The sequence below is a fragment of the Styela clava genome, chromosome 1, assembly GCF_964204865.1.
Source record: "Styela clava chromosome 1, kaStyClav1.hap1.2, whole genome shotgun sequence".
Lineage (NCBI taxonomy): Eukaryota > Metazoa > Chordata > Ascidiacea > Stolidobranchia > Styelidae > Styela > Styela clava.
This window is the reverse complement of record NC_135250.1, coordinates 2,915,437-2,976,384: the sequence shown is the minus strand read 5'-3', so window position 1 is coordinate 2,976,384 and position 60,948 is coordinate 2,915,437. Positions and strand designations below refer to the sequence as shown.

General features: G+C 35.5%; 2 protein-coding genes across 2 annotated transcripts; both read left to right on the top strand.

The window, feature by feature from the left end:
* The first annotated feature begins 6,060 nt into the window (after nt 1-6,060).
* On the top strand, nt 6,061-27,912 carry LOC144427343 (uncharacterized). The gene is made up of 26 exons (XM_078116422.1): nt 6,061-6,327; nt 7,017-7,154; nt 7,775-7,930; nt 9,040-9,102; nt 9,459-9,693; nt 9,923-10,107; nt 11,265-11,336; nt 11,692-11,886; nt 12,919-12,999; nt 13,189-13,398; nt 14,689-14,760; nt 15,080-15,187; nt 15,543-15,623; nt 17,125-17,196; nt 17,566-17,669; nt 18,322-18,448; nt 19,297-19,362; nt 20,003-20,106; nt 20,643-20,742; nt 22,338-22,391; nt 22,982-23,082; nt 23,648-23,762; nt 25,383-25,454; nt 26,445-26,639; nt 27,026-27,094; nt 27,246-27,912. The coding sequence occupies exons 1-26, from the start codon at nt 6,142-6,144 to the stop codon at nt 27,594-27,596; spliced, it is 3,312 nt and encodes a 1,103-aa protein (XP_077972548.1). The 5' UTR covers nt 6,061-6,141; the 3' UTR covers nt 27,597-27,912.
* An 8,660-nt stretch (nt 27,913-36,572) lies between these two features.
* Nucleotides 36,573-42,550, top strand: LOC120341592 (uncharacterized). The gene is made up of 6 exons (XM_078116419.1): nt 36,573-36,690; nt 36,791-37,279; nt 39,070-39,216; nt 39,735-39,839; nt 40,182-40,277; nt 40,801-42,550. The coding sequence occupies exons 1-6, from the start codon at nt 36,631-36,633 to the stop codon at nt 40,924-40,926; spliced, it is 1,023 nt and encodes a 340-aa protein (XP_077972545.1). The 5' UTR covers nt 36,573-36,630; the 3' UTR covers nt 40,927-42,550.
* The last annotated feature ends 18,398 nt before the right edge of the window (nt 42,551-60,948 follow it).

Genomic DNA, 60,948 nt, shown 5'->3' with positions numbered 1-60,948 from the left:
TGTTCCGGAAATTTAAATCAGATAATTCAATTATCACTTTGACTTCTTGAGACTTTTAATTTAATTGCAGTAACAAAAAAAACTGTAGAAATGGCTGTGATAGACAAAGCTAACATTCTTTACCGGTACTGTTAAAAAACAGATTGTCGTATGTGAATCATAATGATGGTTTGAAACAAATACATATATAGTACATATATAGTAGTAGAACTTCCATTGATCGCCCGTAATTTTGCACAAAGATGAGTCCTTTCTCTTGCTTCGAGCAAATTCTCTAATGACAAATATTATTCGTTTGAATTTTTGGAGCTCCCGAAGTATGCGCGTCAAGATGGCGTACAACCTGAACATAGTATGTGTATCAGGTTGGGGTTATCAGGTTGTGCGCCATCTTGGTGCACATACCACGGGAGCGCAGAATCTTTTATATTGAGAACCTCCGGCTATGAACGTTTGTTTTGTTGTTTAGAAGTTAAGGGTTTTCTGTACAGAGACCCCGCCAACACTCAAAATAAGAAAATTAGTAATTATCCAGTCGGTGTTAGGATGAGGAATGCAGATTGCGCAAGAAATTCAAATTTTCCAATCATTCCTAACCCGACCGGATAATTACTAATTTGTTATTTCAAAACGCGGCGGTTGTGTTTTTCTAGAATGTCACATTTTGCATTTGTGTCAATGGCTTTGTAGAAAAAATCCGAAGTTAGTATATATATATGCATTTTGTCGCGTACCCTCTTAGTACCATAACCAATAAATACAGCTTCGAGTTTCCTAATTTGTTTTCCAATCCAAGTTATTACCCAATATACTTGCGTGATGCGTACGTATGTTATCACCGTTACTCCAGAAGTACGTGAATCAAAATGGCGGACACCGGAACGTAGTGTGTGTACCAGGTTAGGGTTAGGCCATAATTCCAGGTACAAATATTACATGAGTCACTTGGCTAGTCCCCGAACTCGTAATACAACTAAATTAAAGAAAATTGATATAAAATAATGGCCCAACCCTAATCTGGTTGCCTAGAACTGCAATACTGTATTTTACGTATGATGTAAAATGTCATTCATGACATTAGGGATCGTAATATGGCATCAAAACAAAAAAAATTGCATTTATGACGTCGTAATGCATTTCATATCATTCCTAAATGACGTCACATCGAATTTTTCAATTGTGTTGAAATTACAAAAAACAATATCACGGCGCTCCGTCACAAATGCCCGTTATACAAAATTCTGCGTACGCCTCTGTGTATATATATATTGTTAAAATTCTCTTAAGTTGCGACAGGCGTCATTGACAATTACCGACAAACATTTTTTCCTCCTTTACTAGAAACGTGGAAAACGATGGCTTTGTTATCTTGTTTACAGTTTTCAAACGTGTACGAGCGTTTAAAAAATCTTCAAAAGGATAGCGGAACAAAATGTACTAACTCTGTAATTTGTAGCGAAGTATTATCGGACGTAGTTACAGGAATATTATATGAAAGGACTAACTAAGCACTCTCATACTATGAATGTTGGTATGCTATTGATGTATGTCTTTTACCGTGTTTCCCCGAATATAAGCTCTCCTCTTAAAATGACCCCTAGCCTGAATTTTAAAATTGATTTTAATATAAGCCCTCCCCTTAAAATAAGACCTAGTCAATAGCCTAAAATAGTACTCCATTCAAATTTCTGAATCTAGTGACTAACAACTAACGAGACATAATCTATGTTTAGCAGGTTTTTTTTAACATGAAATCGCGGTGTTTATAAGTAAATGGATATAGGTCTTCACATTTTGTATATTTGAAAATCTCGTAATTCCCTACTTAGTATTATTCTCACCCAAGACGTTTTATTTACTCGTTTATGTGTGTTTGTGAGCGTTTTATGAAACAATATGTCTGAAACAAGAAGGTCAACAGTTTCTTAGATCATTTTTATAATATTTTGTTACAGCCATGTCGTAATTTTAGTTTATAAGAAACTTGAACTTTCTTATTTTCAATCGCTTTGACGTCAATGGGTTGAACATTTTGTTTTTTTGTCTAAGCATCAGTTGCGTAGCTAACCGCTGGAGGTTGTTGTTGTAAATAATTTGAGCAGTCTGGAAAACTATGTTTTGAAAATTTTAGAAGCGCGAGGCATTTATGATATATGGGTACTCTCGTAGTATGTGTACTAGGTTAGGGTTAGGCCATAATTTTATTTCGATTATCCTCATTTTAGATCTATTGCGAGTTCGGGGACTGTCTGTGCTAGCCAAGAGAATACACTCCCTGTCCATAGGTTTCAGTCCCAAATTTATGTAAAGTAGGCGAACAAAATTAGTTACCTCCATATTATTACACATACTTCTGGAGCGCCCATAAATGTACATATACAGCAGTAGAAATTTCAGCCATCGGCCGTAATTTTGCACAGTCTCTTCTACTTCTGAATGAGTGTGCACGACCTTGCTTTGAGCAAATTCTCTCATGAAAAGATATTATTCGTTCGAATTTTTGGTGCTGTCGTAGTATGTGTACCAAGTTAAGACTAGGCCATAATTTTATTCTGATTTTTTTAATTTTAGTTCTATTACGAATTTGGGGACTTTTTGTGTTACCCACGTGAATATACCCCTGCCCATAGGTTTCAGCCTCTTTACACAACTTGATGTAAAGTGGGCGAACAAAATTAGTTACTTCCCATATTGGTGCACACACTTCTGGCCCATCAATGTACATAAACAGCAATAGAAATTTCAGTGATCGCCGTGTAGATGAGTCTCTTCTACTTCGGAATAAGTAGTGCGCACGATTTTGTTTTGAGCAAATTCTCTTATGAAAAAATATTATTCGGTGCTCCCGTAGAATGTGCACCAAGATGGCGCACAACCTGAACATAGTAGGTGTACCAGGTTAGGGCTACCAGGTTGTGCGACATCTTGGTGCACATACTACGGGAGCGCAGAATCTTTTTATATTGAGAATCTCCGGCTATGAACGTTTGTTTTGTTGTTTAGAAGTTAAGGATTTTATGTACAAAGAACCCGCCAACGCTGAAAATAAGAAAATTGGTAGTTCAGATGGGGTTGAGGGTTAGGAATGCAGATTGCGCTAGAAATTCAAATTTCCAAATCGTTCCTAACCCGAACCGGATAATTACTAATTATTTAGTAATTATTTTATTACGGTATTTAATTACGTTACTTTAAAACGTAAAAAATTCTGCGTAGGACCTTGCTTCGAGCAAATTTTCCTATAAAAATATATTATTTGTTCGATTTATTTTTTCTTTTGAGAACCTCCAGCTATGAACGATTGTTTTGTTGTGTAGAAGTTAGTTGAGTAGCGATCCCGCTGGATGTTATTGGGACAAATAAATTTGTAAAAATATATTGAGGACGCTTGATCTATCCACGCGCGCCTTATATTGTCATTAGAGTTAAGATCTGAAGCCCGATATCGACCCGACCCGACTCGAAATTCGGGCCCGAAATGTCAATCATTACGTTCGGGTCGGGTCGGGCTTCTCTATCGCTGACTTTTTTGAATGAGGTGTTTCGGGCGCGTTTTAGTCACCAGAGACCGTACCTGCAAAAAACTGTAGTTGCCCCATCAACACGACACATACTTTACTAAACTCTTGCAATGACAATTCAATGAACTCCTAAATAAAATATGAAATTTTGGGTTTGCTTCGGGCCTGCAAATCCAGTTAATTAGTCGCGCTCGGGTCGAGTTTAATACCCACGGGCCTGGGTCGGACCGGGCTGAAATTTTTGGGCCCGATCTTATCTCTGATTGACATTGGTACTCTTACTAGTACCACAACGATTTAAAGCTTCGAGTTTGTTAATTTGCGTCCTAATACAAGTTATCACCAAATATACTTGGATGATGCGTGCGTATCTTGCCTAGAACTGCATACGCTTTTCAAAAGCCACGAATAAAGTTGGAGGAAATAATGGCTGACGAATAAAAAAGTTGTGGAAAATGACCGTGCGAAATGGACTCAGTAGGAGAGATATGAGCGGGTGCTGTGTTCCTATTAGTGGAGGCAGAATATCACGAAATGCCTAAATCTTAACAATTAATGATCAACAAGAAATCCTAATATAATAAATTAATATTTAATGAACTGAAAGTAATACTTTTGAATTCATTCAAATCCAAGCAGTTGTTATAATTTTATACAACTTCAATTGTGACTTTTTCAAAATGGGGAAGTTCCCGACAAAAGATTTTATGTTTTTATATATCGCATGTCAATTGCACTTTTATATTAACGAACTCTTGCTATTTGTTGGCACGGTCTTTATGTTACGAATCTAATCAGTTTTAATATAGTTGGATCCCCTTTCGAATTAGTTACGGGGTAGGCAATGAATAAGGAAGTAATGCGAAGACACTCGTGGGCTGTTGCTTTGTCGCCAAACTACGCATACCATCGGACTGTGTTCACGAAACACTCATGCAAAGATTTTGTTTCTATGGTTATGGAATGTACTGGAATTGTCCCTCGGCACGTCAGGGGTATCGGCAATTACAATTACGAAAGTTATGCGAGAGAGAGAGTTATGCGCTTGTTTGTTGTTGCGTTTGCAATCATGTCGCGATTAAAAATTAAAAATAAAAAAAACTATTATATTATTCTTTTCTACTTGATAGCATTCAGTTCCGCCAGGATAGCATACCTTACAGGTTGTGAGACAGAAATTGTCTCCTGACATCTAAACATCGCCTTCACTTTCAGATAAAGGACTCTTACAGCATTACTGTATCTTCAAACCAATTTAGGAAGCTTAGATAACAAGGAAACTAATTTGCGCGAAATTTTGTAGTTTTTTTTTTTAATCTCATTAGATATAGCCTACAGTTTTTGTCGATCTACAGTTATGTTATGTATGGTTAAATGTAAAAACTTATATTTGGACAAACAACTCAGCAGCAATCGCTTGTTAAGCCATTAATTGCATAAAAAGGATGATGGTTGATTGCGATTTGCTTTTTATTTCAAAGTCGCTATACGAATAATTGAGCAGAATTTTTCTAATTAATACTGATTTCCAATTTTATCATACAATCCCCATTCCTGCACCACTCGCCGTTTTGAGAAATACCTGGCTACCAGATTTTATTTGCGGGATTTACTTAAACCGCCCATTTCTGTATATATATCCCTTTGCCAACAAGGACTTGAAAATGGTCGGATGTTTCATGAACAAGTCTTCGATCAAGGCTTTAGGAAACAGCCACTGACACATAAGAAGCTACAATTTTTTTAACTTTTCCGGTTTGCCATTAACTGTCCAATCCATCACATTCTGGATGAGTTGGTGGGCTTGGATGATTGAACCCAAATATGCATATGTATGTACAAATTCTTTCTTTAAATATCTCACTTATGATATATTATGGTCAAATACATATATTGTATAACACGCACTCAATGTTTTAGGAAAATGAAAGGCGAATTTGTTCTTTTGTTTTCCTCAGAAGTACTCTTGAATTTCAGGTCAGTTTTTTCAAATGTCACCCAATTAGTAATAAATGCGCAGCGTATTCAAAAATTATATAACCATAACCGGATGCATGAACAGCAAAAAACATAACATACCAAGAAAAAGTAAGAAGAAATTTACGGATATTTAGTAGCTATTGCCATTTCAATGGTCGTCCATAATTTTGCCCTGTAGATCAATCTTAATTTGTGCCAAGTTATTGTTCGAAACTAGCTTTGAGCACTATTTGTTGTGAAAATAAAATTAAAAGGTAAACTCGAACAACAAGTCTAACAAAATGCAGAAACTATAGTTTTAGAATAGGCCGACTGGATGTTGGTATTCCCATACTAAATTATTGAAGAACTACACTAAAAGTCATGCACTAATTTTTATTTTCTACCATATGGGGGTGAAATAAAAACACAACATGATAAAAGCCTGTCAAATTGAGCATAATGTGCATCATTCTGCAAACAAGGCATTTATTAAATGTCACATAACAAAAAAAAAATTTTAATTTTTCATTCCCCATAGCTATCCCTGAAAATTTTATTTTCATTCGTTAATCAATTTTTTTTTAATGCTCAACTAGGTAGCTCAACTAGTGCATGCATTACATAGTGCAGTATAATTAGTGCTTGATAAACCTTAGTCATGGAAGCAGTACCGATTGCTGAAATCACTCACAATGGAAAATTCAAATTGAAAATTGCCAATTTGACTGCAATACTTGAAAAACTAAAATGTCAAGATTTGGCAGTTGTTTCCATGGCCGGAGCTTATAGAACAGGAAAATCATTTATGCTGAACTTTTTCATAAGGTATCTTCGTCAGAGAGGGGTAAGTTAATTCAGATTTAAATTAAATGGTTTCTATCATCAAGTCCATGCTTTCAAAAACAAATATCTAACTAATCCCATACCCGACATAAAATGGTAACCGGACGAGAGGCCTTGGTTTGCCATACGGTTAAGCCATCTTATAGGCTTTCTTCTTCCCCGAGATGAATATGTAAAACCCTATCATTAGCTCACTATTAATTTACTCATTGCCCTTAAAAACCATCCACATTTGTTGCCTGAGCAATAGTTGAACTTGATTCAAGTAGAAGCTTTAAACAAACCATTAAAAATAGGGTAATATGAATTTTTTGTAATTACACCGGGGAACAAAAGCCTATAGGACGATCTGGTTATAATCAAAAATGCTCCGACTACTATTCTACTTTGGATTTGAAAATTAATGTTTTTTTCAAGTGAGAGAAGACCGAATCAGTATTTATAGGAATCTTTTTGTCACTTCTAAAAACCCAAAATACAGATTTCAGACATTTGGTAATTTGTGATACATTCGCGATTCTAAAAGTGATGTCACAAGTATAGCAATTGCTTGTTTTTTATTAGTCCAATATTAGTTAGATTTCAGCTTGGAGAATTCAACCAAAAATCCATTGATTCAATTTATTTACGAATTGGCACAAATTTGGCATTGAAGGGCTCTTAGCTAATAATGTTTATTCTTACTTATAGTGGGAAAATAAAGACTGGTTTGGACCTGATGATATGAAAATACAAGATGCTTTTGAATGGAGTAGGGGAGCAGATCGTCATACTTTGGGAATTTTTGTTTGGCCGGAGATATTTTATGTTAAAAAAGACGGAAAACAGGTACATTGTAAATTGTAATTCGGTCTTTGTATTCACAAAACATCAAGTTCAGCCAAGTTCAGCTAGAAAATATTTGATCAATACAGACATACTCTACACCAGTGGTTTTAGAAATTGTGAAGTCCCGCGCCCTATCTCAAGAATAACTAGCTAACAATAAGCCATAAATAATAGATAGTAAGGCGAAAGTTTGTTTTATTCAAAAAACATGTTGAAAATATGAGTACACAAAAAAAAATAAATAAAAACAATGTAATAAAATAGGGCAGATAAAATTTGAAAAATATTTTTATTTTCAATTAGCTTTACGTCCCCTCAGAAAATTGTCTAGGCCACCTTGTGGGGCGCGCCCAACCGTTTGGGAACCACTTCTCTACACTGATTGTTACATGAATTTAGTAACTCAACAAAAAGACTTGTTTTTGCCAAGGTTAGGGAACCATGAACTGACTAAAAAAATATTCTATTTGAATAAACTCCAAATTTCCATGACTATGTAATATAATATTTCACCAATAATTTCATATAATAGTAGCGTTATATTATATGGTCATTTAGATGTCTAAGTACTTCTTTCCTAAAGTTCTTGTCGCTCAAAAGCTCATTTTTCACTATTACAGGTAGGCGTTTTGATAGTTGATACCCAAGGACTGTTTGACAATGGTAGCTCACCTGACACAAATGTGAACATCATGTCAATCAGCACCCTTCTATCCTCTCATCAAATTCTCAACTTTAAAAATGTTGTGTGTGGAACAGACTTGGAACATTTGCAGGTAAACCGTATATAGTATATATATTTGAATTAATAATCCCAAACTAGTCTAGGCGTTTCTGAAAAGATTTTTCCCTCGAACATCCATGCTTTCTATTTCACATTGCGGAACACCCTCAAATTAGAAGGTAAAATTGATGGGTGGTTTCCAAAAAACTTGACAATTAAAAACTTAGGCTGAGGGTTAATGATATTGAACATTTAAGGCAGGAGTTCCCAAACTTTATTGCCCGTGGGCCAAAATTAGAACGGGAAGCATGTTCGCGGGCCAGAAGAGTGTAGCGCCCGAAAATGTACGACGGTTTAGCTGGGGATCAGTGGATTCACTTTCATTTGACATTTTTTGAAACCTGTTTGTTTGACTCATGATTGCGCTTGATGTTGTATTCCTTCGGGACTGGAATAGTTCGTTGGCAAAGAATACAAATCGCTGAAATTTGTTTTGATATCTCTAAGCTTTCTTATGTGATTGATAACTAAATTACTGCCCTATGCAATCCTAATACCGGTACGTATATTTGAGATACCGGCGTAATTGAATTGTTACGATAAACACATGCTTAAACTGTGATAATGACATAACAATTGGCGGTATCTAGATCGCAAAAAGGTGGAAACAGAATCTGTTAAACACTATTTCACTTAAGCTCGGCGGCCATTTTAAATCGATACGCGGGTCAGATTTGGCCACACATACTTCTGGGGCGTACTTCTGAACTTTGAGAAGTGCATAAATATTGCAACTCCCCTTTTTCTTCAAAAATGCCACCTTCTTCATTTACTTTGTGTTTCATTTTTTCCCTGAAGGGTTTTTTTTAAGTATTCTTTTGCTAGCTTGAGGTGTATCTATAATCGGGTCAAATTGAAAACAAAAATAAAATATTTTCCAAAACTACTTTCAGTAAATTGTCGTTTTCTGTGTGAATAATCAATTTCACTTTAAAAGGTTTAAACAATGTATTACGATTATTGTTAAGCGTTCGAGGTCCGCATTGGAGGTTCTCTGGGGTCGCATGCGGCCCGCGGGCCATAAGTTTGGCATCCCTGGTCTCGACTATAGACAACATAACATGTGTTTATATTTAAAATATTGATACAATTCTTTTTCAGCTCTCCTTATGGTATGCGATGGCTGCTTCTCAAAGTTTTCCATCGAAAGGGAAGTCATTTCAGGTTTGTTTACTTTTGGTTTAATATTAATTGTGATATTCCATTTTTGCTTACAAAACCTTGTCTTGTCTGAAGATGTTTGAATATCTAATTTTCAAGGAATACAAAATCTTTTTCCACAAATAGTAGGTATATTTCTGAGCTTTCTTTAGATCATGCACTAGGCTACATTGTTGGATACACAAAATATAAAAAGATTCCGATACATATCTAGCGCCATCACCCACACACATGTCCAAAATAGGGAGTAAATGAAAAGAAAGAACCCGCAGTTCAATATGTTTCCCAGTATCTTATTTTTGTAATTATTTAGATATCACTTGTATGTTTTCAATACATAAGTGATGCTTATTCAACAGAGACTTACTATTTTGGTCCGAGATTGGTCAAATTCTCATCAACATGAGTATGGACGAGGTGGAGATGATTACATCAACAACGTTTTACAAAAAAATGTTCCAAATCAAGCAGAAAGTGTTGGAGAAGTGAAAAAATCTATACATAGTGGATTCGATCATGTAGATGGATTTTTGATGTCTCGACCAAATGAAAACGTTGATGGAGGCAAAAGTTTTAAAGATCTTCAAAATTCAGGTGGATGTTGAAACTTGGTACACCTATAAAAAGTAGTAGCTCCTCATATACATGGATACTCATGAGTGGATGCTTGTTCAGAGCCTTGTTTGGATTAACATGTGTAGCATATCAAATTTTGGCATATGTCATTTGTTTTTAGCTTAATATGAAAACTGCCTACATTCCTCTCTGTGTTAGAAGTTATCACTATATGCTTCTACTTTCCAACCTGTTGATGTTGTTTCAGACATTAACGGACCCTTTCGAGAGCATATAATCATGCTGGTTGATTCAGTCTTACAACCAAAAAATCTTGTTGTGAAGAAACTGTTTGGGCAGCCTATCTCAGCAAACGGCCTGATAAACCTCATAAGTGAATTCAGCACTTACATTCAGTCTGGAAAGCAACCTAAAATTGACACATTACTAGAGGTAGGCAAATTTAAAATATTTATGGGGAAAATTTATTTTATTTATGGCATTGATAATATTAAAGTTATGGTGAATCTGCGAGATGTGAAGTTCAAGTCATGCATTATTGCTAAGACTGTACCCAGTGGTTTTCAACTTTTTTGGTGGAGCAGAACCCCAATGCCACATTCCAGATGCCCATTCTTTGCAACAGTTTAATTGTCTTGAGCAAAAACATCTTTTGTTTTTAAAAATAAAATTAAAATACTCACATCTATATAAACCTAATATCGCCAAAATACAGTTATTTTTGAAGTTTCACAAGTATAATAAGAGTAAAATATAATAATCATGCAGTTTCTTGAATTTGAATGAAAACTTAGGAAGTCCTGGACTGTACTGGCAGAACCCTGTCATGCCACAGAACTATTGTTGAAAACCACTAGTGCTTAATTGAAGCTAAGATGTTTTTTGATGAGAAATCGGGATCACCAGAGTTAACTTTTCACTCCACATTCAACAGCTCAAGACTTTAAGTTTGAATCGCCATTCTTGTCTCTGACCTCCTGACAAAAATAGGCTCCAACTTCTTTGTCCCGGTTAACTGTTTTCAACTCTGGTTCATATCTGGTAATAAATGGAAGCAGTCCATATTTTATGTTGAAGCATTGCTGAACGCGTTTGAATTACCGGTATACTTATGTAACTATGACTTGCTCCACTGTCCAAAGTTTTTGAATCTGAAACCAAAATAGATATTCAATCCTATGAAATGGGATTGCTGAATGTGTGTCGAATGGTACTTATGTAAATCGTACCTGACATGGCCTGCCTGGTAACTGGACAAAAGGCTGTGGTCCACCATATGACTAAACGATCTCAAACCAGCTTTCCTGTTTTGGGGATGAAGACAATACCTCATTTTGTCCTTAGTATAGTTACATGGTTTATTGGTCTTATTGATTAGAATTTATTTTCATGGACCTCCAATGTTGGCCCTTTTAGTTACTAATCACAAATTGAAGCTCCCTGCTCCATTGGTTATATCAATATATCAAGGCATTTAGTGTTATTGTGTCGAAGGAGTCATGCTACAGTGATGTTCATGCTTGAAGCCATTGTTACACAAAGTTAATTGACTATGTCTTGAAATAACAAATGTTACAAATTTTATTTAGAGTGCCATAAAGGTGAACAATGCAACCGCTGTGCAGGATTCTGTGTTGAAATATAAATGCCGTTTGAAACAGGTGACGGCTTTGAAATTATGCTAAATTCGACAAAATAAACTCTGTTCCATAATTGTGAAACTCATCTTTAATCGAGTCTCTTCGATCTGAACGAATTTTTATAGGATTGAAACTGGACTCATAATGCATGCTTCATATATAAGATATATCATCTAAAAAATTCATGGTTTGTTAAAAGTAAAGTTTCAAGACTTTGAGATACTCCGATAAGATTACTTCTCTGTCTGCTATTATACAGATATAATTTAACAATAAATTTAATAATATTTTATTTTTTATGGCCTTTTCCTAATTTTTTCAACCTCTGGTAGGGATCTGTATTTGATATGTAACAGTATTCAATCTACCTTTTAAGCTTGTCGATTCTCCACTTTCTTCTGACAACCAACTTTATGATCATCATGAAATAGCACTCAAAGAAGCAAAAGATGTATTTTTTAGCATCGCAACATTAGGATCTGGAAAACAAACACAGAATGTTTGGAATCATGTGATCGAACAATGCAAAATGCTTTATAAGAATAAAGCGGAGGAAATTAGATTAAGAAAGGTAATGTCAATCCATCCTTCTACAAATATGTTGGTATTAATAGATAGTTTGCAATTTGTTTTTGTATTTTAGTAATTAGAAAAGCATGTTGGATTCTGTTCTGTGGGAGTATTTTGATACCCACATCAAAATAACACAAATTTCTTTTGAAAATGTGCAATTTTCATGCTCCAAAAGAGGATTTAGGTCAGTGGTTTTCAACCTTTTTAATGGAGCATATCCTCAATGAAACATTTCAGGCCCCAAGGAATATATGTGCAATAGCTTATTGTTCTTTTATTGTCTGAATAATATAAAGTATAAATATATATATAAAGCAAACTGGCAAAACAAAACAAACTCTAAAGTGCTGTGGGTTAAATAATATTCGAATATATTTAAACAATATAAACATAGTAATATAGCATTTCGGATTTGGATATATACTTGCAGAGCCCTAGGGTTGCATGAGGCCCCGCTCCAAAACCACTGCTCTAGATAAGCAGTCACGGATGCTTAAGAAGTTTTTGTAACAGGAATATAGCATAAACACAATTATAGCTCTTTCTGTTTCTACTTATAATTGAGCTAGAATTGGGTCAATGTGTGTTGTTGTTGAATCAAAAAATTGTTTAATTTGAACCAGGGATTCCCAAATGGTGAGGCCTGCCACATTGGGCGTAGACCATTTTTTGAGCGTTAGACTAATTTAAAATAAAAATATTAGTTAAATTTGATCTTACCCATCTTATTTTGTATATTTATCTTCCATCCACATATTTTCAACGTGTTTTTTCAATAAAGCATACTTTTGCCTTACTAACTGTTATTTGTAACTTATGGTTAGCTAGTTATTTTTGAGGTGGGATGCGTGAGTTGTTTTCTCTTTCCTGGAATATCCAAGTTCATGGATTTGAAACGATAGACTGATAGAAAATTACTATTTTGTACTGAGAGTGGAAGTAACAAGTTGCAATAATTATTACGATCAACTTCAAGATTATCTTTTCATTAATCTGAGATAAACATTTCATTCTACTTCATTATTTTCAGTCAGCAAATATTCAGGAGCTTCGCATGAAAGCGGATGAGATGGAAAAGAAGTATGTGGATAAAATGAACAGATTGGCTACGGTATGTTTTGCATTTATTGATATTGCACATTTCTTATTTGCGGTATAAATACATGGATATTACTGAGAACCTAACAAAGTTTGAACGTCACACATTTTCTCAAATGCTTAACCAAAAAAAATCATTTTTTGAATTGTCAGTCAGATTTTTTGTACAATTAAAGAATAATTCAAAGTAAATTTTTTGCAGAATATCTCGAGTGAAACACTCATGGAAAAACACATGGAATATTTCTATGGAGCGCTGGAGAAATATGAACGCAAAACTGCCAGTTTGAGAGACATTTTAGGAAAGGATGGAGATCATGTAAAAAAGCAGTTGGAAAACAGGATAGAATTTTTTTATCAACAAATGCATCAACAGCGAGAGACATTGGAAAAAAAAAACTGTATTGCAAAAGTGAGTTTTCATTTATGTCTGACACATAATAGTTGACTATTAGTTGCTTTGTTCATGTTGACTTTATATTTTTGTGGTGGAAGGGGTTTAGAGAAGGCCGGTTCTGAACTTTTTTGGGTGCTCCCGAAACATGTAAACCAAGATGTTGGACACCGGAATGTAGTATGTGTACCAGGTTAGAGTTAGGCCATAATTTAAGGTACAAATATTGCGGGAGTCACTTGGATAGTCCTCAAACTCGTAATAGAACTAAAATAAGGAAAATTGGAATTAAATTATTGCCTAACCCTAACCTGGTACACCCCATTTAAACAAAATAATTTTATTAAATGGGATTGCCCAGTAGTTCGCAACCTGTGATACACGTACCACTAGTGGTGCACAAGAGCTTCTCAAGCAGACATGACCAGCTTTAAATTATTTCGACAATCAACTTCTCAGTTGGCTAAAATATGGTGACTACACTTTTCATTTATCTTCCCTATTGGATGTATTTGCTGAATGAGTTTATAACGCAGCCAGTCCTTGTCTTTAGGGCATGTTTTGTCCGCTTTGCATGTTATGTCCACAATGCATCTGCTCTAATAAAGCGGTAGTGAAAAAGCGTCCGGTGGGCGTGTGTCTGATACCATGAAAGCGTCTTAGTACATCATATACATAGAATTATAGATGTTACTATTGATACCTGATGTATGTGATGGCTGATAAGCATAATCTTATGCTTCAGTTAATTTAGACTAGATTAGGCAGTTCATGAGTGCATTCGTTGCGCTAATTAAAGCTTTTTAGTTCTGACGGTAGATGACTGAAATTCTCTCAAGATTTGCACACAATCAATATGTTGTTACTGTATATAATTAATATGTTGAAATATCACGCAAAGGTCTAAAGTGAGTGGTACATGGCTGAAGTAAAAAACACTGAAATGGTAAACAATAAGTAAAAAGTTGAGATCCGCTGGACTTCCCTAATCTGCTTCTGATCACTCTTGCTGGGTGCATAGACATTCAGATATCCTTGTTGATCCTATGTTACAATTAGAAATCCAGAACAAGCAGAAAGATGAAATGTGATTAAGACAATATTTATTTTCAGATCCATGTTACATGTCCATAATTTTTTAAGACAAGTTTGTTTAAAGCATGGTTGCTCTCAAATCGGTCTTGTCATGCTTACAAGATTTTCGACATGCGGACATCCACAAAATAATAATCAGTGTGATTGTGGGATCCCAACACAGAGTATGATTAACTAAATGTCATGTCTGATAACATTTGTTTTTTATTCAAGGAAAAAGAACAAATAAAAATACAAAAAGTCACTCAAGATTGCTTAAAAGATTTCCAGAGAAGGATGGCATTGGTAAGGAGTATAATAAATTTAGAACACATATTTATATCAAATGGACTGCTATGCTGCTTTGCCTCTCCACTATCTAAGATGTAACAACCCAATGGCCGCCACTACTGTTTCATATGAATATGAAAATGTTCCTTCAATAATAGAATGCAATATTCAATACAAACTTATAGTTTTCCATATCAATGGACAAATGACTGTGGGATAAAAAGTTACAATAAGCTATACCTTTCTAGAAAAAAGTATAATATTTTGAGTTTATATTTACATCTGCCATCAAAAAAAATTGCTATCTGAATATACCAACTTATTATGTTTTTAGAGCTCTGATGAATTTATATCTGAGATAGAAGAAGTCTGTCAAAATGAAAAGCAAAATATTTTGCAAAGGTATGACAACAAATGTGGAAGCTTTGCTGACAAATATGAGGTATTTTGAAATTATTTGTATTTGATTGGCAACTTAGTTTTAAATTTACAGTATTTTTCTTATATTGTTATATATTTGTTAATTGTGATTTTATATCTAAATATTTTAGTAAATTTCATAAAATTTCTGTTGTACAGAATTCTCTCTTGAATTCTCTTAGTCCTTTCCTAAGTAGTATTGACTCAACTGCATTGTGCAACCCTTTTTTACTGGCATTAAAATTTCATTTCAATATAATTTTGACAACCCATTTTCTAACTGCTACCATTGCTGCACTTAAAAATGAGAGGGTTGAAATCGAACACAAATATGGTTGTAGTAAAAATTGTAATGATTACTTTCTATTTTTTCACAGGTCAAAAAAGGTCGAGACATTCTTCAAGATGAGTTAGCAGATCATTGTAAAAGAGTTGTGAAAAACAACGAACGCAACTTGGTAAACAGAACTGGGGTTACATTGGCCCCAATTACCATCATCCAATGATATGACATCCGGATCCTGAATGTCAGAAAATTTCAATTTGGGAACATAATTTTAATAAATAAACTAAATTTTGTAATACGTTTTGGGGCAAAATATGCCCTGTAGGTGATCAATATAAGAAGGCTGACTTGTGTGGTATTTAAATTTATTGTTAAAATATAAAAATTCGAAATATTTTGATTTGGGTAACATAAATGGGTATTCCTGAAGTATGTACACCAAGATGGCGAACATCGGAACGTAGTATGTGTACCAGGCTAGGGTTAGGCCATAATTTTATTCCAATTTTCCCTATTTTAGTTATATTACAAGTTCAGGGACTAGCCAAGTGACTCCCTCAGTATTTGTACCTGAAATCATGGCCTAACACTAACCTGGTACACATACTACGTTTCAGTGTCCGCCATCTTGGTTCACATACTTCGGGAGTACCCATAAATGAACATATTCAATTTGGGGTGAAATACAACCATTCTGTTGTTATTTACCACAAGTTCAAAACGACTTTTTCAATCGTTATACTGGAGAAGGATTCTGATGATACTATAGTTTTATCCCTATTTTTTGTTACGAATTTGTTTTCTGAATAGGGACCCTAGTTTTCTTATAAAATACTAAAAATTGAAAACTTTGAATTAGGAATATTTATTTATATATTGAATAAACAGAAATCCATTTGGGCAACCTCATGATATCTGGCAACAAAATTTTTTCAATGACTTATCTTCTTTTGGATTATGGTGATGGGTATTGGTGGCCGGGGTAGCAATGGTGTAATTGACATAAAATTCTTGATTGTCTTAGTTGCTTAGCTTGGAAGGAGGTCTGTGTTATAAGATTAGGCGTCAAATTAGCCAAATCTAGATTATGGCTTGTGAATCTACACCAGGGGTTCCCAAGCTTTTTCGAGACAACCCCAAAGACATCTTTCAAGTGTCCAGTGCGACCCCAGGTCAATACAAATATATATTTAATAAAACTTCAGGAGCTTCTTTCCCAGAACTTTTGAGTTTGGTAATGTCGTGGTATTAAGTAAAATGAGCTAAAACCAAACGGTGATGTCAAAATAAGCATATTTCTTTACCAAAGCATAAGGCGATGCCTATGGGCCTGTTTCACAGTAAGCCATGGTACAAATTGCTAAATTTAACATGGTTTGTCAAAGCTTAGATGTTTTGTACATCCATCCTCTACCATACCTCAGTGACCCCACATACTTATCACTCCGACCCACTTTGGGGTCGCGACCCCTGGTTTGGGGCTTAAATGATGAGCATGGAATTTGAACCTGGCTTTAAGATCCACACTCTAACTCAAGCCAATCATTCCCAGCTAAGAAAGCTTATATGCAAAAGAGACTTCCAATTTGAATATAAAGGTGGAAAAATTGTATATTTATGTGTATCTATTACTTTTTACAATAAATATCTTTACTCCGTGTTTACATAAACAGGAAATAATGAAGTCAAAATGTGCTGGAAATTCTCAAACTGCTGCACATGAATATGATAAGAAGATGGAAAACGTAAGTAGTTTATATCTGCTATTGAGTAATATGAAAATTTCATCTCTACTGAATAAGATTGGATTGTTATATGCTCTTCCACAGTCCTTTGTCTGCTACCAGTTGTTGTCTTCTTTAGGCATAGTTATCTATTATTTCGTCCAAGCGTGTGATTTAAAAACTTCACAACACTAAGTAAAATGGAGAAGCCTGTCGAATTGATGTTACCAAAGGTTAAAACATTGAATGTTCATCCCGCAAAACTCTAACATGGTTAGGTATAATGTTTCAAAGCCACATGAACAAATGGTTATCCATAACTCTGAATTGCACTGAGGCCATGTTTTGTTACTCCAACCCAAAACTTATGATAAATAATTTATTGTTCAGTTAATGGATCAAAGTCAGTTACACACGGATGAGATTTTAGACAAAAATCACGCTGAATTCAAGAAATTTGCAAAGTTCAGATTTGATGAATTGCTCCAAAGCATGTTAGTGAACTTTATAGGATTGGATTTATAAATTCACCCCAGGGAGAGGAAAGTCAATAAGACGGCTTAAACATATGGCGAACCACTGCCTCTCGTCCGGTTACCATTCTATATCGGGTATAGGATTAGTTAGTTATTTGTTTTCAGAAGACTTGACTTGATGGTGGAGGAAGTTGTAACCGACCAGTGGTTCTGGAACCACCCTATGACAGTGAGGAGTCCAGCTGTCCTTTCGCACATAACCATCCCTGCATGTGATTCGAACCTGCAAACCCACGCAGGGTAATCAGAGGTGCGGTGGAGAGCGTATTCCTATCGCTTAGCATGATGAGCCACATTGCCCGAATATCCTTTTGATTTGTTCATTGCTGTGATTCGCTTTTGTTTTGCGCTCTGGGGCTTTTGACATGGCTATATATAGACTTTGAAGACTATGAAGTTAGTAACTTATCTCCTTTCAGGAGTTCAATATTGAACCAAGTTTGAGTTGAAGTTTTGAACACTTAGGGCTTGTACTTTCACAAATTAGTCCATTAAGACTTCAAACTATGAGGGAAAAATAATCCTTTTTTGGCTTTTGTCAAAATTTTGTTATCACAGATAGGAAGATTTAGTCAAAGTCAATTCTTTCTAATTTATTTGTGAATTATAGGCCTTGTCCTATCCCAAAATCAGTTGAAGAGGAATACATCTCGAAGTTGGAGGAGGTAATAGAAAATCAATATCAAGTTTATAAAAATACAAATGACAAGGAAAGAAAGATACAAAATATGGAGAAGGTATTTGTGTAATATGAATTAAATTTTTCAGATTTTCATACTCATCCCAAGAAAATTGTATGCTGCATCCCCTTATTTAGTTACCATTCCAGGTCAGGTTTAGGTATTGAATTTAGATGGATAAGATTAGTTCCATGACAAACCACAGCTTCTTGTTTGATCTATTGTGAAACACACTTATAATAATTATTTTTGGGTCCGGGCTCATAACTATTATTTTCTAATTGGCTTTACCCTAAAATTGATTCTCAAGAATCTGATGATTCCACTGTTTTCAAGCACTACACACAACTGAATTTTTTGGCCATACAGATGTCATGAAATGGGAGAAATTTGACCTTTTTACACGAAACGATTGCATTGTAAACTCCCAATTCCAATCATAATACAGAAAGTGAACTATGGATGACTACATATTTGAGTCCATTCGCTAAATCCACTATAAAAATCATCCTCACAGGAACTGAATACATGAACCTGTGAACAAGACCAAGTTCATTCCTAAACCTTGGCAAAGAGAATTGGTGTTTGATTTTGCTTATTTTTCTTTCAGTTGGGCTGTATTCGTTAAATTTGGATATAGGGAACTTCTCATCTGAATATTTTTGCAGATTATATTTGGGAGTTAATCAGTTAAATTGTTTCCGGTTCATGAACCTAGGATAAGGGAAATTAATTTAGCACATAATTATTCCTCGAGGACCTGAACCTGCAAATTACTTGAAGGTAATTAGCAGTGCAATGGTAACCAAGTACCTAACACTTGATGCATGATGCCCTCTGACATGCAGATCAGTAAAGACAAATTGAGGTCAAAAGTTTGCCAAACATAAGTATTGTATTCACAGGATTCAAGAGAATGTGCACGTCATGCAAAGACTGCACTTGGTGTTTACACTCAACAAATGAATCAGGTAATTCAGGTTTAAAATTACTTCAAATATGTTTATATTTTCTTCGGGGTAGTGGCCTAATTATTAATTATGTCCACCTCACATACCACCTTGACATGTGTAATAAAATTGGCACTCTCGAAGTATGTGAACCAAGATGTCCAACCAACACTGGGACGTAGCATATGTACCAGGTTAGGGTTAGGCCACAAGTTTATTCCAATTTTCCGTATTTTAGTTTCTTACGAGTTTTTGTAACTGAAATTATGGCTGAACCCTAACCTGGTACAGATACTACATTCTGGTCTCCGCCATCTCGGTTCACATACTTCGGCAGTACCATAAATTTGATGAAACATAGCAGACTTACTGTATGTGCTCCTTACTATAACTGCTTTCTATAGCGCTGGAAATGTGAAAGTAAAAGATCTATTCGTTTTGAAAAAGTTCAAATTTTTGCTCAAATGTACTCAATTCTCTTATCACGTGCTGTTTGAAGGGGATTTTCTTGCAATGATAAACATATAGTTAGGTGACGGGGTTCGGGCCTTGCTTTTAACAAATTTATATAAAACATCCATGCCAACAATTGAACTATAAACTATTAATTTTGCATGGCATTTGAGAGACAATGTACCAACTTGAAATGTTATATATTCAGCTACTGGGAAATGCAAAGTATTATTCACAACTAAATCTTAAGAAGAAGCATTTGTGCTATGAAAATGAAGCTCTTGATAAGTTTGAAGATTTAACTGCAAATTTGTAAGTGCATTTTTCATTCTTACTGACACCTGACAGATTTTACTTAGTATAGCATATGCAACGGATCTTTCACCGCCTTTAAATTCTGAGCTAGTAGTCATTTTCGAATCGAATCTAGCAATGCTATCACACAATTTATTGGGCGCTCCTGAAGTATATGAGCCAAGATGGCGGACACCGGAATGTAGTGTGTGTACCAGGTAAGGGTTAGGCCATAATTTTATTTAAATTTTTTTTATTTTAGTTCTATTAGAAGTTTGGACTGGCCAAGTGACTCCAGTAGTATTTGTATTTGAAATTATGGCCTAATCCTAACCTGGTACACATACCATGTTCCTGTGGGCGCATCTTGGTTCATATACTTCAGGAGTACCATTTACTCTATAAATCATAAGTTAAGCAGCAATTATATAGCAAGCAAATTCCAAATGCTTATCATGATACACTTAATATTGTGCATGATAATAATTACTGTACATAGTAAAACTTATTGTGTGCAGTTTATTTTTTAAAACTATTCAATTATTTCTGCACAGAACTTGCTCAAAAAGCAACTTCAGAGAAAGTTTGACAGAAGAAATAAAGGAAAAGTTCTCTCAATATAGGCGAATGAATAGTAAACATCACAATAAGGAGGTAGAGAATTTTTTGTAGCTTTTCTTGAAAAACATGAAGTTAATTTTTTGACATGCATGTTTACTCACCATACATGATATCAGATTTTTCTTGAATTGACCCTCACTCAAATATATATTAACTCAAACATGTTCATAGGTCAATAGAAACAGGAATTCAACTTGTGCCCGCAATTAGCAGGATAATCTTGATATATGGCCTGAATATAATCAGTATTTTTGCTAAAATAAGTGTATTCGTGTTTTGGAACTATGTAAATCAGCTAGCTCTTCTAATTAAGTGATATTTCCTGAATTTTTGAAGAAAAAACAGTTTTATTTTTCAACTCTCAGTACTGCCTAAATCATGTACACAACGAAATAAACAATTTTCACAATGCAAAATTCTATTTATTTAACATTTTAGCGGGACACTTGAAATTTTGAGTTCTTGCATAATTTTTTAATATCAGCCTTGACAGAAATTAAAAGAGGGTTTAGTCGAGTTGGCTGGAAGGGCAAAAGAAGAGAATTGCTCAGCATTTTAGTAATGAATGCACCAGGCAAAATGGCCAAAAAAAATATGATTTCTTACTCAAGTTATTACCCTTGCTATTTTAATCTGCCAGATTAAAATTTTATGCTCGATGGGGAAAGAAAGTAATGACAAAGGCAACACGCACTAAATGATTTGACGGGCCGAGTTGTGGCCCGTGGTTGCCCGTTGCCGAATCCTAGTCTAGACTGGTGGTATCCAACATATTTTCAAGCAACCAAAATTAATTTTTTTAAAATCTAGCGACCCAAGGATATGCTCAAATACTACAAAAGCATGTAATTTTTTTATGGCCGAAAATTTTTTACTTTTACGTTACATTCATGTCTCAAGGAAATGCCTTCAAATTGAGAAGCTTGTTTGCCATCTGAAAGATTTTAGAATTGTGACGTGGCTTCACTTGAGCAAATGAGATTCTGCCAAGTTTTCCTGCTATACAATTAATTTTAAGCAGCACATCAATGCCACCTATAAAATAAGCAATAAAATTAAGGAAAAAATAAAATCACTAACTTTAGAGTTTTAGTTTAAAAAACATGCGATCTGAGAAAATTTTCATGCGATCGAATGATGGGAAATCCATGTTGGGAAACATTGCCTAAAAATGCTCTATTGTCACAGCTATTTATAACAATCTATGCAAATACACATGCATTTTGAATAAATAAGTATTTTCATGAAAAATCGGATACCAGATTAGAAGGCTATGATTATCAAAGTTCTTAGCATAAAGTTCAAATTCAGCTTTAGCTCCAACTCCTAACTTGGCACATTGTGATATCACATGGTGATTTTGAAAGCTTTTTGTGTTCAAGACTTATATAGAAGAATAAAATTGATAATTTTTATTTGAAAGGTTTGACTTATTATATAATCATTGAAAGTCCGACTTAACTCTCGGAACTCAGAATTTCAATTTTAACTTCTGACTCTGAGGTGTTTGTGAAAATTTATCAGTAAAAACCTGCTGAAATTTGGCTTCAAAGCCCTGATTGGGTATTAATATTGTTTTGAAGATGAAGGTATATGCTTGTTTAATTGAAATGATTTACACTTTACAGAAACAAAGGCTCATCAAGTCTGTGACAGATGAATATGAAACATCCATGAAGGACGTAAGTGGGACTTAAGAGCTTGGTAAATGCAAGCAAAATTCCAATATCAAAAAAACAACAATCAAATAATTTGAATACAAGCCCAAACATTCATGACATCAATATCTTCTTGCTGATCTGCATGAGTTTGCAGGTTTGAATCCCATGCAGGCTTGGTTATATGCAAGAGGATTGCTGGACTCCTCACCGTTGTTGGGTGGTTCACGTAACGGGTGGTCGGTTACGGCTTCCTCCACCATCACGTCTATGCTTCTGAAAACAAGCAACTTACTAATCCAATACCCGATATGGAATGTTAACAGGAGGTGAGGCCTTGGTTCGCCATATGGGTAAGTCGTGTTATCGGCTTTTCTCTACCCTAGGATAAATATGTAAATCTTATCCTAGTAAGTAGATGTTAAAAGTTTCTAGTATTTTGATAAGGTATTGCTCAGAATTATATTATAATATTCTGTGAGCACTGATTGTACTTCGTTTTATATTTTGAAAAAATTCCATCCAACAACACGCTACAACAAGTTGGTCCTATATCTATATGAACACATTTATTTATTGCTGACATATCGTATTACTTTCTTTGTTGTCTATAGTGGGCTGAGAGCTCCTGTCCTGAGGATAATGAGATGAAAAAGAAACATAACGTGATGTTAACAGATGCTGTGGAAAATTTCTCCAAATTGATGAACTCAAAGTATGTTATATGTGTGGATAGTACATGCAATGGACTAAGAGTTAGCATCAGTGAAATCTTTGTAATATACCGTAATAGCAGATTTGTTGGCGCTTCTGAAGTATGTGAACCAAGATGGCGGACACCGGAATGTCGCATGTGTACCAGGTTAGGTCATAATTACAGGTGCAAATACTACGGGAGTAACTTGGCTAGTCCCCGAACTTGTAATAGAACTAAAGTAAGGAAAATTGGAATAAAATTATTGTCCAATCCTCACTGGTACTCATACCATGTTCCGGTGTACGTCATCCTGGTTCACATACTTAGGGACTACCTATTTGTTTAAAGAACAATACAATTATAGAAGAAATTACTGATATTTTTATTATCTACTGATTATTGAAGTCTTTTGAAATAAAGGCGACTCATGACTACAAATTTTCCAGTCAGAATCCGACACATTTGATATTCTTTATATTGTCCATCTGTACTTATTTTTGTATACGGTGTGCATACAAACATATTTATATAGTCAAAATAAAGATTCAAATTGGGAAAAACATATGCACTGCTATTTTTTTAGAGAAACTGCAGAAGATATGGAAAAATTGGAGGAAGAAATTAATGAGGTTTATCGGAAAATTGAAGCAGAGAATAAAAAGGCCAGAGATGAAAAAGAGATCTTGAAAAAACAAAAGGTTTTCTTAAGTATTAGATAGATAGTTTAGATAGTTTATTTTGAAAACTCCATGACAAACATAAATTAAAAATGGAGAATTCTGGAGAGCAAGCAAAACTTATAAAAAAGTTTAAAAAATGAGAAGTATCTCATGTGCCTGCCCACCAGCACGCACACAAAAACACAAGCCCAATTAAATGAGGCTTGGGCCAAACTTCACAAACAAAATACACGATAGTATTAAACTTCGTTATGGGCTACTTTGTATAGTTACTCTACAGGTAATCAGTTGGGGGTGTTGATCAAGATGACTTGAAATTTTTTCTCTTTGGCATAGTCTACCCGATCTCTGCTATTACTGCATTTCTCTAAAAATAAGACTGGGTCATATTTTAATTTTTTCTCTTTGGCATAGTCTCCCCGATCTGCTATTACTGCATTTCTCTAAAAATATGACTGGGTCATATTTTAATTTTCTCCCCAAAAATAACACTAGGGTTTATTTTTGGGGGATGTCTTATATTTTCATTTATCAAAAACAAAATTACAAATTGGAAGTTTGGACAGATTGACTACTGATATCCTATATCCTTGTCAACACCCCGGTTAGTAAAGCCTGACAATTTGCATGTCAACATAGTTTGTCCGGCTGACTTTTTAATAAATAACTTCTAGGGCTGCGAAGACAGATTTTAGCATATTCCGTGCATTTTAGTTGAAGCAATATAAAGTCATATTTTTCAACTTCTTAAAGATAAACTGGGTAATTAGAATTAAGAAGTCGAACCTCGACTTTCAATTCTCAGAAAAATTGAATTTGAAACAAGGCTTCAGAATTTGCTCTCACTTCCTGATCTTGAATGGTGATGAAAGCTATGGCTGGTGTCTCAAAAGTAAGTATACACTTTTAATTTTTATTTACTTTCTAGGTACTCAGCATAGAGCATTCATTTTTTTCAGGAAACAGAGTATGTATAACTAGTAAAATTTAGGTAGTGTTTGCATTTTTCAACAACCCACAGAATGACAAGAAGATTAACCCAAAAATTAGGTGAAAAATTGCTGATTGGCAAGAAGCATAAAAATCAGTAAGGCAAACTTAGAGCTAGAACAAAGTATTTAAAACCAATTCAGGATCCTCAGAGCGTCCGCCCCTTGGTCTTCCTGATCTTTGTGCATCAATTACAGATCCAGTTGCCATGAATTTTTGATGAATTTCGTAATTTTTCGTCGTTAAGTGCTGACTTCCTCACTGCTTTATATGCTTCTTGCAAAACAGCAATTTTCACCCCATTTTTTGGGTTAATCTTCTTGTCATTCTGTGGGTTGTTGAAAAATGCAAACAATACCTAAATTTAACTACTTATCCATACTACGTTTTCTGAAGAAATGAACGCGCCATGATGAGCACCTGAAAGGCAAATTAAAATTAAAAGTGTATACTTACTTTTGAGACACCCTGTATGTTCCACCCCTGACACAACCGTTTTGTGTGCCCTGTATTGTTATAAATGCATATAATAATCAAGCCTTAAGATATTAAAAATTTACGGCCCAAGCTAATGTAGCTAGTTAAGAATTTTTTGAACGAAATAATTGTTATGCAATGATTTTTGATATGCTTGATTTTTGTCTATAGGAGTTGAAGATAAAATGTCTAGGCGTCATAAAAGAAGATCGAAGAAATGAATTCACTAAAAAGTTAAAAGAGGTATGATTTGCTCTAATGGAATACATCAGCGATTTCCCTACCCCCCCCCCCCCCCCCTTTCCCTAAAATTTCAATCCCCTCCCCCTGATGTTCAGGTGTGATACCATACTTTAATTCTTAAAGTAAATAAAAATGTTCTGAATATTCTGAAAGTGGCTCTTATGCCAGTGAAGATGATCAGTTAAATACATAACAAAATTTTATAAGTTACAAATAGTTTTATTACTGGTAACATAATAATATCATCCAAATTTAGAAACACCTCCGCCCCCCACTCTTAAAATAAAAAGCTGGGGAACAAACTGGTGTACATACATACAGTTTGTCAATCTTTCAAATAAGGCCACGTAGGAAAGAATTTTAAAATTATTTTACTAATTATTCTATGTAAAATTATTATTTGCCATGTACATACATTTGACATACATTTTGTCAATCTTTCAAATAAGGCCATATATGAAAGCATTTTATTATTATTTTTATTTATTTTTTTCCCCCATTTAAACATCTCTCGAGTCCATTCATAGTTTTAAAATTTGAACATTTCTCTTTTGACTTTCTCTCTCGAATCGAATCACATTTCCAAATTTTCCTCTGTACATATTTAATTCTAGTTAAATGATTTGACGTCATCTGCTGCTGAACTCAGCATTTATGGTGTCGCTGACACGTTGGCTTGCTAGTCTCTCGCGACTCCTCGTTAATTGCAGTAGAAACATTGTGTGTCTCTTTTTTTCTTTGGCTTGATTTAGTATTTTGTTTGTGTTTCATGCACTAATTATTCTATGTAAAATTATTATTTGCCAAATAAAATGTAATTAGAAGCATTGGGTAACAGTGCCTTGTTCAGATCAGGTATGGCAATAGCGTATTCAATTTGTTTTATGAGTTCGAAGATGAGTGTTGAAGGGTCGTCAATAGTGCTTAATACAATCTTTTTATTCCATTATGAGTTTTTACTTTCTGTTTTCGATATTTTTTAAACTTTAGTATGAAAATGAGTATGAGGAAAACTTCCAAGATGTCTTCGGCAGCATCATGCGGCAACTTATGCAAAAATTCGACAAAGAAACGCAAGATTTACGGGATGATTTAGATAAAGAATTACTGGAGGCAAGAATTGGTTTGGAGAAAACAATGAAAGAAATACTTAAACATGGTATTCAAAGAAACGAAGAGAACAAGGTATCAATTTTATACAGGGGAGAGGAAATTCGATGAGACGACTTAATCATATGGCATGCCACGGTCTTCTGTTCACTTACCAGTACATGTTGTGTATTGGATTAGTTTGCCAGTCATATTTTTTCAAATTCATGAACTTGATGGGGGAGAAAGTTATATATGATCAGCAGTTACATACACTACCTACCCTATGAGGGTGAGAAGTCCAACAATCCTCTTGCGCGTTATTTTCCACTCCAGAAAAATAGAAGTTCGCTTTAAAATACCTTGAAATGCCGTTTTATTGAACCTAGATTTTTATGTTTTAGAAAATAAGTTAAACTTTTTAAGAAACCTTCGAAACAAAATAGCGATCAAATTAATTTAAAAATGCTGATTCTTTTTAGCAACGATTAAGCAGAGTGGATGATGCAGTTAAAGAGTATGCCTTAAAGTATGGGGATGCTTTAAACGAGGTAAGCACCATTTTTATGAATTGTCATTGAATTAGTGCTCTAAACAAGCTACTCTATGTCTACTTTTATTACATCTTGAGTGAGGCGATGACTTGGGTTTTGAACTCTAGTGCGGTCAAAACATTGCTGATATATTAAATGTATTTTTAAGCTGATGCTGAAAGCTTATGTGGAAAAAGGGGGGTTTGAAGTGATTGAAAAACGCTACATTGAAGAAGTTGACGCCCTACAAGAAAATAAGGCAATTAAAGAATTAATCAAGGAAGAAATAAGAAAGAAAACCGAACAGGCCAAAATAGATAATGAGCCGCATAAACCTTTCAGGCCTGTCATAGCAAATGAAGATACAGTTGGAAATTATTTAGCGATAGGAGCAATCGTTCTTACTTTTCCAGTATGGGTTCCACTGAGTTTGATTGGATTAGTGGTGGCTGGAGTTGTAGCTGGGGTAGTCAAGCTTAAAGATTTCATCAAGAAAAATTTAACCTCAAAAAAGAAGTAGCTCGACTGTATTATACTTGCAATCCAGCATTGATTTTTTGTTAGTGTGCCTCTTAGCTGTTGTTTTTCAATTGTTGCATCAAATCGTGATGATTTATCACAAGAATACAAAAACATGAATGATTATTATACTGTATTTAATCAAAATAAAAAATTGTGTGCTCCACTCAGGCGCTCCCGAAGTATTTGAACCAACTCCGGAACTTAGTATGTGTACCAGTTTATGGTTAGGCGTTAATTTCTTCCAACCTATTTTAGTTCTATTATGAGTTCGGGTCTAGCCAAGTGGCACGTGTATGTATTAAATCTGCAAATTACTCCTGATGTTTATGTGGTTTCTAGTTAGAATGAGACTGTGTTTAAAAAGCAAAGTTAGTTGCACTCTATCAGAATGTATTTGCATAATTCAAAATAGCTTACACACTCCCATCATAAATTTGTATTGTCTCTATGAATTGGACAAATGTGACTACATATGTGTATATTATTTATGAAATCGATTCTCAAATATATCATAACATGTGATAGAGATATCATAAAAACCCAATGAACAAATCTGTTGCGACATATAAGATTATTCATGAACTTATAGTAAAAAGATGTCACTGAATACTAATCCCAGTTGAAATCATTCATTTTAAGTCACATAAAAGTTTTGAATTGATGCCGTCTTTTTTTTTTCGCCGAAGGTTTTGGTGAATGCCTCATATTTTTTTTATTGGAGCGATATTTTATTACTGCGGTTCTGGCATTTGACTCTTTTCTCACTAACGAGTTATCGATGAAACAGATTTGTGTTTAAACTCTCCTGAACCTAACTGAAATTTTTACGATCACAATGTCGCACAAGACGATTAGGGTCATAAATGTGAGTTTCAGTGGCTCTGTGTGTTGTTTGAGGATGATAATATGGGATATTTGGACATCTTCACGATATTAAGATTTGGATTTTACATATTTATCCAGGGGGAGAGGAAAGCCAATAATACGGTTTATACATATGGCGAACCACGGCCTCTCGTCCGGTTACCATTCCATGTCGGGTATGGGATTAGTTAGTTATTTGTTTTTTGCAAGCATGGACATGATGGTGGAGGAACCGTAACCGACCAGCGGTTACCTGAACCATCTTACGGCGGCGAGGAGTCCAGCAATCCTCTCGCACATAAACATTACTGCGTGGCATTCGAACCTGCGAACTCACGCAGAGTAATAAGAGGTGCGGTGGCGAGCGTATTCATAACGCTTAGTACGATGAGCCACACCGCGGCGCCAATTAGGCAAGTTGGGTATACAAACTTTTCCTGGCCACTAGATAGCATAGGACGGTTGCGTAGTTTGAGTTAGGTGTGCGTGCTGTGCAGTACAGACTTCGGTCCACGGACGTTTTGCACATCAGAATTTTTCTGACCGCAAGGTGACATAGGGTGGTTGTGTAGTTTTAGTTAGCATTTCGTTTCACAGCCGCCTTCTAAATTGTTTAATATTACATGTGGATTTTTAGGACATTTGGGTATTTTCAAGACACCGGTGCCGCAGGTTACGGGTACCGGGTGCACACTCTCTCAAACTAGTATTATGACGTCACGTTTCTATCCCCATGACGACTTAATATAGCTTCGATTTTTTTAAATTGTTTTAAAATTCAGGCTGTTACCAAATGTAGAACGTACGAATCTTGCCTAGAACTACATTTATATATGTATTTTTCAGGGGGAAAAACAATAAGTGGTCATAACAATATTTTTTTCTAGAAATTTAATATGACGTCAAAACGAAGTTTTTAAATGTTGAAGAATGACATCATAATATACATGACGTCAAAAATTTTCAATATTTCTTAATGCTCGTCGGACGAAATTCTGCGTACGCAGAAGTATATATATATATATTGTCGAAGTTCTCCAAGTCGCAATAGGCGTCATTGACAATTACCAATAAACACATTTTTTTTCTTGAGAAACGTGCAACATTGCGGCCTGGTTTCGTGTTTACAGTATTTGAACACGTAAACGCTCAAAAAGAATCTGTTAGGAGACATCGAAATAAAATCCGCAAACATTTATTTTGTAGCAAAGTATAAAATGACAAAAATGCGCACAGAGGAATAGCAAAATAAGACCCCAGAAATATTTAAGTTGATCTTACTTGGGGTTGCGGCCCACACTTTGGTATTGTATTAAGTTAGCTTTTTATTGGACACGTAGTGGACATAACGATCGTTTCAATATTATGTTGTTGTTGTTGTTGTTCTTTGACACGTTTTTAAAAAGTCGCTTTTCTCTTCGAATACTGGACCAATTGCTTTGAAATTTTCAGTGGTTAAAGATTATTTTTTTTGCTAGAAGGCTATTACTTTTATTTATTTCAAAAGTTTGCGTGAATTCTATGAAATTTGATATTTCGTCTAAAACTTTGCTGTATTATTTTTTATCCATGGGAACACGGATTTTAGTCAGTGTCATGACTGGCTGTACGTTTTGATTCTGCAAAATTCTTGCTACTGGAAATTCAGAACTTTTTTGAGGGTACCGGTAGCGTCAAAGGTACCGGTAAGGACTGTTTCGCTCTGGTCTAACGTGTCCATATATTTGTGCGTAGCTCTCTTGTTTCTGTAATTCTTTTTATTCTATTTTTTTTTTCATTTCAAAGACTTCGCACAACCTAATATTCCGAGGTAAAGTCATCTATTAGTTTTCCAAGTTTGATTAGAGCCATTTCGTTCAAACGGCTCGCAAAGCGATGCAATTTCTAATTTTAGAAACATTTGAACATGTTCCTCATTTTTTCGGCGTCTACGGTTACGCCTTCAAGATTGTTTTTTGCACTTGGTCATTCACTCGGGCATTTACAGTTGCGTGACTTACTCTTTATATATTATTGCAGATAAACCGAGGACCAGAAGCGTAGATTTTCGTAGAAACAAAGTAGAAAAACGTTACTAAAACGCTCTTAGTAAAATTCTATTTAACAAGAGAGCTACGCCCAAATAGATAAACACGTAGCGCCACCAAGTGGCAATAATTTTGTTGACGTCAAAGCGTAAAAAAAAAGTGATGATAGTAATATTTATCTTCAAACACAGAAAATTTCAAAGCAATTGGTCCAGTATTCGAAGAGAAAAGCGATTTCTTCAAAACGTGTTGACGAAGACAAATAACAACAATAACAACAAAATTTTGAAACGATCGTTATGTCCACTACGTGTCCAATAAGCAGCAAGGACATTGCTCTCCGAATCTTAAAATTAGCTTGTGTTAAGTCTTAAAGTCTTAAGTCTTTAAACTTTTAAAAAAAAGAATAATATTTAAATTTAGTCTACTTTGGTTCGTGGTAGTTTACCTGAAAAGCCATTTTGATGTTATATCGATAAATATTTTGTGAGAAAAATTATTTCCACCCATAGCTTTCTGGTACTCACGAAGTATGTGAACCAGAATGGCTGACACCGGAACGTAGTATGTGTAACAGGTTGAGAATAGGCTATAATTTCAGGTACAAATACCACGTGAGTAACTTCGCTAGTACCAATTGGAATAGTATTATGGTCTAACCTTAACCTGGTACACATACTACGTTCCGATGTCCGCCATCTTGGTTCGCATACTAAAGGCGTACCGACTTCTTATTTTCTTGTTTATGTGTGTTGGTGAGCATTGAATGAAACAGTATGTGTGAAATAAGAAGGTCGACAGTTTCTGAGATCATGTTTATAATATTTTGTTACAGCCATGTTGTCAGTGGAACTTATAAAAAACTTGAAGTTCCTCATTCTCAAACGATATGACGTCATTGGGTTGTTATTTGGCCTTCACGGGTATTTGGTTCGCATTTTTTCTCTTGAACATTTGTTGTTTTGTCTATGCATTAGTCGCGTAGCTAACCGCTGGAGTTTTTTGTTGTAAAATAATTTGAGCAGCCTGAAAAACAATGTTCTGAAAATTTTAGAAGCGCGCCGCCTATTCATGATACATAAATGGGCGCTCCCGTAGTATGTGTACCAAGATGGTGCGCAACCTGACCATAGTATATGTACCAGGTCAGGGTTATCAGGTTGTGCGCCATTTTGATACGCATACTACGGAAGCACCGATAATTGGGTACTCCCGTAGTGTGTGTACCAGGTTAAGTTTAGGCCATAATTTTGTTCCGATTTTCTATTTTGGTTCCATTACTAGTTCGGGGACTGTCTGTGTTAGCCAAAAGAATATACCGTCTGTCTACAGGTTTCAGTCCCTTTACACGACTTGATGTAAAGTAGGCGAACAAAATTAGTTACCTCCATATTGGTACACATACAGCAGTAGAAATTTCGGTGATCGCCCGTAACTTTGCACAGAGATAAGTCTCTTCTACTTCTGAATGAGTGCGCACGACCAGCAAATTCTCTTATGAAAAAAGATAATTCGTTCGAATTTTTGGTGCTCCCGTAGCAAGCGCACTAAGATGGTGCTCAACCTGAACATAGTATGTGTACCAGGTTAGGGTTATCAGGTTGTGCGTCGTGAGGTGTGCGGGAGAATCGCTGGACTCCTAGCCGCAATAAAGTGGTCCACGTAACCGCTGGTCGGTTACAGCTTCCTCCACTATAGTACCATAACGATTTAATAAAGCTTCGAATTTCTTAATTAATTTGTTTACCAATCCAAGTTATTACCAAATATACTTGCGTGGTGCGTACGTATATTATTACCTAGCTAGAACTGCAATTCCGTATTTACATAGATGTAAAAGTCATTTTATGACGTCATTATTCATTTAAAGCAGGAACACCCAAACCGCGGGCCAAGCCCGGCCCGCGTAACAATTTAAAATGGCCCGCCGAGCTTGAGTGAAATAATGATCAACAGATTTTGTTTCTACCTTTTGGCGATCTAGACACCAATTGTTATGTTATTATCACAGTTTAAGCACATGTTTATCGTAACAATTCAATCATACCAGTATCTCAATTATACGTACCGGTATTAGGATTACATAGGGCAGTAATTTGTTATCAGCCATATAAGAAAGCTCCGAGATATTAGAAAACAAACGAAAACTAGAATGACAGTTCATATTTCTGCATTGAAAAAATCAAACTTCAGCGATGTTTTTTTTGCCAACGAAATATTCCTGTTCTGGAGGAATACGACATTTTAAGCGCCATTTTGAGTCGAACAAACATTTTTCAAAAAATGTCAAATGGATGTATATCCACTTTCGGGCGCTATATTCCTCCGGCCCGCGAACATCTTTCCTATTCTAATTTTGGCCCGCGGCCAATAAAGTTTGGGAACCCCTGATTTAAAGAAATCGAATATAAAATCACAAAAAAAATTTCAAGTGTGAAAAAATACAAAATATGATATCATAATATATATAACGGTAATTTTTTTTTTCAATTCCTGTTCAACGAAATTCAGTGCTTCCGTAATATGTGAACCAAGATGGCGCACACCGGAACATAGTATGTGTACCAGGTTAGGCCATAATTCTATTTCAATTTTCCTTATTTTAGTTCTATTACGAGTTCGGGACTAGCTAAGTGACTCTCGTAGTATTTGTAGATGAAATTATTGCCTAATCTTAACCTGGTTCACGTACTACGTTCCGGTGTCCGCCATTTTGGATTACATACTACGGGAGTCACCCAAAATTCTGTGTACGCAACTGTAAGTTGAATGAGTCGCACGATCTTGCTTTGAGCAAATTCTCCTGCATGAATATATTATTTTTTAGCATTTTTTACTTGCGAACCACCAGCTATTAACGATTGCTTTGTTGTGTAGAAGTTAGTTGAGTAGCAATCCCGCTGGATGTTATTGGAACAGAAAAATGCAAATAAAATTAAGGAACATGCTCGATCTATCCACGCGTGCCTTATATTGGCATTGATACTCCTACTAGCACCATAACGATTTAATATGGCTTCGAGATTCATAATTTGCGTCCTAATCCAAGTTGTTGTCAAATATACTAAATATCTTACCTAGAAATGCAATTCTGTATTTTAGGTAGTTGAAATGTAAGATGTCATTTATGTCGCCATGGTGTATTTTACAGAAATCCTAATATGACATCACACCTCAATTTTCATTTATGACGTCATAATGCATTTTATAATCAATCTTACATGACGCCACAACGAGTTTTTCAATTGCATAAAAATTACGAAAAATGAGATCACAGTATGACGTCATACATTTTAAATGACCGCCCAACGAAATCTTGCGTACGCCGCTTGAAGTTCTTTAAGTTGCCAAATGCGGCATTGACAATTACCGACAAATTTTTTCTTGCTCATTAGAAACGTGGAAAATGACAGCTTCGTTATCTTGTTTACAGTATTCAAACATGTAAGCGTTTAGAAAAAAAACTTTAAGAAGATCCAAACCAAACCAAATGTACTAACTCTGAATTTTGTTGCGAAGTAATATCAGAAGTTTTTACAGGGGTGCTCCCGAAATATTTGTACCAAGATGGCGCACAACCTGAATAAAGTATGTATACAAGGTTAGGTTGTTCAGGTTGTGCGTCATCTTGGTACGAATACTTCTGGAGCGCCATTACAGGAATATTTTAAGAGAGGACTAAGCACTCTCATACTAAGAATGTTGGTTTGCTGTTGACGTTTGTCTTTTACGGTGTTTCCCCAATAATAAGACTTTGCCTGAAAATAAGCCCTAGCCTGGATTTTTAAAATTGATTTTAATATGAGCCCTTCCTTTAAAATGATACCTATATTAGAACTCCATTGAAATTTCTGAATCTAGTGATTAACGAGACATAATCTATGTTTAGCAGTTTTTTATTTTAAATAAAATCGCGTTATTTATAAATGAATAGACCTGTTTTCATATTTTGTTTATTTAAAAATCTCGTAATTCTCTACTGTGTAATGTTGTTTTTGATAAATGATAATAAAAGACATCCCCATAAAATAGCCCCTCGTGTTATTTTTCAAAAGAAAATTGGTACAAGTTCCTATCTTATTTTCGGGGAAACACGGTATTTTATTTTACAGGTATAACTTGTTAAATTAAGTAATTTTTTTTTTTGAGAGACGTCCGTGCGAACAATAATCCATTGCGTTATACAGTGACGTATGCGCGATTTGTGGAGCATGTTTACAGTGCTTCTAGGGTGAATTCACCAGATCAATTAACATAGCTACTTTTATGATGATTACGTAATTTTAGGACGTAAATCCCCTTTTCTTCATCGTTCATACGTATAGAAACTGAGCGTGTAAAAATTTGAAATGTCGATTTACTTGAACAAATTGGCATATACCGTATTAGTTACAACGGTTTTTGTTCGTCTTTCTGTTAGTTCATTGCTTGAAATAAAAGTTCTGGTTCGTTTCAATAGAACCTCATCGGCCAAATATCACCCATACACAGTAGGTCAGGCGTGCGCAACTTTTGTGTTGCCGGATCATAAAACTAATTTCCGGACTAGCTGGGCTGTGCAAAAGATAAGTTTTCACATGTACACAACGAATTAGAAAATTCTCACAATGAAAATGCTACCGCTCAGCATTACAGTAATAAAAGCGCCGGGCAAAAATTGAACGCAATGACAAAATCAATAAAAATTATGGATTTTTACCCATGTGTAAGCCTTTTTAAACATAAAATATAGGATTAGTATTTAATGCTTGTTAGCAGAAATCTGAGTGTTGACAAGGCCACACTGAATGGCTTGGCGAGCCTGGTTGTGGCCCACGGGCCGCCAGTTGCACATCCCTGTACTGTGTCGTACTGAGTAGAGCAGGGGTGGGCAACATACGGCCCGAGATTTTGACCGGCCCGCTGACTGTATCCAACCACACTCTGTAATGTGATCCGACGCGCATCATTCCTAAAAATTGCCTATCGCTCCACTTTCACCGCAATTAGTGAACAAGCAATTGCGTTAGCACACTTGTTAAACAAACAATATAAGTTCAAAGCAAAGAGCGTTGTAAACCTTCCCACTACTGTTATCAGTTATATTTAGATTCTATATATAAATAAATTTTATATTGAGTTTTGACCGTGGAATATCCCAAGAAACGCGAAGTTACTTTAAACGCGATTTATAATTGTCTTTCTTGCATTAGCGAATAAATATGTGATTAAGGTATTGAATACCATTCCTGTAATAATCCGGCCCACCGAGGACTTTATTTTGTCACATCTGGTCCGCCGACTACAGAAGTTGCCCACCCCTGGAGTAAAGCATTGGTTCTCAAACTTCCAGTATCCACTCGATGACCTAATGCTCTTGAACAGAAAAAATTGGTTTTGTTTTTAATAATAAGATCACTGGTTGTTTTATTCGCAATGATTAATAATAATAAAAAACGAAAATAGAAGAATAAAGCATTGTTGTCAAATAATTGAATGAGTTAAAATCAAAAGAACATTAAACAAACAATTCTTTAAAAGAGCATTAACTTAATTCAAAACTTCAGAGGAGCCGAGATAAGACTTAATTGTTTATTATTGTATGGTTCTAATTTGAATGGTTAATTGGAGGTAACTCGTATACGTCTTATCGTTCTTCTGTCGCTTCTGTCGCAAACACAAATAATAAACCGCTTTTGCATTGTCAGAAACTGTCTGAAGTATAAATACCATTGATTTGAAAATGTTTTTCGGAGCAGATTAGAGCTGTGGAAAGCTGTCATGAACCACCAATAAAACCCAGATAAAAATGACAGCGATAAATTCCTTGTAACTACTATGTCCAAATTCTTAGTTTTGTTAAATGGTACTCCCTTAGTGTGTACCAATATGGCGCACAACCTGGACATAGTATGTTTACCAGGTTATCAGATTGTTCTCCATCTTGGTGTACATACTACGGGAGCGCCCACCCATTTCACACAAAGTAAAATATATTGGATAACGCGCACTCAATGTTTTGGGAAATTAAAATGGCATATCTGGCCCCCGTCCCCCATGATTCTAGATTAGGCATATAATCAAAAGAGTTAACCAACCACCTTTTGTTTATTAAAGTTGGTCTTTTTGAATTAGCAATAACTGAAAAATAGCTTATAGACTATGTCGGATACAGCCAACATAGGATTTCTTTCAAGGATGAATTCCGATGAAGATGGACATGTAAGTTGTGTATATTCTATTCTTTTCTCATTAATTTCAGGTAAAATTAAATGAATTCAAATCTTAATATGATTTATTAATCACGCTATTTTACATTCAGGCGATTTTTCACCCTGAAGATGATTTAATGTCAAGAGCGCGTCTTCTAGAGTTTATGGAAAATGTTGAAATTCGACAAAAAAAAAATGAAAAGAAAACTAAGGATATGCGTAAAAGAATGAATCATTATGAAAATGAGAGTAAGGAGAAGGATAAAAGGATTGATCATGTCGAAAAAGAAAATAGGAAGATGATTAAAATGATTCGTGATCTCAAAAAGGAAAAAAGGGAGAATTATAAAAAGATTGCTGAACTTGAGAATGCAAAACGCCAGCAGGATGAAAAGATTGCTGAACTTGAAAAGAGAAATAGGAAGATGGATAAAAGGATAGCCCATCTCGAAAATGAAATTAAGGAGAAGGATAAAAGGATTGATCACCTTGAAAGAGAGAAAAGGGAGAATTACGAAAAGATTGCTCAACTTGAGAATGCAAAACGGGAGCAGGATGAAAAGATTGCTGAACTTGAAAATGCAAATCGGGAGATAGAGGTTCGTTCATCTGAAATGCTGAATAGCTATTTGTTATGATATTTAAATACAATAAATCCATGCGATTCATAAATATGGAAGAAAGCGTAGAAAAAAAATTACGGCTCATGAGCCATATTCATTGAGTTTGTTTTTGTTTAAATAAAGTCTTTTTGAGACTTATTTGCATGAAAGTATAATCAAAATTCGATTGCTGTAGAGCAGGGGGCCACAAACCCGTTGCCCGCGGGCACCAAGTCGCCCGTGAAGAGTCTGAAGACCACATGAGTCGCCGCGGGTCTGTTCCAAAATAAGCTTAATAACGGCGCATATATATAAGCTACATCAATTAATTTTTGTCATGTTATTCTTATATAAATCACACTCATGTCTTATTTGGGAACTGGGAATAGCACTATGTTAATTATTATGGTAACGATCATCCCAACTTTTATTTGACCTCAGTAATGTGACGGGTCATTTAATACTCTTCCAATTATGACATCACACAGATGTCATCTTCCACGAACCCGCATTTTTCCGAGTCCGTTGATTTGTGGAGCAGCAATGCCAATAGTACATTTATTGATTTCAACGAAAATGGCAGAAAAACGAAAGAAAACCTACCATTTTCACTATGAATGGGAGGTGGATTTCTATTTACCACCGTAAAACAGCTTGCGTATGTTTCAATTGCGGGGCGATTTTAGCGACAACAAAGCTAAGAGACGTTTCACATCTTGTCACTATACATTGGTCAGCGCAGTACGGGCAGAAAAAGCTCGCCTTTTAAATCAAACAGCAATCCTATGTTACGGGATTAGTGTTTGGTTCAAGCCATCGTCGTGAATCAACATTTTTTGACATAAACTTCACAAGGAACTAAGCACGGAATACGCCTTACTGATGAAAATCTGCAAGACCCGCTCAGGGTTACAGTGTCAAGTTACACGCCGGAGTACAATACACTGGTGGAGAGCATTAGACCAGATATGTTCGGTTTTGGTTTTCTCCTTGTTGAAAACAAGATATTCATAAGTGTTTGTAAATGTAACATTCGGCAGTACAACTGTTAAGTTCATTTCATCTTAGGGTTATGCAGGGTGTTTGTAAAAAAGCAGGTACATTGTGGACCTGTGGTTTCCGAGGATATAATTGTAGTGATCAATTTGAAAAACTTCAATTTGAAAATGGAAGTGTCATTTATTTGCTACGTTGTGATAATCGTGTGATTATTTGAAACTTTATCAGTGTCTCTATTTGACTAAATACCAGTAATTATCAATAATTGAAGCTTAGTCGAGCAAATTGACTTTTTCAAAAGTGTGCATTGAACTGGTAGCCCTCGGATTGATCGGTACCCAGAAAGTAGCCCTCGGCTTTGAAAAGGTTGGTGATCCCTGCAGTGTAGAGTGTAGATAACAGTTAAAAAAAAACATTTTCTGTGCGTGTCCAAATGTTAGTGAATAATTGTACCGGAACAAAATTTTCTAGTTTGGGACCAAATTTTCTATTTTGGATTCGTTTTTAATTATAGCTTTTCGACTGCAATTTTCATATTTATATAATATAAATAAATTGCGCATGTATAAATATAGTTCCATTTAGGAGGCAATATGCATTCAGCCTAAACTCTAATAAAACATAATCATCGATGGTTTACGTTTTTCAAAATACGAAACATGACGTATTATGACGTCTCAAATTTTTATTATTAAATGCCTCTTTCCTAATATATAAGTTACGTATATTCCAGCCTACTGAAATATAACAAAACAAACAAGTTTTTATGTACTATTATGTATTTTCAGGAGAAAAACCAACAACTAACTACTGAATTAGAAAAGGAGAATGAAGACAACAGAAAACTCAGGCGGGAGATAGATGAGACATTTAGAGAGTGCCGTACTGCAAGAGAAAAAGTTCAAACGTTGGAGAGAGACGTTGAAAAAGGAAAGGTACGGAAACCACTTTAGTTTAAGATTTTGACGCAATACTTTCTATAAGAATGACCGATTTTTTTGTGGACAGATATATATGCTCGATTGACAGCGTAAAATAACTGGCGGTCGTCTGAGTCAAATTTTAATTTCATATATTCAAGAAACTAATTTGGCTCTGAATGTTTTCCTAACAGCGTCCGCTCCTTGGTCTTCATGATCTTTGTGCATCAACTACAGATCCAGTTGCCATAAATTTACGATGAATTGCTTAAATTGTTCGTCATGTAGGAGCCGAATATTTCCAAATTCTGTGTTGAAAAGGCGATGAGTTTGCCTGATTGATTTATATGCTTCTAACAGCAATTTTGCACCTAATTTCTTTGGTTAGTCCCCTTGTCATTGTGTGAGTTGATAACAAATAATACAAAAATGTCACTCCTTTGTCCTGATATATAGGTTTTTGATATTTATTTTTGCCGACTGAAATATAACAAAATAAACACGTTTTTTTATGTACTATTATGTATTTTCAGAGGGAAAACCAGCAACTAACTATCGAACTGAACGAGGCTTTGGAAAAGTGCAGTACTGCAGAAGAAACAATTCGAATGTTGGAAATGGTGGCTGAAAATAGAGAGGTTCGGAAGCCACTATTTTGTTTGTACGTTCTACGCAAATACAGTGGTTTCCCCACATTCTTCCTGAAATTTTGAACATCAATTTTGAGATGTGAAACCACACTTTTAATTCCTAACTTAATGATTTAGATATCCAGAAAGTGGCGTATTTATCATGGAATACCCGGCGCGCTCGGTCGAGTCCCAGTTTAATTCCGTATATTCGGGAAACTAACTTCAAAAACAGATTTGCGCAAGATCGACCTAAATATTACCTTTCTCCCCCTTTTTTATAATTGTATTTCAAGTCAGGAGATTGTTAAAGTTAAGTTATTCGATTTCATATATTATTACATTTTACAGCCCGAGCTCCTAAGTTATAGACAAAGAGGTGAAGAGATCGTCGCAGGAAGTAGGACTATCAGAAGAAATCTGAATCGGTGTGGCGTGAAAAGGAGAGTGAGTATTGTATTTATTCCTCTTTTAAGAGATGAGGTAGCAAGTTTATTTTTTTGAACAAAACTAATTTGAAATAAATTGAGATTATTTATCTACATTCTAGAAGAACGTCTATATATATTAAGTTATAATATATTCTAAATTATGGTTTTAATTCAGAACTTTGATAATATTCTTAAATTTTTATATAAAAGCGTTGCACTCGGATCATCTGAATAAAAATGTATAGCAACAAGATAGACTTATACATTATAATACGAAAGTTTTGGACACGGTTTATAACAATTGTCATTGCCATTTGTTAAACAGAACACTTATGGGTTGATTCTTTTTGGATCATGGTGAGCGAAACAACAGCAAATCTTTGTTTTTTACGGATTGTTTATTGCCCTGCTGCCCTGAAAATGGCACTTTGGTGATTCTCTTTAAACTGAATTATTCAAGGGAGATAAATAATGTGCAATCTACCCCATCGGTACCCGCTCCCCAATATAAATTCAACTCTAATATTTTTACCTTGCAGAACTGGTGGAAAGTTGCTTGTCTTTCTTTTCTCGGAGGTGTGCTCGGATTTTTAACGGGCGATGTATTTGGCATGGTTGCTGGAGCTGTTGGCGGAGGGAGTGCTGCCTATCTTTGCGATGGCTAGACGTTGTCGAATTTGACAATTCCAAATTATGATGCCAGTTCTTTTCAACCATGTACATAAAGCTTCTCAAAACTAAAGTTACAGTCTAAAGCACATATGGAAAGAGGTCTTGAATCGACGAATTTACCGGCTTACTCAACTTCGCTTTAGTGGCAGTTTCTTTTTTCGGGTTGACATTTTTCATGTGTCAAGCTCCATAATGCCCAACTGCTGAGCTCAAAGCTATGCTATAAGACCGCACGATTGTATCGGCGTAACACTATTCACTATAAAGTCTTTAAAAAATGATCAAAAAAGGTTCTACGTTGTATCAGGTTGTGCGACATCTTTGTGCACATACTTCTGGAGCTCCAAAAAAGATATGAAAAAGTATACATATAATAGTTCTTGGATTTTAAGATAAAAATTTTTGAAAAAATTTAAATAAGTATACGTGGTTTGGCTTAACAGTTTAACACGTGAAGTGAAAAAAAATTCAATCATTCGACCGTATTTTCCTATTTTAACCTTAAAGTAAAATATTTAGGACAATAATTATTAACCAGATTTTTTTTTAAATTTTGAATTCGGTTATGTTCTGGAACATGCCTAAATTTAAGAACCAGGAGCTCCTTGGTTTCAGCCTATAGAGTAGCTTATGGGAAAACATGGCACTGGGTAAAACATTTGAATTTGCAGAAACGACTTTTTTTGTGAAAGAATTAGGGATAACTGGATATCGAAAAAAATATCATTACCATTAATCGCCTTATACGTCATGTATTTCGTATTATCAGTGGGGTATCTAAAATGAGGCACATGGCAAAATTCGCCCTTTTGAGCAATTTTTGATAATCCTGTAGTATGTGAACGAAAATGTCGGACACCGGAACCAGGTTAGGCCATAATTTCAGGTACAAATACTACGGGTGTCACTTGGCTGGTCCCCGAATAATAGTAATAGAACTAAAATAAGGAAAATTGAAAAAAATAATGGCTTGACCCAACCTGGTACGCACACTTAATTTCCGGTGTACGCCATCTTAGTTGACATACTTCTGGAGCGCCCAATTTTTAAGACTGTTGTTGAAGTGATTACTTGTTATTATTTGAATAAAAATATGAGGTTAAAATATTTCCAGTTTGAAATTATTTTACAATTGATAAATTTCGGCCCTTTTGCGCGGCTCCCCAAGCAACGCCCGTGACACGAGCCATGGCTGCCACTCCCTAGATACCCCCCTACATGTTATTAATGAGATCTGAATTGTTGTGTATCTTGATCGTGTGTAACTTGATAACTAAATAAATGATATTTAAGGATTAATTTGATATACTAATGACAAAATCTCACCATTTTATTTATAAAGCATAATTCTCGACGCGGAGATAGAATAAACATTTTAAGAGTTTAAAACTTGCATAAAATGAAATTTGTTTTAATCCAATTTAGAAAGTTGTATACATCCCAATCCTTCATTATTACATTTGGCAAATTTCATGTTAATTTTCCCGTATGTTTTGTAAGCGGAAAAAAATCAATATCGCTCTTTTTGTTTTATCACTAATATACTTGTGTAAGTTTGCTAACTAATACTCTTGTAAATATGAATATATATCGCAATAAAGAACTTGAGCATCATAATATTTGTTTGTTGACTCTCAGAGAGTGAAGCAGACTAGACTTGAATAGAATTTACACATATATCTCGAAGGGGGAGGGAAAGCCGATAAGATGGCTTATTCTATGGAGAACCACGGCCAACTCTCCCAGTTACCAGTCCGTGTCGGGTATGAGATTAGTTAACCAGTTTTCAGATGCATGGGCTTTTTAGGGGAGGAAGTCGTAACCGACCAGCAATTACGTTAACTCTCCTGTACCACTCGTACAGTAGAGGTAATTTTAAATATTTTGATAAAGTTCCGATCAGGTTAAAATGTAAGGGGGCGCGTTGGAAAATGGCATGTGGTTGAGAAAGAATGTTAACTATTGAAATCGTATACAAATTTCATTGTTCTGAGCTGGGATACAGGCAGCACTTGAAGTTTGCGGTCGTCACTGATCTCCGTGAGGTAACTGATACTCTGCGTATATCGAAAAATACGTCACTATTCGACCATTTCTTTTTAGTTTGGATCTTAGTTACAGTCAGTTGCGTATTTACTTAAAATTGCACCTATGGCAAAATTTAAAAATGCGCTCCCCTTGATTTATAATGACTCTAATGAAATGAGTTACGTTGTTATTTGAGTAAAAATACGATTTTCAGGTATATATCACCAATTTGAAAATATTTTATTGACACATTTAACGATTGCAACTTTTTGCCCGATTTGCGCCCCTATCCAAATGGCGCCCGCGGCACGAGCCATGGCTGTCACATCGCAGATAAGCCACTGGTTACAGTAGAAACTCCATCAACGAATACTCTGGAAAATACTCTACAAAAAAACCAACTCATGAAAATGTTCTCATGAAAATATTGCTTCGACTAACTTAAGATTTTTTACATACGAAAAGCCGAAATTCTCAAAAAACGCGATATTTATTTGGTCAGGTTAATTTAATGCAGAGATGTCCAAATCATATTGAATATTCGATTTAATATCGTTTTTTTCGTGTTTATAATAATCCCGAATATGGCGCCCATATCCTAGCGTCGTCGTCAACGTTTTGATTAGAAAACATTTTACAATTATTTTACTTTATATCGCAATGGAAGGCAATCTTGTGCGGTTTGGCGATAAATAGCAGCCGACATGAAATGATTTCAATAAGCGCTGACTTGAAGTGCTTATAACACGTCGAGAGTGTTTTCGATTGAAAATATTTTACAATTGTTATCGTACATTTCAATTTTTTCAGGTAGTTTGTGCGTCTTCGTCAATAAATCTTAAAGCAAATTGTGGCCTAATTAATTGTTTTATTCTCAGTTTCGATAGTGACCGAACATAGCTAGAAATTTTTTCATTTCTCGCAATTTAGAGCATATAAAATAGCTCTTAGATATTATTTAGTATCTATCGCGGATTTTATCGTTATCCCGGCGTCGTTAATGACAATATCATTCAGTTTAAGTTGGCTGTATTAATTTATAAACAAAAATAGAATTATAACTATAAATTATGTAAAACACGTTTTGCAGTCTGAATTGTCCATCATTGGCGGATGTAAATTTGGGAATCGAGTTCACTCATTTGATTATGACGATGGTAAACAAAGGTACACAAACATACCGTAAGTAGTTTTTTTATTCGTTATTTCTCTGCTCTTTCTTCTTTATGTGTGTACCTTTCCCGTTTATCATGCGGTAATCTAATTCTAACGTGTTTTTGTTACGGGTTTTAACGATTATTATAACTTTTTCAACTATTACGCCCGAGTTTTGTATGGTTTAGAACGAATTAGGGCATTTACAGATAAAATGCGTCTCTACTTATGGAATTTTTTACCTACAAAGTCGCTACAGGAACGAATTAATTTCGTAGGTAGAGATTCCACTGCATTGTATATATATTAATGTCAGCCTACAAGATCACGCGATGCATTAACGGGATTACAGTGAAAAAGTAATAGTCGAATTACCACCTAGATCGGACGTTGCTTATAACAGATTTTAGTTATTATATCCGTCATATGCGGAATCGCCGCAATACATAGGACACCGACAAATACCTCTTAATCTCTCATTGTGACGTTTGAATTACCATTGTCCTTATGCTTCTAATGAAGGTTGTCACAAAATTCAGAATTAAATTAAAGACGGAGTTTATCGCCTTTAAAAGTAATATTTTGGCTATAATTGTAACGAGCAGTGGCCACTTTTAGTATATCGGTGAATGGGCGCGAAGGCCTTGTGGTTGGGGCATTAGACTTTAGCATGGCGTAATAGCGGGTTAAATATCGGGTTTATATCCCATGCTCACCCCTCACTCGGCGTGTAATAAATTGGATAGGCAATGCCGAACCAAAAATATTCCGCTTTTTTTATACTATATGAGCACCTTATACAGCAGTTGATATTTGTCCAGAGCTTTTTTGAGGCAAAAGGCGTATAAATTCGTCGTAAAAAAATATTGTATGTGGGTAAACTGGCAAGGGCTATTTAGTTATTGAGACCGGTACATTTGGCGCGCAAATTTTTAGCTCTGACCTTTTCGGTGTTAGTCGGCAGTCGCCAGCGGGTATGATGACCCAGATTCCTATCTTAACAATCGTGACGCAGTTAAAACAGGTATGACATATAATGTTATATTTGTTTCCTCAAATACCGGTAGTAGCCTAAATACTAAAACAGATACCTCTTGGGAATCAATGGCCTATGTATGGCTCGACGGTGTTGCGCATTGTGCTAAGCGTCAGGAATACGCTTGCCATCGCACCTCTGATTATTCTTCGTGAGTTCGAATCCCATGCGGGGACAGTTATGTGCGAGGAGATTTCTCGTCGCCGTAGGGTGGTTCACTTAACCGCTGGTCGGTTACATTTCCTCCACCATCGATCCTATGCTTCCAAAAAATAACTAACTAACCCTATTGACTGGTAACCGGACGGGAGACCATGGTTCACCATATAATTAAGCTGTCTTACCGGCTTCCTCTCCCTCGGGATGAATAAGGGAATCCTATCCTATAAGTTCTTGTTAATATCTGGTATTGGCGCGGTACACTTTTTGTAAACCAAAAAAAAATTGTTTCATTAATTCTACTTATTTATCTCGGGGGAGAGGAAAGTCGATAAGATAGCTTTAATAGCGAACCACGGCCTCTCGTCCGGTTACCAGTCCATGTCGGGTTATGGGAATAGTTTTTCAGTAATTTTTTTTCAGTTGCATAGACTTTATTGCCATCAAGAAGAGCATGGAATTAGTTACTTTAGCATGCTAGATTTTTTTTCCTGATCATACAGTTATATATCGGCCGTTGATCTGGTTTTAGTGTGAATTGTCCTCAACGCGAAAGACTTTAATTAAAGTCGAATTGGTCGCCAGGTGGAGACAGCAAACTTCAGCGATAAGGGTACAAACTTGGTGCAGTGGTGCAAATTTAAGGTACCGGTTTCTGTCCTATCATTGCCCGTAAGTATCAGTGCAATTTTGGTACCGGCATTTTAAATTCAGTAAATTACGGTACCGGTACCCTACAGAATTAATTCCAATGTAAAGGGATTACCGTACGGCGTATACAGGTACCGGTAGTCTAAGTACTGGAGTAGGTATGTAAATACCATACCGGTACCGTACCATACTCAGGGTTGCCACTCTAGATGTTTTATATCTAGATCTAGATGTTTTTTTCAAGATCTAGATGTAAAATTTGGAGCCTAGGTGTTAGCTATAAAATTTAGATAAATTTTTTTCAAGGTTCTAAATATTATTCAGTGGGAAATAAATAAAGAGATGTGTGTAATAGGTGAATGAATAATATTTCATTATTTAGAAGTATTGATGTAAGATTGATAAAACAGTATACATTTACGATAAAACTCATTCATAATGTATTCGTCCACCGGTACCATACAGCCATATGTACTTAAAATATTTGAATAACGAATTAAACATGTGACGTTTTAATTAACGTTAAGTAGAAAGGACGACGTTGGTCCGATAATATTGTTGCCAAGGGGTTTTAAAATTATTAGGTTATTTAAGTCTATAAGTCAGTGGTCCGCGATCAAATTAAGATTTTAGGAAATTACTTGCAGTTCAATATCAATTTTTTGTAATACGCTCGAACATTTGCTGCCTATGACAATGTGACAATAGCCTACAAAAACTCTTTTGATTTATCTCCCGTAGACCTATTGTGACAAATACAAGTTATGACAGCACAATGATAAATACGAGAACGCAGCTACAGTGATCACTTTCTCCGTTTTGGTGCGCCATTTTGCCGTCCTACCCATAAGTATCGATGGAAGCATTACGTGTTATTGTTCTACTCGCCTCCCCTTACCTTTGTGGAAGTGGATTTTAGGCTCTCGTTCATATCAAATTCAAGGCTCGTCACCAACCAAACGTCGAAGACGATTACGTGTTATTGTTCCATTCGCCTCCACTTGCCTTTGTGAAAGTGTATTTTCTGCTCTTGTTCATATAAAATCCAAGGCTCGTCACCAACTAAACGTCGAAGGCGATATGCGTCTATTGATATCAAAAACACGACCACGTATTTCAAGACTTGCTTCTGATATGCAATAGCAGAAATCCCATTGAGTGTATTCGATTTGACAAAATAAATGGAAATGTCCACTAGTTTGGTGTTATTTTTGACTTGGTTAAATCTGTATGGAACATTAGATTGCTGTTTAAGCTATGAACTAAATTTCAAATAAAAAACTTTTTAGGGGTCCGCGACCGCCTTGAAAGCGCCAAAAGGGTCCGCAAAGACAAAAAGGTTGAGAAACACTGCCATAAATGCTATTGAATGTGTCTCTCTTTAAACATCAACTTTTCAAAATGCCAAAGTGTATACACTAACAGCAAAAATTTAGAAAAGATTGGCTTAAGGAATGGTTTGCCCATTCAGATGATAAGAACTAGGTCTTTTGTAAGTTCTGCAGGTGGGAATTGATAGGTGATCTAGGTGATGATGTTAGCTTCTTCGGCATCTAATATTACTGTATTGTGGTTACTTTTCATTAAATTCAATGACTTCATATCTAGATGTTTTATTTTTCAATCTGGATGTTTCTAGATTTTTTTTTGAAGTCAATCTAGATGTTTTTAGTCAGGCAAAAGTGGCAGCCCTGACCATACTTATCTTGCTGAGAAATTCAAGTGAGAGAGATACCGTACTGCAGTACCGGTACTGCTGTACTGGTACAGAGATAGGAGAGGATATCAGGGGGTGTTGTCAGATTTTAAAACTATGGGAAATGTGCACTATCTGCCAACTTGCCCAAGTTACAAAATTTGGATATGGAACTTTTCTATTGCCAATATTTGTACAATGCAGTAATATGTAAAAAAAATACGATACCAGTACCTGTATCAGGTACTAGCAGGATAGTAAAGGTTTCTGTGAACCGTGATTTGGCTGAAATGTTGCTTCGATAAGATTATTTATTTTGGACCTTGCTACACTACCATACTGTGCATTAAATTACAACACCCCAGTCAAAGTTTGCAAATACCAGGTCGCCTAGTCTTGTTTAGTGTTTTTATTACATTTTATGTAATTTTCAGATTTTTTTTACCTGTTCTGTTAAAGACTTTTTTGGGTACCCAGGTACCACTGCTCGATAACCATTTTTTGGTTTCCTGTGTGTCCCTTCACCCCTGGAATGCTTTTTTTTTCATATAAAATTTATTATAATTTGTATCGTAAATGTCAGAATGTGCGCTTTCAGCATGGTGAAAAAATAAAATAGTGATTACTGATTAAAATAGATCTTTAGGTTAGTTAGATGTTAGCCGTTAGATGGCGATGATTCACGAAGTTTGCCAACTTCAAATGAGCTTCAAAACAACAGACATGAAAGTACTACATATCACTTTCTCGTATAGAATATAAATGTCGCATACGGTTTCATTTCTCTGGGTATAAATATTTTTCAATCATTTTTAAGAGAAAATTATGAATTAGTACTGATTATTGATTGAAAAAAGTATAAAACAATAAAAGTCTTGACTACAATGTATAAATATTTATTGGAATAATACTGATCACAAAAATCATTAAAATGGATACAACTAAATCTCAAGAAAGTGGAGCTTCTACTAGTAGCGGAACTGAAATACCAATCAGCAAACAATCTGGTAAAGCTTTGAATTCAAGCCCAATTAACAGTGACTTATCAGCATTCTCTGATTCTGACGTTACAAACTTGTCGAGTTCTGAAAATTCAACATGGAGGTCCGACTTATCTGGTGGTCAAGGGAAGCAAGGACGGACTTCAAAACAACAAGCGATCGCCACGCTTGATTTCTTTTTAAATGATGTCAGTGAGATGACAGAAAAAGCAAAACGCGAAGAGGAGAAAAGGTTACAATCAGCGAAAACAGAGCCGCCTCCAACAGCTGCGGAATTTTCATTTCCAAATACTGAGAATATAAATACAGGAGGTCATAAAAAATGGAGAAGTTTGCCGTCTGTTGTCAGTGAAGATGACTTTTCACAATTCGATCCAAGACTTCCAAAATCTTTCGAAGATATTAGATCAATAGAATACGATGTTTTCTCCGATGAGGAGTCTATTCCTAGCGCACATGAGCAAAAAAAGAAAATGTACGCAAAAAAGAAATTTAATCGAGCTGATGCATCCATGTCCAGTCAAGGTAGTGACTTCGTTGATGTGCCAAGTTATGGAATAACTCAGCTGACACATCTTTGTAAGTTTTTGGAACAGTACGAACAACTACAACAGCAGAACTCTGAACTATCGAAACGAGTGTCTAGACTAGAAGTTGATCACCCCAAAAAAGAAGTCATCCATACCGAAGTGCGGCCAAGCAGCGGCAGCGACAATGCTTCCACACCACAAAGAAATAGTATGATTTTTGCAGTGCCAAAAGAAAAGCCGAAAAAATCGAAAACCACGAAAATAAAGACCCCTATCCAACATCACAAGGATAAGATCAAAGGCAAAACTAAATATTTAGCATCGTTACCATTTGTGCTTGCCGCCAAATCAGTGGATAACATCAAGCATGGTTCAACGCAATATTTAGACAGAATAGGAAAACCGAAAACATCACAAACTCAAACATTGAAGATTCAAAAACAATATTCGGTCGACGATCTTGAAATTGGAAAATCTCGTAGCTCAACAACATCAGACGACTGGAGGAATTCAAGCGTAAAAAGTCCGTCAGCTGAAAAATCAATTGACATATTTTTCAATAGCGACCCGAATGAGAACAAGTTATTAACGTCAACTCCAAATCAGGAAATTAAAATTGAGGAAACAATAATCCCTGTTGTTGTTGTATCTGAGGAAACGTCAGCACCTGTCACAGAAAGTCAGTCTCAATCTCCACAAAAACCTGAATTGTCAGATGTAAACAAGAAAGTGTTCCCATTGAAAGTTACCTCACCACCGAGGTCGAAGAGTGAAGAAAGAAACTATAAAAACGTAAAGAAAATGACAGAATGGGGAGCACTGCAAAAAGCATTCCCAATACAACAAGCTGAATCTAATGTTGATATTTTGAATCAATTGGAAACGATAATTTCAAAAAGCAAACACCACCATGGAAAGAAAAGCAGCCATCATGGATTCAAACGGATAGGTCGTAGTTCGAGCAAAAAAGACAAGTACTCTACTTCAAATATGTATTTGCCATCTACAGAAGTGCCCGGGTTTGCCTCTACTTTTCTTGCAGCTCACGCAATGGCGAATCAGTTGACCTTGGCATTAAATATGAATGACCTTGAAGGACTAGAGCCATTGAGTTCCGATGAAATGCCACAAACTAGCCTAAGCAGTCAACCAATCTCTATTTCATAATTTGGCATGTTTCACCAATTCATTTGTGTCAATGTTGAAGCATGACTAATGGCCTAGTGGTCAAAAGCATCAGACTTGACTGTTGACTTAGCAGTTAAAACTTGATGGTTCCATTCCTCATTGCACACAGCGCATGATAAACTGGGTAGGCCATGTTATACCTTCCAAAATATAGTAGCTACTTCGATTAGTAATGGATGCTTCTTGCTTATATAAGGCCATGCTTTTATGGCAGCGATTCTCAAACTGTGTGTCGCGGCACACTAGTGGCACACCCATTGTATTTGTTTGCGGCCAAATTTTTATTAGTGCGACGCAAGCAAAAAAAGTTTAGGAACCACTGCTTTATGGAGTGAACACTATTTAGTATTTTAAAAATATTCTGAACTTTTTGAATCGAAATATATATTTTGCTTGTGATTTGCTTATTTACATAAGTTTAGTATCATGAATCAATTTTATTGCTGAAATATTGTATAATTACTTTGCTGGCCAATTTTATTGTTAAGATATTATTTTTATATGAGAGAAAAACAACACAATGTAACAAATATTATCACTTTTTATAAAGCCCATATTACTGCCTACTTATAAATTGTATTTTCATATTTTTTAGCACTTATAAATGTGAATAACCTGTTCCCACTATGTGATTACACAATTATCCACTTAAAAAGTGTTGAAATTGTTTCCAACTCTGTAATTTTAATATGGTTATGCGGTTCCATTATCTTTGAACCCGCGTACATTTGAACCCGTACATCTGAACCCGTAATTTGAACCCAGGACAATTGCACCTGTATACTATTGCACCTATGGACATTTGCACCTACGGACATTTGAACCCATACATTTCCACCCATGGATTTTAGCACCCGCATATAGATTGAACCCGCGGACATTTGAACCCGTGTACGTTTGCACCCGCGTACATTTGAACCCATGTACATTTGCACCCGCGGACATTTGAACCCGTGTACGTTTGCACCCGCGTACATTTGAACCCATGTACATTTGCACCCGCGGACATTTGAACCCACGAACATTTGCACCCGCGGACATTTGAACCCATACATTTCCACCCATGGATTTTAGCACCCGCATATAGATTGAACCCGCGGACATTTGAACCCGTGTACATTTGCACCCGCGGACATTTGAACCCACGAACATTTGCACCCGCGGACATTTGAACCCATGTATATTTCCACCCACAGACATTTGAACCCACGTATATTTGAACCCGCGTACATTTGAACCCACGGACATTTGAACCCGCGTATATTTGAACCAACGTATATTATATTTGAACTCGCTTAATTTGAACCCGCGTACATTTGAACCCACGTACATTTTCACAAAAAATGTTTGCCCCAACGGCAATTTCCAGTCGCAAATAATTTTCATGTTACAGGCGCAAGCTCAATATTCTAAATTTCAACACTGTTTCACTTGTAGTTAGTTTTGGTGTATATGCATTTATCCGCTTCTACGAAGCAAGCATTTTTGAGTGTCATTGTAGTCCGAGGGATAAACGTCTCTTAACGATATAAACAACATTGTTCTGCCAAAGTCTTTTTTCTTTTGCTGTTTTTTTACATTGACATTTGTAAAACCTTATTTCATTCGTTAGCCGCGATCTCCAAAACAGACGATGACCTAGAAAGCGGTATTTCGTTGAAATACCTGAAACCAGGGCTAATACGGAACAAATATCTCACAGACCAATGAAGTCTTAAATGAGGGTCTTACTAAAACTAGCTTTACAGTAATATTTTTAGTGGTCAACTCCTATAAATTTGTTCTGAAATTATTGCACCGAAAACGCCTACTATGATATCCCGCCCAGCATGAGATTTGGGAGCTCTGTGGCCACTTCATGTTTTCTTGCTAGCATGTTTACAAAATTGTTATATGTATGCATACACGACCACGCTTTACTGTTGAAAATGAGTGTTGTCTCAAATCAGGTTTTGACATTTTTCCTAAAATCAATCTATAAATTGAATACTATTGTCTGTATATAAATCAAATAAACTCACAGATTCTTCGTTTCTAAGAAAATATGAAATTAAGATAATGAAACTATGCCATTTTTGTAACAACATGTTCATAGCCAAATGCCAGTTTTATTGAAGTATTGTTTCATTAGAATGTCAGAACAAAACTATACATAGAAATCGTAAGTCATGTAAATATGTTGAATATTCGAAAGTGAAGAAGTTTTAAAATCATTATCGTGGCCAAAAATGTTTTTTGCTGTTTACACTATTTAGAGTGAATCGAACATATTCAGCATATAGGGTCTGTTAAATATGATATTGCAATTTACAAACGACGTCATAGGTTACGGATTACATTTATTTTAATATCTCAATAAAGTTATCACTCACAAATTTGTGTCGAATGGGCGATCAATTTTGAGATAGAGTAGCTATGGACGTTTTACAAAATAGGAATTTATCAATTATGATACAATAGTTACAAAGTAACAACAAATCAAAGTAATGACGATAAACGAAATTTTACGATATGACGATCAAAATCAGAATCAAGTAGACTGCATTTGAGCTATTGAGTGGAGATACCTCAGCTTGTCGGTTTCAGTTCCATATGAAAAAACTTAACTGTCAACCTAACGGCAAGTTGTACATACTTTGATCTTTGGTGAGCCGTAACTCCTACATGAGCATTTGCCGCAGTCAGTTTGTGGACCGCAATGTCTTTTCGTAGGCCATTCAGCAAACCCCATATATATACTCGGATGTTTGCATCGGAACATTCCTTGTAAGGCGTTGTGAAATCCTTCTACAGCGTTTGTTGTTCTTGGGGCCGAAGGCACCATTTCAATCTCTTTGGCATAGTTCCACAATCGAGGGGGAAATCTTGTTTCTCTTGGACGTGAACCCACTTGAGTTCCACGAATGTAGGTAGATTCAAAATATTGCAAAAGTTGATTGCATTCGGGCAAATCTTCAAAGGTGTCGCAAAGCAAGGGGAAGACTTCGGCAACCTCGTTAATGGGAACAAAAGCCAGAGCTGCCAAACTTCTAATTTTCAGATTGAAAGAAGGTAAACATTCAAACTTCTCTTTTAATCCGATAGAACCAACTTTTTGAAATAGTTTGTGACAGGTGAAAATAACATTCTTTAAAATCGGCCAGAGGAAAATGTGCATGGAATGCATTGATAGCTGCTATTTCAAAATCAACAATGATTTTGGTGGGTTTAGCATTTGGGAAAATGATTTTCAACGCTTCCAACATCTGAACGTATGTTTCTTGTCGCTTGTCTCGTAATAGGAAATATACGCATGGTGGATAGGATGCGCCCACTTTACAGTGAATTGTATACAACTGGAAGAAAATATCGGGCACCACATCAAATGTACCGTCGCCAAGATATGGGTCACTATCTAGATGTGCAAGTAGTGATCGATCTCCAATGGCCATTATCCGATGACGATCCTCCGAGCCAGTGTCATGCAAAATGATATCTAAATATTCGCTCGGAATATCAAAGCTTGCACTTGTAGGATTCGTACGTGAACAATTTTTCTGTCGCCTTACTCTGCGTATATTGGCCTCCAGAGTCGACTTGCCTGGCAAGCGCATTACTACATCTGTTGATCTATTATTCAATACTTCACCTAAAATATATCTTGTCGATGTATTTGATGGTGTTGATGCTGCTTCTTTTAATGTTGCACGGATGATCCCAACTTCAGTCTTAATGCTGTCGCCAGAATGACTGTGATATCCTAGTTCTTTTATTACATTTTCACCGATTGTAACAACAGTCGATTTACATCGAAATTTCCTAAACTGACGGCAGCGCCAATGAGTAGCATCTGAAACCCGATCATTTCGCTTACAATATTCGTGGCCTTTGTAAACCAGTAAGTCGTTTCCTCTTGTGGTCTTGGAAAATGTAGGCGCCATGTTTCCAACTTATTTTCGCAAAGGGACTTGTCATCTTCGCAGCTGCAACGTCCTAAAGAAACAGTTTGGAATTGTCTGCGAGGGGAAAAGGGCATTGATGCGAGGAAAAACTTTGCGCGGGATCGAACTAACACATCAATTAAAATCCTTGCTCGCGCTCTTCAAGAGTCGTCGACTGTTCAAAGCACAAATCATACTCCCCAATTTTGGCTCGCATTCTACAGCGGAACATTTTGTCCATTGAGTCTTATGATATCGACAATTGCGATGACAATGACAGACGGAGTATAATATAAATATATAATATAATTTAAATATATAGAAAATAGTTGTAATAAAGCCTTCGAGTATATAATCGAGAATTCCATGGTGTTTTCGCAACGTATGCATTTGGACAAAAAATCCTAAGTGTACCTTCCAATCCTATATACTATAGTATATAGCATGGAAGGATAAGGGTGTATATGTAAAGACGCATATATCCGTAAATGCAAATGCCCATGGGTGTAGATGTTCATGGGTGCAAATGTCTGTGGGTACAATTGTACGCGGGTGTAAATGTATGTAGGTTCAAATGTACGCGGGTTCAAATGTACGTGGGTTCAAATGTCCGTGGGTGCAATTGTACATGGGTTCAAATGTCCGCGGGTGCAAATGTTCGTGGGTTCAAATGTACATAGGTTCAAATGTCCGCGGGTGCAAATGTACATGGGTTCAAATGTACGCGGGTGCAAACGTCCACGGGTTCAAATGTCCGCGGGTGCAAATGTACATGGGTTCAAATGTACGCGGGTGCAAACGTACACGGGTTCAAATGTCCGCGGGTTCAATCTATATGCGGGTGCTAAAATCCATGGGTGGAAATGTATGGGTTCAAATGTCCGTAGGTGCAAATGTCCATAGGTGCAATAGTATACAGGTGCAATTGTCCTGGGTTCAAATTACGGGTTCAGATGTACGGGTTCAAATGTACGTAGGTTCAAATGTGCTGTCACCGGTTATGCTATTATTTGTTATATGATTGCACCTAATTATAACGTTATCGGGGCCAATAATTAAAAAAAAATCAAAATACTTATAATTTGATTAAATAAATAACATGAGCGTAGGCTATACTCAAAAATATACCCCTGAAGTCAAATTTTAAAAGAAGTGTTCCCATGAAAAAAACAAATTCTTGGTGAAACATCAGGCCTTGTGGAACTTGGAAAAAACATAAAAGAATAGAAGTATTCTATGTGCAGAAAAATTGATTTATGATGTAAAATCAGCCTTCAGAATATTTGAAAACGGCCTTACTCATGTGATATTATTCTAGAATACAAAACTATTTTAGATATAGTTATCCCTGGCAGAAAAAATTCAAGTTCTTAAATGATCAATAATGAAGAAGTCGTGAAATTTGATTATCAAAATAACTTCCTTGTAATTAATGTATCTTTAATATTGATCCTTTGTCATTGTCAAATTCAAGGTCACGAGCATATTACTCTGTCTGATAGGTGATAATCTTTGCCAAATTCTTTTTGCACCATTGCCCAACATTACCGGTAATTGTATTAGAGTTTGGTTTTTCCATGGACAAACTTTTTTTTTAATACTATATGATGAATAACATAAATTTATTATTTTGTCCAGTCAAAATTTTTCAGTCTGATCATAATGCTGCCAAATTTCACTGTCCAAATTTCCCAGATTGTCAATTTTTATTATTGAAATAGAAATTAATCGCAGCGGAGATATCTTAAAATATCCAACTATTAGGCTACAGTACAGACGTCCACAATTATGGCCCCCTGTATTTGGTTACCATTTTTGCCATTGAGCAAACATTGGTAAAGCTAAGCCTAATCAATCAAAATGTCTCGGCATGTGGGTTTTCTGAAATCAAAAAGCTATCAGTCTTTGCCAATGACTCAGAAGTAGAATAAAATTACTAGGCTGTATTGCCTGTATGAATCATATTTTTGGCAAGTTATTTGTCATTTGCAAAGATAGACATAGCAACCATTAGAGTTTTGAAATGATGTATTTTCATGCCTTTTACTTTAAACAAATCAGCAGTCAATATTTTAACTATATAATTTAATCTGTCAAAATCAATTTTGCGAAGTTCACCATCATGGTTATAGTGCCGTGGGTCATGTTTCCCAGAATAAATAGTAATTTCCCCCAATTCTATTTCTCTCTATTTGTAAACAAACCCAACAATTGCAAACTATTATTTATGTGCATGGCTGCATGATATTGCTTTTCATATCATAGTTGAAATTTATTGTCTGAAGACAATACTTTCCGATATACATTTGTGTTAGTGTCCATTATTGAGTTCACAAAATACTGGCCTAACTTCTCATATTTGATTTGATCAAGTGAGGTATCTCCAGTAAAAAGAATAATCTAATTATTTTGAGTTCTCAAAACAGTTCCACTTATCTGATATCACTAATTTTACATTTCTTGGGAGTCTTATAGACTCCTTAGACCATGTTTCATATCCATCACTGATTGATTTCTTGACACTGCCTTTAATCAATTTTACTGAAAAATGGCGGTTATTGATCAAGCATTTTAACTGCTTCCCTGGGGAAGATTATACAAGAATTAATAGGTCACAAGGGAAATTTTTTTCAATCATTTCTCTAAATAAGTTTTTAGACAAGCTGACACTTTTACATTAGAACAGTGGTTTCCAAACTTTTTAACATTGTTACCCTTAAATTGAATTACCAAAAGCTCGATTCCCCCCTTTCTAAATATACAGTAGTCATATCGTTATTACTTTTTCTAATGGCGATAATACTATCACCTAATTCCATCCTCTGATCAGACTTCGAGATGCTATACTTGTGCTAGCTCAGCATCTGAGCCCACAATCTGTATTTTTATTATGTTCCCACAAAGTGCATTGACATTTGTATAAATTAAATGTGCAGTTTTCTTAAAAATCATAAACTTTTTGTATTGAATAATTTGTAATTTTACGCAATTGCTATCTGTATTATGCATCTTGCCGGTTTTTCATTACCTTTTTATAGCTTTTAGCTATATCAGCATTTTTTGCCTCGCAGTCAACTTTATTATTAAGATTTATTGATTGATGAATTTTATTTGGGAGTGATATAACAATTTGTTCGATTTAAATAGTTTAAATTTATTTTACTGGTACAGTCATATTGTATAGTTCAGTACTCCCGTAGTGTGTGTACCAGCTTATGGTTAGGCCATAATTTCATTCCAATTTTCCTTATTTTAGTTCTGTTATGAGTTCGGGGACTGTTTGTATCAGCCAAGTGAATATACCCCCTGCCCATAGGCTTCAGTCCATTTACACAACTTGATGTAAAGTAGGCGAACAAAATCAGGTCCAGTATCTCCATATTGGTACACATACTATAGTTCTTCTGAAATATTTCGGTATAGATAATCAAAAAAGTGATGGCAAGCGTGTTCGTATCGCTTAACCAGTTGCACCGAGCATGTCAATGCTTGCCAGATTTTTTCCTGTCACGCTAATTTATATTTCATATATGCCAAATGTTTGGTCACGCTTGATGCACTTCCAAAATTATTTTATTTTACGGAATTTTGTTTTGATTTATTGAGTCACGCTCTATTGAAGTTGTTATATAATATTTTGGCCTGTGTAAGATTTGTTAATATTTGAATATTTTGAAAACGCAGAGTTCTGAGATTTGAACCACATTGGAATTTTTACTCCTTGTTTTCATTGCCACTCCACTGTGGCTTATATTTAGCTAGTAATATACAGAATCAAATTTTAAAAGAGAAATTTAAGAGGTATTTTAGTAAGTTCCCACTGGCTTATATAATAATCTAAATTACTTTGGTATCTAGAACCTCTGTCAGCCAAAACTGAACTATAGATGATTGGATATATTCGAAATTGACTACCGTATGTTCAACAAATAACATTTAGAATTTTGGTTATCAATTTATTTTAGTGAGTTTGAAATTCAGAAAGTCACACAGAATCAATTTTTAATGAAAAAATTTTAAAGGTATTTTTGTATGCTTTTTTTGACTTAAATGTTATGATAAATTATTGCTGTATGTAAAACCAGTACGGCAAAACTGAATGTTTCACTATTCTTAACACTACATCACCATCAGGGATACACAAACCTGAATAAAACTACGGTACTAAATACATTCTGAAGTTGCATTTCTGAATGTGGAATATATTTTTAATTGGATGATTGATTTGTTAGTGTTCTATGTTTGATTTTTTCCCTACTCCCTTGTAGGTGACGTTGCTCGCTGGTTTATAGGGACTTCCGTCACACTGAAATGCATTTTTTTATCTTCCCTACAATCCCTAGTTCTGTGTTTACAGCTTTTATTTTCAGCTTGTGGAAAATAAACTACTGAATGATAGAACATATCATACACATGTCAAATTTTATAATATCGAATGAAGACTTCCACTGACCAAATTGATAATTTTCCCAATGAAATTATTTCGAATCATTCTGAAATCTGAATATTCGTTTCGACTGTTCTTCATTTCGGTTGTTCTGCTTAGAACAAATTGATAAAAACAATCATTTTATTGCCCGGAAAATTGACCTAGCTTGCAAAGGTACACTTCCAGTTCCAATATTTATATATTGAAGCTACTTTTTACCAACTTTGTATATTCATTTGCCTTAGTTGATTTTTCAAGCAATTGACATTTGCTTTATTAATTTTACCACTTGTACTAGAAACTTGGACATTCAGGATCACAGTCACAGATTTGTGGTATGATTTAACTATTATTATGTGGTATTGATTATTTCTTGTATAAAAAAAGATGCAGAATCTGAAAAATTTAAATTTAGATTATTCCTAAAATATTTTATGGCAAATTCAACACTTTCAATAACAAAACTTTAATTTCGACGCAAATTCCAAGATCTAAAGAAATTTTACAGATGACATTCTGAATCGTTGTGCTTCCAATCTACAGTCACAAATATTATTTGGATGGATTCTTTTCTTTTTGGTTTAGAATCAATCACTTTTATATATTTCTATTATTGCACTATCTTAATGATTATTAAGACTTGAATGAAATTAATTTTGATCACAAATTCGTGTTGTCTGGAAGGATGTATTGAGGGGAGAGGTTCATTCGTGATGTCTGCTATAATGTATTAAGGTGGGGGCGGGCGCCCCTTCCCCCAATAATTTTGTGTAAGTCGAGCGCGAGCAAACGGCTAGGTACCGATAATATAACTGTTTTCTTACAATAATGTAGAGGACCTAACACACCGCCGATCACGCGCTTCGGTTTTACTTGCCGTTCCACGTTGCGCCCTTATAATTATCACAGGTGTTCTCTCTCTCGCAATACTTCATTCATTTTTGTTACAATTTAATATGTTTCTCCCATTGCCAAAATCATTCAATAATGTCATTGTTGGCACTTGCGGGAGAAATGAAAGAGGCAGACACGGTGGAATTAAAACATGGCACCAAAAGTGCAATTCACGACGACTTAATGCTTTTAATAAACTAAAATGTATGATCGTTCACATCGAAATTCCACAGTTAGGTGTCTCTCTTTGTCTGACTGTGTTTGGTGAATATTTTTCAATCGAGTTATTCGAATATTTTCAACGAACACCGAATAATAAGTATTGTCATTTTAAACAACATTGATTGTGATGTCGGCCGCCGAAGCGGTTGCCGTGACAATAATTTTTTTTTTTTTCGGATTTTACCAGAAGATTGAAAACCCCGTAACAATGTGGCGTTTTTTATTTCCTAATTTTGTCATAATCGCAGGCTGCAGTATAATTTTTGTCACCGCGATCGTATCGGCCGGCGACATTCCAATTAATGTTGTTGAACTATATTAAAGCACTTTTTTATTCACTAGCACATATTAATTCTCACGCAACGGCGGATATCGTAGTTTGGTTTTTATATTTCGGACAGATTTGTTATTTCACGTCGGCGAAGATGTTAAAGACAACTAACTATCAAAGGAGTGCATTCGCAACACAAATTGATTTTATTCTGATTTTCATCTTCTGTGTAGGATTTGTATCACAGTTTGTGGATAAATGTTTTTTTTTTCGCAAGCACCAATACCTACACAACGGCGAACGTCAAAGTTTGGTTTTATATTGCTGGGAGAACTATGCTTTCATATCGACGATATATGTTGAAGACGGCTATTAAGGCGTGAATTCGGTTTTCTATTTTGCGCCGGCTCTGATCTTTCTCGTCACCGTTTGCAAATTATTAACTGTCCCGATTTAAGTAAACAATGGTATTATTTCTGACACCGGAATGCGGATATTTATGAAGATGATAGTTAACCTTCTTATGATTTTCTATTGTGCATGTTTATTTTCTTATTAAATATTAAATAAAAATCCTGCGAAGTCATTGCGTAAACCCTGAATGTTATTTTGAGTTCACATGATGATTTAATAACTCGACAATAATGGCAATTCTACTGGTAAAATAACAATTCCTTGGAAAAAATTCGCACAATAATTTGTTACCTTGTTAGACATTTCTAATCTTACGAAACGGTGTTGGTGCCTTAATTCAAAACTGAGAATCGAAACAATACCCAAATACGACTCCTCAAATTTGTCGTTTCTGTTTCTTAGCAAGAGCCGTGAGGTAATT

Bases quoted from the DNA above. Each gene is read 5' to 3' on its own strand.
- LOC144427343 (XM_078116422.1), top strand. From the start codon at position 6,142: ATGGAAGCAGTACCGATTGCTGAAATCACTCACAATGGAAAATTCAAA. The intron at 7,155-7,774 runs GTACATTGTAAA...TCACTATTACAG, and splicing joins TTAAAAAAGACGGAAAACAG to GTAGGCGTTTTGATAGTTGA. The intron at 9,103-9,458 runs GTTTGTTTACTT...CTTATTCAACAG, and splicing joins CGAAAGGGAAGTCATTTCAG to AGACTTACTATTTTGGTCCG.
- LOC120341592 (XM_078116419.1), top strand. From the start codon at position 36,631: ATGTCGGATACAGCCAACATAGGATTTCTTTCAAGGATGAATTCCGAT. The intron at 39,217-39,734 runs GTACGGAAACCA...ATGTATTTTCAG, and splicing joins GAGACGTTGAAAAAGGAAAG to AGGGAAAACCAGCAACTAAC. The intron at 40,278-40,800 runs GTGAGTATTGTA...TTTACCTTGCAG, and splicing joins GGTGTGGCGTGAAAAGGAGA to AACTGGTGGAAAGTTGCTTG.